This window comes from Phaseolus vulgaris, chromosome 9 (assembly GCF_051622355.1).
Source record: "Phaseolus vulgaris cultivar YP4 chromosome 9, ASM5162235v1, whole genome shotgun sequence".
NCBI lineage: Eukaryota > Viridiplantae > Streptophyta > Magnoliopsida > Fabales > Fabaceae > Phaseolus > Phaseolus vulgaris.
This window is the reverse complement of record NC_143506.1, coordinates 14,993,937-15,049,847: the sequence shown is the minus strand read 5'-3', so window position 1 is coordinate 15,049,847 and position 55,911 is coordinate 14,993,937. Positions and strand designations below refer to the sequence as shown.

Below are 55,911 nucleotides of genomic sequence, written 5' to 3'. Positions count from 1 at the left end.
TAGATTAACTTCACTGACTCTGCTTAAGTGTAATTGGATTTGAGTTGTTGGTCGACCCACTATGAAGACCTTATCTTCAGTCGATCCAATGGTGGAAAGTGAAATGTGTGGTTAGTCGTAGTGCACACAGTACAATTTTAATATATAAGTTATACATTAAAGCTAAACTTTGTACTATAAAATTAGTTTAACAATTTATGTTTATAATAGAAATTGTTGAAGTTCATCATCATATATATATATAAATGAGAGAAAATAAATGAAAAGTATTAGACATAAAATTTCAAATATACTTACAATGATAAAAAAGAGACGATACTTTGAGTCATTGATTTTTTTTTAAATAGTTTTGAAAGTATAGTGTAAAATGATATATAAAAAAGAAAGGAAATATTAAAATGCCTAATCGAAGAAGGGAGAAGTAATGCATAATAAATATATTACAATTATCTGAAAATAAAATTTGTCTTTAAATATAATTTCTTCTTACAACCGTGACGTAGAGACACCTTGTGATTTTTGGTTGCCCAAGCGAAGTAAAATATCTCGCTCTCCCTACACAGGTAACGCGAGTGGCTAGGGTTTGTGCCAATGGCGGAGGAAGCGCAGTATTCATCGGGAACCGAGTCGGCATCCCTCAAGCGCAAGTACGAAGACCAACCCTCCGACAGACCCACCGGATTCTCAGCGGGCCCTGCTACCGGCATCGAGCTCGCCAAGCAGCGTGCTCAAGAAGTCGCCGCTCGCCTCCTCAGCGTTACTCCTCCTCCCCCGCTCGATGCTAAGCGTCCCAAACCCGATAACGGTGCTCCTACCTCTGGCTTCGATTCTTACGGTAACTAAATATCCTTCTCTTCTCCACTCTTCTTCTTGTTTAGGTTAGGGTTTTATACACTCTGATTTCTGTGAACGTAGATGCGAAGCCTCAGTACTCGGCCATTCCTCCCGTTTCCTACAGTCAACAAGGAACGAGTAAGAAGATTGATATCCCTAACGGCAGGGTTGGTGTGATTATTGGCAAAGCTGGAGAGACCATTAAGTATCTCCAGTTGCAGTCTGGTGCCAAAATTCAAGTTACTCGTGATATGGACGCGGACCCTAATTCCACTACTAGGACGGTTGAGCTTATGGGCACTCCCGAGGCAATTGCCTCTGCTGAGAAACTCATCAATGAAGTTCTTGCTGAGGTTTCACGCATCATTATTAGTTTTTTTTTTCTGCAAATTATGCATGTGGGGATATTTGTGTAATTATCTCAGATGTTGTCCGAATGATAGTTGTAATAATATGAATAACATGAATAGTTTCCGAATGAATTTCCTCGAAGATTTAATATTAACATATATCTGGCGTGAATTGTTTCTGTACCAGGCTGAATCTGGGGGTTCTGGCATTGTTGCTCGGAGACTGACTGGACAAGCTGGGTCCGATGAATTTGTCATGAAAATCCCAAATAATAAGGTCTGAAAAAGGAGATTTGTATAATCTTAAGATTTGTATAATCTTAAGATTTGTGCAATGTTTTAATTCATTTCTGTGTTATTGATTTGGTTGATATAGTTTGTTGTATGCATCTTCAGGTTGGTCTTATAATTGGTAAAGGAGGAGAAACTATAAAGAATATGCAAGCTTCTACTGGTGCACGGATTCAGGTTTTCACTTCTAAGTCATAAAGAGTATATTGTTGTCTTCATTGTGTATTAGACATAGGTGCTAAATCATAGTTGCTTGGATTTCGTGATATGTTTTTTTACTGTGGCTTTGTGATTACTGCTAATATGAAAGAGTATGATAACTTCTGACACTCGAGGCTTGGAAATTCCTCTGGAGTCACTTTATACTAATGTCTATATTTTTCCAGGTGATACCACTTCATCTTCCCCCAGGTGACACATCAACTGAAAGAACATTAAAAATTGATGGGACTTCTGAGCAAATTGAGTCTGCAAAGCAGTTGGTTAATCAAGTCATCAGTGGTGAGGTATGTTAAAAATTTTCTCTGGTGGATACATTTGGCTTAGCATGTCATGCCTGCCTTGTGCGAAGTACAGTTTAGTGTTTAAATTGTGGATTTTGTACTCGGTTCTGTTTTCTTTTTGTTGCTGATATATAATCATCTTTTAGAATGTTTATTTGATCACATTGGTGACTTTATGTGATTGTAAGGATGATATTGTGCACTTGTAATTGCCTCCTGGGTCTTCGTTATTTTTGTATGTTATTAAAATAAAATTTAGAACTAGAACTTTGTTATTTGGTATGATGTTAAAATAAAATATAAAACTAGAACTGATGGATTCATTAACATGTTAGACGAGTTTTGGATTGTCTTCAATAATTTATTCTGTTTCATTGCTGGGAGAGAATAATTTGGTAAATTATGTGATGATTTCACCTTAGTTGGCATAAATGATGTTTACGTCCATGTTTATCAATTCATTGATCTTATTAATGATATTACTTCATATCGTGAGCATTATCAATCAACTTATATGTTCTGAATTCATTGATCTCCTGATTAAATTGACTTTTTAGCTGTAAGTATATGTTTAAATAAGCACTGTTTCTTCAGCTGTAAGTATATTCAACAAGTAATCTTTTGATAATTGATACATCTATATCGATGGATGTCTGTTACTTGTTGTATTGTTCCTGGAAGAGAATTAGTGCATAGTTTTGTTTCAAGACTAGTATAAAAAAATGCAAAATGGTGGAAGATAAATTGTGTGCTTGTTTAACAGTTACACACTCCAATCCATCTCTCTAGTCTGAATGAGTTCAACTTCCGTTTGAGACTTCCCAACTTTAAAACAAAACACACTGAATTGCCAATTGATGTTATGATGTTTTTACTTGTAATCTCCAATTGTCCTCCGCTTAGTTGCATTTGCTCACCAAAAACAGACATGATTAGGGAGACAAGCCACTGTAGTATCCATGATATTTATCAGCTATATTATGGTGTTAACAAATGTATGGTATGTTCATGAATTGGGTCCTGATTTAGTAGTACCATATTCACAGATCAGTATCTTTAGTTTGGTCTTAGCTTAGGTCAATGGTAAAAAACTGTGTCTATATGTGTTTGTGTGTCATTGTTATCTGCTATATTATTAGATAATAAATCATACCGATTTTTATACATACAGAAAGTGAGGACCTTAATGGGATTATTTTCGAATTGGATTGTCTTTTCTCCCCAAGATGCCAAGATCTTGCAAAGACTGTTTTAACTGTGGTAAAGTTTTTCTCATGGCCCAGTTCATTAGTGTGGTGGGTCTTTCAACGCTTTTGTGGGCTAGGTTGCTGGGGGCCATGAAGGCTACTATTATTATGACATTTTTTTGTCCAAGTGGATTCTCATTGGGATTATAGCCTGTTCAACAATGGAATATTATTAACTGTGTATCCTATGACTGATCTTGTTATTGGGACTATTGTAGGATTATAGTGTCTATTGGACCATTGGTGACACCAACATGAATTCCTTTGTTGGTGTTCCCTCATCATGCCCTGGTATGGTTCTAAATCTCAGTTTTGATAATTGTTATCAAGGGCAGTAAGTCTCCTATTGATACATTTTTTTACTTACAGTGTCCTTACTAAACTATATTGATTATTGTGTTGAAATCCTTTTCAACCATGCCAATTGTGCTTTTTAGTTAATTCGTAAAAACTTCATATATTTGAAAAAATATTTTATATTTGTGTCTTATGCTGGACTTACATTTGGCATAATAACCTGTAGTTGCTATTGTGAGGAAAAATAACTTTCCTATACTATTACTTCATCAATTTATAGTTATAATTGTTTAAACTAACAAGTTATGTGTCAAGACTTCTTTTATGATCCGTCTGTTGTTTCGGATGTGTGTAGTGGGTTGTTCATTTCTTGTGGCATCATTGCCTTTCTATAGCCCATGCCCACTTTTTATCTGTCTTATCATTCAACTGTTTTTCTTAATCTTGTGCCCTTTAACTGATAGTTTTGACGCTCGAGTTACACACATTAAATACATTTTCAGGTCCCTATTTTCAATTCCTGTTCTACTCAAATAATATTTAATTTAATTTTCTTTTATTTTATAATCCTTTGAGGTTAACCTGTTAGAGTGGGTTAAACAAAGGTTAAAAGGAGGTACATGGGAGAACAGGGAAGTGGTCTTGACAGTCTGTATATTTATGGTTACTCCTTCATCATATGCAGTAAAATATTTGTAGTCCTGATACTCTAGTTGAATTAATATGATTATGAAGAATATATTATATGGTGTAATAATTGAGATAAGATCATACATATTTTGTGATACTATATGATGGATTGCCTTTTTAAGCAATTCAAATTGTATGCTTGTCTGCTTCTTTGGTCTGTGCTTCCTTTTGTACCCATTCAATTCGAATAGGGAAAAGGTGTGCTGCTGGAGTAACTCAGTTTTATCACGAACCAGTACGGTATGTTGGTATATATATCCCTTTCTATTCTTGTATGCAATCTTTTTATGCAACTTGTATACTTTATCTTGTGTTCTTCATGTTTATTCTTAACTGCGTAAGTTTAACCTGTGTATGTGTGTGCATCTGTTGATTTCTGTACTCGAAATGTGGAAACTTGGGTGAATTCACTCTTCATATTTGGTTTGAATTTGTCTCCACAGAATCGTGTTAGAAATCCTTCAATGTCTGGTGGATATCCTCAGCAAGGCTACCAATCTCGACCACCCTCGAACTGGGCTCCCCCTGCTCAAATGCAGCAACCTGGTTATGGCTATATGCAACCTGGAGCATATTCTGGTCCATCACCTCAGTATAATATGCCTCAACCACCTTATGCAGGCTATCCTCCTCAACAACCAGGTGGATATTCCACCAGCTGGGACCAGTCTTCTGCACCACCTCACCAACAGTCTACTCAAGCTGGTGGCTATGATTACTATAGTCAACAGCCACAGCAACCGCAAAATCCTGGAGGCCCTGCACCTCCAGCGGATGGCTCTGCTTACAGTTACAGTCAACCACCTTCTTTTGGTTATAGCCAACCCGGACAGGGTTATGCTCAGGACAGCTATAATGCATACAATGCACAATCTCAATCAGGGTATGGACAGCCACCAGCATATGATCAGCAGCAAGGCTATGGGTCAGCTACTACCGGCTATGGTAGTGGGAATAACTCAGCACCAGATGGCCACACTGCAAGTTATGCATCTCAGGGAGATTCAGCCCAAGCTCCATCTACCCAACAGCCACAGCAAGGTTATCCTACCAGCCAACAGCCCAGCTCAAACACTGCCAGCTACCCACCTCAGGGAACTCCTCAGTCAGGTTATGGGGTTCCCCCTACATCCCAAGCTGCTTATGGAAGTCAACCACAGCCAGGTTATGGAGCCCCTCAATCTCAAAAGCCAAGTGCTAATCCTCCTGTTTATGGACAGTCACAGTCACCTAGTGCGGTAGGAGGCTATGGTCAGTCAGCATATCCTGCGCAGCCTCCACCATCTGGTTATTCTCAACCCCAACCAGAATCTGGTGCTCAGAGAGCACCACCTTCGGGATATGGTGCAGGGCAACCAGGGTATGGTTCTCAAACATATGGTGCACCTCAGGGTGGCCAGCCTACTTATGGTCAGGCACCGCCTCCATACAGCAGTAGTTCTTATGGTGCTGGTTATACTCAGGCTCCAGCATATACTGCCGATGGTAATGCCAGTGGGAACACTCAGCCTCAGACTGCCGTTGCTAAAGCATCGCCTCAGAGTTGATATTTTTGTCCCCTTGCTGTTCCCTGGGACTATCTTTTTTTTTAGTTGTGTTTTACCGGTTTTATTTTGCTAGTGATACTATGTAGCATTGCATTGTTAAGATGGAAGAATTGGTGTATTGATATTTTCTACATTTTTAGTATTTTGTACGGTTGAGTAGGAGTTCATTTTTATCGCTTTTGAAAAAGGCTTATCTGAAGTTACGAAAATAACTCTCGATTTTCATGAACTTTTAGTTTATTTAGCTACTTTCAGTTGTCAATTTTATGCTTCATGGTTTCGTCTGGAATAGATAATTTATGGCCCGGTTTATCTTGTGAATTGAGTGATATTTGCAAGTGTTTGGTGAAAAATTTAGAATAAATTATGCCCATGAATAATTTGTCAACATATATTTTATACGAAAGTAGCTGTTAATACGAGTAAGCAGTTAAAGCCATTTCTGTAGAAATAGATACAGATGAGGAAAGTCCAATAAAATTTAAAGATTTTGTTGAAATTGTTTGATTTTAAACGTTTGGCAGATAAAGTTTTGATAATAGTAAAAGTTAATATCTTTATTTTACACTGTGTCATTGTATGATAATATAAAGTTATTATGGTGTATAATTTATTTTTCAGTTAGTTATTTTTGTTGCATGTTTTATTTTTATCTATGGATGAATTTTGCATAAAAATGGAATTGTTGATAATGCTTGTTTGGTTTGGAGTATTAGATGGATCTCAAAAATGAAAATTATTTAAAACAATTTTAACTCATATAATATTGATATAGCATAAAAAAAAAAATACTATAACTTAAAAGAGGTTCAAGCCTACTATTTTCTAAAAACTTCCAACTTTGCTTATAAATGCTTAGATTTGACATTTTTTCTAAATAGATCAAATCAATATATAAATAAAACTATCATATGATGTCTAATGGGTTAGGAAGGTTCACGTAATCTTGTTCATTTGCATGTCCTCAATCTTACATCCTATTTGCTTCAAGGTGTGACAAAAGAGGAGGAAGGGAAGTGGAAAGAGTTTTTGTTTGGATGAGTGTATATGAGAGTGTGAGTGCGGATGGGAGAGCAGGGTAGATAGTTTTTTCACTCTTCATAAAACTGAGAAGATTTGCGCGGAATATAGAAGCACAAATACTAATTTATTTTGTTACCCTTCCATCAAATATATTAAACAATGTAGGCATCTGCATGTGAATGAGTTTTCGGTTTTCTTCTTTACAGTGCTGGGTGCAAAAGAATCTTGACAAAAAAATTGTAGACTCATGAACGTGAACTTTGTGTATAAATAAAATTAGTTTTGTGATAGTTTTGTTTGTTGTGATTTGCTCTTCTTCCTAGAACAAAACGAGAGAGCTCGTGCTTTGAGGAACAAGAAAAGTGGTTTGAGAAACTAAATAACTGGTTTATCTTATTTTTTTTATCAACACTATACATTCAGAATAATTTAAAAAATCGATTGTGATGTTTTTCAAGAAGCATAATCGATTTTCCAAATTTGAGTTTTGAAACAAACTAGTTAATCCTCATAATGAGTTCAATGAGGCTCTTCACCTCATTCAGATGATCCACAAACACCTCTGTTTCTGTCTGCTGGCTAGCATCAATTGCTTGAACTTTCTTTTGGTACTTCTGGTCTTCAGCCTTGTATATCTCGGCATCTTGAATCATTCTCATAATTTGTTGAGTTGATAGTCTTCCCTTGTCGTTGGTTACAGTAATCCCGTTCTTACTTCCACTGCTTTCTTCCTCAGCAATTACACTTAAAGTACCATCAACATCTATACTGAAACTTACAGTTAAAGGATGGCCTCAAAGAGCATAAGGACTGCCATAAAGATTAAAAAAATCAAGCAAATTGTTATCACTTGCTATTGTCCTTTCACACTCGTAAACCTTTACTTTGGACATAAGATTGGGAAATCTTCTGATCTTAACATATACTTTTTTCTTCTCAACAGGAATGGTGGTGTTCCTAGGAATCACAACACTCATGAGATCTCCTTTTAAAGATATACCAAGTGACAGCCGTGTAGCATCTAATAACACTAAGTTGGGAATTGCTGCTCCATAAGCAACAACCTCGTCAGGGTTGATGCTCATGCACAGTTCCTTTCCCTTGAAGTAGTCTTGCACTAGCTGCTGCACTTTGGGAATCCTAGAAGAACCACCAACGAGAACAACATCGTCTACATCACTCTTGTCCATCTTAGAATCAACAAGACACATATCTACTCTAGGAATGGCAAAGCGGGTCAACCTGCCCGTACTTGGTCTCCAAAATGAGTGCAGACTAGATTTTCGGTCTCGCTCTGCATAAGTGCTGGCCCATGAGTTTGTGGGTCAGTCCGCATTCAATTATTATTATTATTTTTTAGAAATTCAATGATTTTTTTTTATACTTTTTCTCTTGAAAATATGTCATAAAAAAACAAAGACATTAAGATTAATATAACAATAAACATTAATTGAATGTTACATAATCCAAGTATCAACCTTCCAATATTCTTGACTTACCCACTACCTAACATATTCACTATTATTTATTTCAAATTACATGAAAAATATCATATCATATCCAACATCCTGTATTTTCATCCCCAAAACTAGACCAAAAAGGAGTCTCAAAGAAATTATAACTCTAATTACCCTTGTAATTTTCTACCCCCAAATGAAAAAGAAAAAGAAAGACAAAACATTTACTCCACTGCTGTCAAAGTTTTTTTTTTTTGCGGACTTGCGGGCTAGCCCGCCCCACTGGTGACCCGCACGGACCGCGAGTTATGCGGGTTAGCGGATTGAAAAGGTGAGTCCGCTTACAAATATCACAGACAAAATAAGCATTTATCTTTGATTTGTATATTTTTTTTTAAACTTGTGTAATTTCGTTTCTATTTTTTATAAATGGATAGATTTTTTTTAATTATAGATTTGGGCAAATCATACATACCAAATATGATTTAATTTTATTGAAATCGCCAATATATTTTTAGGAAGGAATAATATATGTAAAATATGAATTTAGTTAGAAAATCATAAATTTCAAATACGATTTTATAAAAAAATAATTTATATAGAAATCGTAAATCACAAATACAATTTTAAATTGAAATTCATACATCGGACGTACGCCTTTTTAAAAATACTTTTTTATAATTAAAATATTTTTATATTAAAGAATGCAGGACATTTTTCTTAAGTATATGTATAAGTATTATAAAAATATTTTAAGTATAAATTTTGTTTAATACATTTAAATTACTTTAAATTTTTAATAAAATTAATTATGTAATACTTTTATAATATAAAATAACATAACTAAATTATTTTAAGAAAACTATCAAACTAAATTGATAAAACTCTAAATTCGAGACGTTAAAAAAAACTAAAAAATTTAAAAGAAAAGTTAATACAGAGAACCTTAACCGGAAATTGATATTTTCAGTCACTTTAATAGGAAATTTTAATTGAAAACTTTAATTAAAATTTAAACTCAAAATTGTATATAAAAAATATGAACCGATAAACTATAAAACCATAATGTTTAAAGGTAAAGTCTACAATTATCTAAGTAATGAATGAAGTAATACTCCATAATTTTTTAAATATGTCAAAAGTATTATAAAAATTTGTTTAATAGGTAAAAAATTATTATTTGTATTTATTTAGTGTAATTTGTTATAATTACATGTGTTTAAATTACTAAATGTAGTTTCAATTAACACATAAAAAAGATTGTGAATTTAATTCAAGAAATTACTTTATAGAAAGCAGAAAAATAGTAAAAAAAAATTTATAGATAAGAATAATTTATTCTATTATGACATTCATTCCTATAGTATAATAAGAACATTTATTTAACTTATTTTGTAATATAATTTTTTTAAACATTTAATTATCAATTGCTAATAAACATTCTCATTCTAACTTTTTATTAAAGTTTTTGAATTATTTTTTGCATTCGAATTTAAAATTTTACCAGTTTAGTTTGTTATTATATGAATTAGATTTAGATTGATTTTTTCTTAAAATAATTTAGTTATGTTATTTTCTATTACAACAGTACTACATAATTAGTTTATTAAGAATTTAAAATAATTTAAATATATTAAACAAAACTTATATTTAAAGTACTTTTAAAATACATATACGTAACAAAAATTTCCTGCATTCTTTAATATAAAAAGATTTGAATTATAAAAAAAAAAAATTGAAAGAACGTACATTCAATGTACAAATTTCAATTTAAAATCGTATTTGTAATTTAATTTTTTATATAAATTTATTTTTACAAAATTGTATTTGGAATTTATCATTTTCTTATTAAATTTGTATTTCATCATATACGAGATGATGTACACGGTTTATGTGGAATTTAGGAAAATTGTATACAACATTTAAAATCGTATTTGATATGTACGATACACTCAATTTTGATATTAAACAAAATCTGCCCATTTACAGAAAATCAAAGTGAAATTGTATTATTTTGGGGAAAAATCTACATTATGTTTTTTTCATAAGATCAGCTAGTTGCTGCACATAAACATCTTCTTCAAGATCACTACGAAAAACATTCCACCCATATTGTAGTATACAACCAGAATAAATTATTCTGTGTAATCTTCATAGTTTTTTCAAATGAAATTGGATTTCCCATGGTGACCATTATTACATTGAGGTCAACATCATTTAGTTGACTTTCTCCTCTTTCGTAATCAATCATCCAAATCAACTCTCTCCTATTCTTCTAACTCTCCTCATAATTATTAAGAGTAGCACCAATATTGTCCACAGCATTCTCTTTCCTCGATTTCTCGATCATCATTACTATCCACAACATTCTCCTTATGTTGGTCTTCAGCGTCATTCACATATTCTTCATCTTTTTCCCAATCAAGAATTTTTGTTGGTATTCTTCATTCTACTCCCAAATTCACCCTATTTGTTTTTCAAATATTACATCCTTACTTATCAGCTCTTTCTTATTTACCAGATCAATCAAACGGTATGCTTTGGATTCATCATTTACTCCAGCATAATACATTGCTTGCTTTTATCATCCAATTTGACTGAATGTTGATATGTTATATAAACATGTGCTATGCATTCAGACACCAAAAAATAATCAATTGTTGGTTTCATTCACTTTATGCTTCTTCAGGAGTTTTGTTTTGCGAAACTGTTGTAAGACATCTTTTGAGAATATGCACACATCACTTGAAGCTTCTGCCAGAATATCTTAGGAAGTTATCTTTCAATCAAATAGAAGCCACCATATTTCTGATTGTTCTCTTTTTTTCGGCAACTCCATTTTGCTGAGCTATGTAGGCTGCTGTGAAGTGTGTGTTTATACCTTTATCATGACAAAATTCTCCAAATTGTTTTGAAGTGAATTCACCATATCTTTTCAACCAACACTTTTGATACTTTTAAACAAGGAGAAAGTTTCTGATTTTATTGGTTGTTTGTATTTTTCACTAGACCATAAAACCCACACTGCATTTTAGGCCGAGCTATGTTAACAGTCTAGAAACAATTGCCCATTTGAATACCCATATAGAAGAAATGTAGCCAAGTATACCAAACAAATTATAGGCTTATCTACTTATTTGCAAGACATAGAAGAAAAATGTGTTCAAGGATTGATAGTGGAAAATGGAAATATTATATTACTTAGATAAACATGGTTCATAAAGTTTTGCAATTTTGACCAACATAAACTTGAAACAAACTAGTTAATGTTCATAATGGGTTCAATGAGGCTCTTCACCTCATTCAGATGATCCACAAACACCTCTGCTTCTGTCTGCTGGCTAGCATCAAGCAATTTTCTGGCCTCTGCAATTGCCATGTTGATCTTGGTTTTGTCTCGTGAATGAAGCTTATTACTGTTATCAACATCATCTATAGCCTTCCTTATCTTGTAAACGAAGTCATCCAAAGCATTAATTGCTTGAACTTTCTTTTGGTACTTTTGGTCTTCAGCCTTGTATTTCTCGGCATCTTGAATCATTCTCATAATTTGTTGAGTTGATAGTCTTCCCTTGTCGTTGTCTACAGTAATCCCGTTCGTACTTCCACTGCTTTCTTCCTCGGCAATTACACTTAGAATACCATCAGCATCTATACTGAAACTTACCATTAAAGGATGGCCTCGAAGAGCATAAGGAGTGCCATAAAGATTAAAAAAACCAAGCAAATTGTTATCGCTTGCTCTTTGCCTTTCACCCTCGTAAACCTTAATTGAGACAGATGATTGGAAATCTTCGGATCTTCCATATACTTCCTTTTTCTCAACAGGAATGGTGGTGTTCCTAGGAATCACAACACTCATGAGATCTCCTTTTAAAGATATACCAAGTGACAGCGGCGTAACATCTAATAGCACTAAGTTGGGAACAAACTTGTTGCTTTTAGTCAGCAAAGCAGCCTGAATTGCTGCTCCATAAGCAACAGCTTCATCAGGGTTGATGCTCATGCACAGTTCCTTCCCCTTGAAGTAGTCTTGCAATAGCTGTTGCACTTTGGGAATCCTAGAAGAACCACCAACGAGAACAACATCATCTACATCACTCTTGTCCATCTTAGAATCAACAAGACACATATCTACTGTCTCCATACACCTTTTAAAGAGGTCCAAGTTGAGCTCCTCAAATCTTGCACGAGTGATTGATGAACAAAAGTCAATGCTCCCAGATAAAGCATCTATCTCAATGGTGGTGTCAACAGCATATGATAGCGTCCTTTTTGCTCTCTCACAAGCAGTTCTCAACCTCCTCAAGGCTCTCCGGTTCCCATTGATGTCAACTTTGTTCTTCCTCTTGAACTCCTCAACGAAGTACTTTACCATTCTGTTATCCATGTCCTCTCCTCCAAGGTGCGTGTCACCAGCAGTGGCCTTGACTTTGAAGACATCACCCTTGATTGTGAGCAGAGACACGTCAAATGTACCACCACCAAGATCAAAGATGAAAATATTTCTCTCTCCAACAACACATTTTGCTCTCTTGTCAAGGCCGTATGCCAGAGCTGCAGCTGTGGGTTCATTGATTATCCGCATGACATTGAGGCCAGCAATGGTACCAGCATCTTTGGTTGCTTGTCGCTGAGAGTCATTAAAATAAGCAGGCACAGTAACCACAACATTCTTAACCCCTGATTCCAAGTACGCTTCTGCAGTCTCCCGCATCTTTGTGAGGATCATAGATGAGATTTCTTCAGCTGAAATGTGTTTCTCCTGACCTTTGTATGAAACAGCTATCATGGGTTTGTCATCAGAATCAGCAATGACCTTAAATGACCACAACTTTAGATCGTCCTGGATAATGGGATCACTGTATCTTCTGCCGATTAACCTTTTCACATCTGCAAAATTAGTCATTAATCGAGCACGAATTTAAGGCTATTCCTCAATGATGCTAATCAAAATAGTCTTATGGAATGATATTTATTAATTTAAAGTTATAGAACAAATTAGAGTACTGGACAAAAAGTATACTTTTTGGCACAAAGTAAATGATGAATGTTAAGGTATCATTTGCAACTAAAAGCCAACACAAATAACTAGTTTAAACATTTAAATGAATTCACATGCAATAAAAAGCAATTATTTACCAAAGACAGTGTTAGTTGGGTTAATAGCAGCCTGATTTTTAGCAGCATCACCGATCAATCTTTGATTCTCTGTGAAAGCCACAGATGAAGGCGTTGTTCTACAGCCCTGATCATTGTGAATTATCTCCACTCGACAGTGTTCCTCTAGCCATACAGCAACACATGAGTATGTTGTGCCAAGGTCAATTCCCACAGCCCATTCCTTATTTTGTTCTGCCATTTTCTTTCAAGTGATTCTAAAATGTGTTCAAATTCAAAACAAGTGAAGTCAGTCATAGAAAACAATTTACAGAACATGTACTTGATACAGAAGAAAGATATATGAGGTTTTGATTCAGAACTTTTACCTTGAAGTAATGGTGAATAAAGCTCTGAATGTGTGTTCGGGGCCTTTCCTTCACAAACTTGTCAACCAAGAGTATACGATAAACTGAAACAAAATGCTTCTTTAAAAGATTCATAATGGGAAATATAGTATTATAACTTTGTTTAGACCCTCATACTTCGCGAGCAAGCAACCAATTCTCTCCCTTTTTTCTTTTTAATAATGCTCTCCAGAGTTTAGTTTTTTTAGGACATTCTACAATTAAAGTTCAGGACAAAAGATGAAAAAATAAAAGTAAATAATTAAAGAAAATTTGGTTTAATTTTCTAAAAATTTAAAAAAAAAATGAAAAAAACAATACAATTTTTTTTTACAACTTAACTGATTTTTTTCTTTAAACAGTAAATTAAATCATAATTATTTAAGATTGAGAGATAAGCTGAGTTTGTGTAGAGTGACCAGAAACATATCAGAAAGTAGATTACAAGAATTAAAACCATATTTAAAATTTAAAATTGACTGTGTATACACACATACACACATAGAGTGACAGAGTCCAGAGGTGAACAAAGAATACATTATTAATGATTCTCTTGTTGAATAAAATCATTTATACATATGGTTTTTTTTTAATTTATAAAATGTTATATGAATTCTAGATATTAAAAAAATGACAAATAATTTAGTTCTAGATCATTAGCCAATTTAATTCTTGTACTGAAATATTATAATGACTCCTCCAACTTTGATGACTCCAATTATACTTTTACAATTTCATATACTAATTAACTAGAATCCATAATTTTGGAAACTAATTTATTAATATAGTGTTATATTATAATTTAGATGCAGAACCACATAATTATAGACATGTCTACTTTTCATGGTAGCAAGACTTGGAAGAAAGAGGTGTAGAAGGACTGATAATGGAAAGTGAAAAAGCTAAACTGTTTAGATTACTACAGTCCATAGAGAGTTAACTACTTAGCATTAATGAATAAATCTCTCTTGTTTTCATAAAGCAAACATTAAACACAACAAATGGAGAAACTAAATATCATGACATTGATAACAAATGACATTGATGAAAATGAAAAATTTGACCATTTTGAACTGAGATGCAACATAGTATAACTGTTCAGACCCAGGTACATGACAACCAATATAGAGAGAATGGATATGAGTATTGTTTTGTTAACCCTGTTGTCTAAACTTTTTGTTTCCCATTCCAAGATACAATTTTGCTTCAAACACTATGCTTAATCTCTCCCAACAGGTATTCCAACAGTTTCTCACGTTGTTAGAGACAAACCCTTTTTCCAAAAAGTAAAAGCCAGTGCCAAGAATACAAAGAAAATGGGTGCAATATGCAAACAAAATCTATATATTCAAAATCGTTTTTACCTTTAATGTAAGTGTGAAATGTGAATGAAAACACAAAATCCCCAAGAACAACTGTAGATGACTCTGAGGTGACAAGACGATGGTTGTTGGTGGTGGTAGAGAAATGAAGCAGCCCAGCCGCGAAACACAACAGTGTGCTAAGTTGGTCGCACAAAACAGGTAAAGAACAGTTTTTGAAAGTACTAAAATTCAAAAATTAAGGTAAAACTATAACTTTATCATTATTTATTTATTAATTTTTTATCCCAGACTTTACTGTATTTTATCGTTTTAGCTCCGAATTTAATTATTTATGAGTATTTTAGTTTCTGAATTTAGCATTTTATTTCTACTTTAATCTCTTAATTGACATTGTGTAACTAATTTTAGGAATTAAAAAGATATTAACCTGGGATGTGGGTAAATTGAGAAACTAAAATCACAATAAGCTGATAAATTCACATACTAAACAAAAAAGACAGTAAATTGTGATGTAGAGAATTTTAAATGATTGGTGATATGTGGACACTATATACAGTATAATTTCACAAACAAATAAATTAATATTTTAATAATTTAATTTAATTTTTAAAATAAAATATTATTATAATATTATAATGGTTTGTCATCTATTACTACAAGACAATCATCAAATAAAAAACAACTTTTAAATACCAAAATAATTAATTACAATATTAAATAAATTAAAAATTATTTAAATTTTTCTTTTTTAATTTTTAAATTAATTTCTATTATTTTTAAATAAATATCTAATTAAGAAATAATTAATCCTCACTTCCAACACTTTATCCTTTTCCTTTTCTTCTCTCATATTCCTTCCTCCCCAAATTTCATTCTTTTCCCTCTCCATACATAACCATTTATTTCCTTCTTTAATAAAATATAAAAAATAAATAATTAAACATTTTTTCTTAATTTTGTTTTACTATTATAGTAAAAGGTTTTGCTATATAATTCACCTATCTCGTTTCTTTTTACTCGTCTAAAGTTTCGAAAATTCGTTGCCGTCCTCTTCTTTAAATCATAACAATTGTTGCATTTTATTTTAATTTTTGTGTGAGTTTTTTTATTAATCTTATCAGTCATTATTTGAGAAAAATATTGGAATTCATTCTGTTTTTTTTTTTTTTTTCAGATTGGATCTTGGTTCATCTTCTTGTGTCTGATTGCAGTGGTTCTTTGGTTGGTTATGTTTATCACACGGTTTCTTCTCTGCCTTCACCTTCACGTAAGTTTTTAATAATTTTTTTTTATATAGAGTTTTTTTCTATTAAGTGTGGTAACTATTTTTTTATTATGTTTACTGTTTTTATTTTTAATAAATGTATTTATTTTCGTTCGGGGATGGGGCCTAAAAAACTATTGAGAGAACTCGTCTTCTTCTTTTTTATGGGTCGGTTGTGCTACTCTTCAACTTCCTTTCTTACTCGTTCCTCTCCTTTCCTTCCTAGCCTCGGTTCTCGGTCGTCTCGTGAGTACCGAATGAGAGTACATGCAGAAGACACTTTGACGCTAAAGTCAACAAAAGGGTTCGACACTCGATAGCTAGAGCACGGTAGATAATGTACCTGATCCTTAGAATATGTGTTATTTATATTACCTTTGACGAGTTTTCTCTTGTTGGGTTGGATTAGGGAGTTGGACCGTGATTAGGGTTGCATTACCTAGCTCCTAATCATGGATTAGCCTTGCTGATCTTGCTGGAGAGTAATTGGAATCATGATTTCGATTGCCCTTATAGATACAGGCCATAGGGACTCGGTCGATCCAGTGACGAAGTTCGAGACGTGCTATCAGTCCTATAGACTGTAACAGTACAATATTTATACTCTTTTATATGTATTTATTGTTTAGTTTATATTTTGTGTTTACAGTTTTTTATTTTTCTAAATGTATTTACTTTTCTTTTTTATTATTATGTGTTTATTGGTTTTACAGTTTTTATTATATTTAATTACCTTATTCGTCCATACATTTGGGGTCAATATTCAATTTGGTACCGTGGTTTTTAAAAAAATCAATTTGGTCCCTATATATTTTAAAATGTATCCAAATTGGTCATTTCCGTTAAGTTCCACCTAACAGCGTAGGTGTTGCTTATGTGACACAGAAAGAATGTGGGTTAGAGAGAGTGTTTATGTGGGAGATAGAGTGTTTATGTGGAGGGAGAGGTGAGATTGAGAATTATTATTATTATTATTATTATTCTTAATATAAATATTATTATTACTATTATTATTATTATTATTAATATTATTTTTCTTATTATTATTCTTAATATTATTATTATTACTATTTTTATTTTATTTTTTATTAGTAATAATAATAATATTAATATTAAGAAAAATAATATTAATAGTAATAATAGTAATAAAAATATCAATAATAGTAATAATATTAAGAAAAATAATATTAATAATAATAGTAATAAAAATAACAATAATAATAATAGTATTAATAATAACTATAATAATAATAATAATCTCACATCTCTCTCCCCATATAGACATTCTCTTTATCATAAGCAACACCTTACGCTGTTAGCTGTTAGGAGGGATTTAACGGAAAGACCAATTTGGATACATTTTAAAAGACATAGGGACCAAATTGATTATTTTTTAAATCACGGTACCAAATTGATTTTTTTAAAAACCACGGTATCAAATTGAATATTGACCCCAAATATAGGGACGAATAAGGTAATTAAATATTTTTATTATTATGTTTACGGTTTAGTTTTTATTTTATAACTTTAATGTTTTTTTATATTATTATGTGTTTAATGTTTTACATTTTTATTATTACTTTTATGTGTTTATTATTTTTAATTTTAATAATACCATTTTTAGTTGTTATAAATGCATTTACATTTGTTGATGTGTTTATTGTTTTTATTTTTTATAAAAAAGTTATATTTTTATTATTATTTGTTTACTGTTTTTATATTTTTTATTATTTTGTGTTTGTTGTTTTTTTTATTCTATGTTTTATTGTTTTTAATTTTTATATATATATTTGTTATTATGTCTTTATTGTTTTTATATCTTTTTTATTAACAAGATACTGTTTATTTTTTTTATATGTCTACTGTTTTTAATCTTAATAATTGTATTTACATTTTTTTGTTGCATTTGTACTATTGTTTAGTTTTTCTTATGTATTTATTGTATTTAATTTTTATAAATATATTTGACTTTTTTATTTATTATGTGTTTACTGTATTTAATTTTTATAAATGGATTTACACTTTTTTTTTTGTATTTACTATTTTTTAATTTTTATAAATGTATTTTCATAAAAAAGTGTTTATTATTTTTAATTTTTTAAATGTATTTACATTTTCTTTTATTATTATGTCTTTATTGTTTTTTACATTTTTTATTATTATGTGTTTATTGTTTAGTTTTTTTATTTTATTTTATTTTATGTATTTACTATTTCTAATTTATATTTATATATATATATATATATATTATGTGTTTAATGTTTTTTAATTTTTTTTAATAACAAGAAACTGTTTAGTTTTTTTATGTGTTTATTGTTTTTTTATTTTAATAATTGTATTTAAATTTTTTTCTTAGGTTTTTTTTGTCTTGTTTGCTTTTTTATGGGTTTACATACAGATTTTAATTTTTATAAATGTATTTAATTTTTTTTGTTTTTATATGTGTTTATAAATTTTTTATTTTTATAAATGTATTTATATTTTTTATATTATGTGTTTACTGTTTAATTTTTTATTATTTGATTACTGTTCTGTATTTTTTTTGTTATTTGTTTAATGTTTTATATTTTTTATTATCATGTCTTTTTAATTTATGTAACTACTGTTTTTATTTTTTATAAATATATTTGTATATTTATTTGTTATTATGTGTTTTTTGTGTTTTTGTTTTTACATTTTTTTTATTATTTGTTTACTATTTTTAATTTTAATAATTGTGTTTAAATTTTTTTAGGTGTTTAGTGTTTTTTTTTATGTGGTAATTATTTTTAGTTTTTTATAAATGCATTTACATCTATTATTTTTAATTTTTATAAATTTATTTACATTTTTCTTATTACTTTGTGTTCACTGTTTTTTTTATTCAATGTCTTTATTGTTTTTAATATATATATATATATATATTTTTTTTTTACTGTGTGTTTAGTGTTACATTTTTTTATTAACAAGATATAGTGAATCATTTAAATTTAAATTTGCTTTTTTACATTTTTACTGTTTTGTTTATTTTTATGTGTTTTTTTTATAGATTTAATTATAAATATTAAAGTGCGTCTTAATCTTAACATTATTCTTCACATCACTCTAATATTAACCTTAGTACTATTGCACTAACTCCAACTTTAAGTGGTTAGAGTTATTCGTAGCATAAATTATTTGATGTGTATCGATAAACTATTTTATGATTGTCAATGATAAGGTAAATATTAGATGGATAACGAAAACAATTGGAAACCACTTTGAAACGACAAAGAAGAATTTGATGATACAATTGCAATTTATAATGATATTGCTCGTGTGAACATGAATCTCATTTAAAAAATATAAGAACAATTGAAAATATATACTCAACTTGCAAACAATAATTGATGGAGTATTTGGTGCACACGGGATGTTCTCATGACATTATTCGCATGTAACCATAAGCATTCATTCAATATTATGTAAACGAATTAGGGCAACTTGTTAAGGATGCATATCCTTCAATAGTTGAAGAACAAGTTGCTAAATTTATTCATATTATTTGACATATCAACAAAACATTTATAATTATATAAAATAACAAATGTATATAATAATAAATATTATTTTCATAAATTTTAATATATTTAATATATTTTTTTAATTTAACACGGAATTATTTTGTATTACAAAATAAGAGTAATTATGAATATTATATATTAGAAAAAAAATTAACTCAAACTTACAAAAAAAAAAACCTAACTCATTATTAAAATATTTTTTAATGACAAAGATAAATTTGTAAATTTGCATTTTACACCTTTAAAATAATTTCTAAATTATGTCATAACTATCTCATCACTTACAAATTTTAATAAACAATCATAACAAATCCACTCTATCATCCCTCAATCCAAACAACATCACACATTCCCCATAATCTTCTTCAATTCACTATCTCCCTTCCTCACAAATTTCCACCTCAATTCAAACAGAGAGTATCAAAGAAGTCTTGGTACTAAATACGTGTGGAGTATTTGTAAAAAGTTGTTCGATATCAGGATTCAGCTAGAATAATAAATACTTTTAATAAATAAATATTTAGTTAAAGTCATATATAATTTTAAATATGTATGTTCACATCTATTAGTATATATATAATTAATCTATTTATAAAGTCGAGTTCATAAATTTTATTTATAAATCTTGTATTAGTCTTACATATAATATTTTAATCAAATCTTATATTAGTTTCACATATAATATTTGAATCAAATCTTATATTATCTTTGATTGACTTTTTTTATTGGGTCGGGTTAAGGGGCTGAATCATGCTTAGGGATGCATTACTTGACTCCTAATCACGAATTAACTTCGTCGACCTTGATTGAGCATAACTGGACTTGAACTATCGGTCGTGGGGCCGTTAACCTTGACCATTACATCAGTTGTATGATCTCACGGTAAAAAATATTAAAAAAATACTAATGAGAATGCCAATATCTAAATTGTATATGGTAGTTGTTAATATACTAATACATTAATTAAATAAACTTATTATAACTAATTCAAATAAAGTTTCTCTTTAAGATAATTTCAACTGAATCCATAAGCAACATATTTATTTTTATCCTATAGGCTTCTTTATTTTTTTTTTTAATTTTAAAAATCCATAAAAAGTCACTCAATACTAATTTTTTCAATTTAACCGAATAAAGTTTACAAAAAATATCGCAAATAAACTCTTATTTAATAAAATATATCATTGTTAATAAAAAAACATATCATTAAAAAATTACCTTTATTTTTGTATGAATATTATTAAAAAATATTGATTAAAGAAACAGCGAAAAAGTTGAAATGAAGTGAGAATTGTAGATTCAATCCCTCATATAACAACACTATTTACATTTTTATTTTCCCGCACTTGTCTTTATTTTCTTACCTAACACTCTTTTATTTTTATATCCCTATCTAACACCATTTCAAAAGTAAAAAAATTAAAATTAATAAATTAATTTTTTTGATAATTTTATTTTTGAATGCATTAAAAAAATAATTTAATGTTTTAAATAGTTAGAAATATAATTAATAAATAAAAAAATGATTTTTTACAAAATAAAAATAAAAAAGTAGTAAATTAAAAATGTTTAGTTTAATTTTTTAAAAATGAAGAAAATAAAAAATTAAACCCTACAATAACATAAAAGTTGAATCTATAAACATAAATTAGTTTTATTTTTATTATTATTGATGATGTAATCATGTTAATTTTAAATAAAAACACAAGATATAATTATAAAAAATTAAAAGTTAATTAATATTAATTAGTAGTAGATACACCGATAATATCAAAATGTTTATCTTAAATATAAAATCTTAAAAATAAAAAATAGATAGAAAAATTAAAAATAATAAGATGATAGATAGAAAAATAGAGATAAAAATAGTTTTATCTGTATAATTGTATGAATGACGTAAAGGTGCCTCAAGCGAAGGGATGCAAAATATCTCCTTTTTTTCTACCCTGCCCCACCCATGGTAGGGGTCACACTAGCCACCACTATATATTATAAATAACATCACCACCCTCTCTTACACACCTAACGTCTTTAGGGTTTGTGCCAATGGCGGACGAAGCCCACTATTCATCTCCCAACGACTCTACGCCCCTCAAACGCAAGTATGAAGACCAATCCTCCGATAGACCCACCGGCTTCTCCGCCGGCCCCGCTACCGGCATCGAGCTTGCCAAGCAGCGTGCTCAAGAAGTCGCCACTCGCCTCCTCAGCGTTGCTCCTCCTCCCCCGCTCGACGCCAAGCGTGCCAAACCCGATAACGGCGCTCCTACCTCCGGCTTCGATTCTTACGGTAACTAGCTATCCCCTCTGCTCCACTATTCTTCTCGTTTAGGTTAGGGTTTTATAAACTCTGTTTTCCGTGAACGTAGATGCGAAGCCTCAGTACTCAGCCGTTCCTCCCGTCTCCTACAGTCACCAAGGAACGAGCAAGAAGATCGATATCCCTAACGGCAGGGTTGGTGTGATTATTGGCAAAGGTGGAGAGACTATTAAGTATCTCCAGTTGCAGTCTGGTGCTAAAATTCAAGTTACTCGCGATATGGACGCCGACCCTAATTCTACTTCAAGAACGGTTGAGCTTATGGGCACTCCCGAGGCAATTGCTTCTGCGGAGAAACTCATAAATGAAGTTCTTGCTGAGGTTAATCACATTTTATACTATTTTTTTTTCTGTGAATCATGTATGTATTAAATTTCGTTTATCATAGATTTGACGTTACGATAATCTTACGAAGGAGGTCTGTTTCTTGATAAATTTCTCACATGTTTAATTATTGCAATATATACGATGACAACTGTTGTTGTACCAGGCTGAATCTGGAGGTTCTGGCATTGTTGCTCGAAGACTGACTGGACAAGCTGGGTCAGATGAATTTGTCATGAGAATTCCAAATAATAAGGTGTGAAAGGGAGATATGAGTGTATGCTTTGTACAATGTCATGCGTAATTTCCGTGTTCAGATCTGTTTTTTTCTATCTCTTTGGGTTGATATGTTTATCGTGTGCATCTTCAGGTTGGCCTTATAATTGGCAAAGGAGGAGAAACTATAAAGAATATGCAAGCTTCTACAGGAGCACGGATTCAGGTTTGTACTTATAAGTGATATATAGAACGCTGTTCTCTTATTTGTGTATTAGATATCGGTGATAAATCATAGTTAGTGTAGCCTTGTTGTTATGTTTTTTTTTACCGTAGCTTTGTGATTGCAACTAATTTGAAAAGAGATTGTGTTAACGGCCAACTTTTATGACTTTTGGCTAATGTTTATATGTTTTTTCAGGTGATACCTCTGCATCTTCCTCCAGGTGACACATCAACTGAAAGAACATTAAAAGTTGATGGGACACCTGAGCAAATTGAGTCTGCAAAGGAGTTGGTTAATCAAATCATCAGTGGCGAGGTATGTTAATGGTGCTTCTTTTTGCCAGATTTGGCTTAGGCATATCTGCCTGGTAAGGCCAAGTCTAGTCTAGTGTTTAAAATTGCTGTTTTTCTACTGGGTTTTGTACTCTGTATGTTGCACAATCTATTTATCATCTAGACTGTTTGATCAAACTAGGTTGATTTACGTGCAAGCTTTATGTTATTGTGAGATGAATACGGTGTGCTTGTCATTGCCTGTTGGGTCTTTTTATTTTTTATGATATTAAAATATAAAGTTAGATCTGATTGATTCCTGTAACATGATACATGATTTTTGTACTCTCCGATTTGTTCCTTTGCAGGGAAAAAATAGTTTTGGTAAATCATGTGATGGTTTTCACTTTAGTTTTGCATAAATGACATTTATTCTGTTCATATTAATTAATTCCTTGATCTTATTATTGATACAGCATAACACTGTGACCATTATTATACATTGTATATTATTGATGTTTTGATCTGGACCGAAGCAGCTTAGCTGTATGACAATTATTAGTAACTTGATGCATATTCGGGATGCATTGATCTCTCTTCCAAAGCAGCTTAGATGATAGAGTATGTTTAAGGAAGTAGAAATTTTTTCAGAGCCTAATGTGCCTTTAACAAGTGGTCTTTATTATATGATACATTAATATTATTCGGATCTCTGTTACCTACTGTATTGTTCTCAAAAGAAAATTAGTACATATTTTCATATTGTGCAAGTGTTTCAAGACTTATGCAAAATAATGCACAAAGGTAGAAGACTAATGGCTGTTACGATGTTCTTGCTTGTAATCTCCAACTCCTCAGTGTTGTTGCGTCAGCTGGCCAAGTGGAAACATGATTAGTGAGACCGTTCACTGCTATAGCCATCAATTATTAGCTGTATAATGTTGTTAACAATTGTATGGTATCTTGTTCGATTAACAGTCTTGATATATTAGCAATACGCATCTTCCTTTATGTTTAGTCTAGGATTAGGTGATGGTCATGATGAACTTTCAGGGTCTGACTTGTCAACTGTGTCTTTATGTTTGTGTATGTGTAGTCTGCTCTATATAATTAGCTAATACGTCTTAGCCATTATCTCTTTTATACATCCACGAATCAAGGACGTTGGTAGCAATATTTTAGAATTGGCCTGTCAGTTTTCTTGACCAAGATACCATATATTTACAAAGACCGTATTTTAATTGTGTTTTTCACTTAGCCCAGTGCTTTGGTGAGGTGCGTCTTTCATTGTTTTTGTTGGTTTAGATTCCTGGTGCTCTGAAGGCTACTGTTATTATGAAATATTTTTGGGCCAGATGGATACTCATTGAGATTATAACCTTTCGACAGTGGAATATGCTTATTAATTGTGTATCCTATGACTGATATTGTTATTGGGACTGTTGTAGGGTTAGTGTCTATTGGACCATTGGTGACACCAACATGAATCCTTTTGTTGGTGTTCCCTCAGCATGCCCTGGTATGGTTCTAAATCTCAGTTTTGATATTTATTATCAAGGGCAGTAAGTCTCCTACTAATACTTTTTGACTATAGTGTCATTATTAGACTCAATGTTGAATTATGTTGAAATAGTTTTCAACTAGGTCTCTTGTGCTTTTCAGTTTATTTCTAAAAAGAACCTTAGTGTACTTGGAGTAGTATTTTATCCTCGTATCTTATACTGGACTTACATTTGGCATAGGTAACCTGAAATTTGTCCGTCGTTCAGCACTTTAATTATTTTCCCTATACTATTATTCTTGTCCAGTTTTATTATTCTTGTCCAGTGTTAAATAGTTTTCTTAACTAACCAGTTATGTTTAAGATTTCTATTAAGATTTGTCTGTTATACATTTTGTGCCACTTCTGTTCTGCCTCATTCAATTATTTTTCTTTTCTTTCTAATTCATGTTCCATTAAAATAATATTTAATTTTATTGTTTTTAACTGATGATCCCGAGGTTGGACTATTAGAATGGGTTGTACAAAGGATGAGAGAATGTACATGGGAGCACAGAAAAGTTGTTTCAACAGTCTGTATATTTGAATTTGGAGTTGCGCATTCATCTTAATAGGGTGTGAAATATCTGTAGTCCAGTCACTCTTGTTGAATTAATATGAATATGAATGATATATTGTATAGTGTAACAATTGGAGTAAGATATTGCATATTGATATACTATATGATGGATTGCCTTTTCAAGGCAATAAATATTGAATGATTGTTTGCTTCTATGGTCTGTGCTTTCTTTTGTACCCATTCAATTCGAATAGGGAAAGGGTGTGCTTCTGCTGGAGTAACTCAGTTTTATCACGAACCAGTACGGTATGTAGGTATTCGTATCCCTTTCTGATCATGTATGCAACCCGTTAATGCAAGATAATATATATACCCTTTATCTCGTGTTCATTACATGTTGATTTTTGCATTTGTAAGTTTAACCTGTGTATGTGTGCATATGTTGCTTCCTATACTTGTCTTGTGTGGAAATTTGGGTGAACTCACTCCCTTTATTTTGGTTTTCAATTTGAATCCACAGAATCGTCTTAGAAATCCTTCAATGTCTGGTGGGTATCCTCAGCAAGGTTACCAATCTCGACCACCCTCTAACTGGGCCCCCCCTGCACCAATGCAGCAACCTGGTTATGGATATGTGCAACCTGGAGCATATTCTGGTCCATCACCTCAGTATAACATGCCTCAGCAACAATATTCGGGCTATCCTCCCCAACAACCAGGTGGATATTCCACCAATTGGGACCAGTCTTCTGCACCATCTCACCAACAGTCAACTCATGCTGGTGGCTATGATTACTATAGTCAACAGCCACAGCAACCACAAAATCCTGGAGGTCCTGCACCTCCAGCTGATGGCTCTGCATACAATTATAGTCAACCACCTTCTTCTGGTTATAGCCAACCCGGACAGGGTTATGCTCAGGACAGCTATAATGCATATAATGCACAATCTCAATCAGGGTATGGACAACCACCAACATATGATCAGCAGCAAGGCTATGGCTCCGTTACTGGCTATGGTAGTGGCAGTAACCCAGCACAAGAGGGCCACACTGCGAGCTATGCTTCACAGGGAGATTCAGCCCAAGCTCCATCTACCCAACAGCCACAGCAAGGTTATCCTACCAGCCAACAGCCCAGCTCAAACACTGCTAGCTACCCACCTCAGGGAACTCCTCAGTCAGGTTATGGGGTTCCACCTACATCCCAAGCTGCTTATGGAAGTCAACCACAGCCAGGTTACGGACCTGGTTATGGAGCCCCACAATCTCAAAAGCCAAGTGGTAATCCTCCTGTTTATGGACAGTCGCAGTCACCTAGTGCGGTAGGAGGCTATGGTCAGTCAGCATATCCTGCGCAGCCTCCACCTTCCGGTTATTCTCAACCCCAACCAGAATCTGGTGCTCAGAGAGCACCACCTTCGGGATATGGTGCAGGGCAACCAGGGTATGGTTCTCAAACATATGGTGCACCTCAGGGTGGTCAGCCTGCATATGGTCAGGCACCACCTCCATACAGCAACAGTTCTTATGGTGCTGGTTATACTCAGGCTCCAGCATATACTGCCGATGGTAATGCCAGTGGGAATACTCAACCTCCCCAAACAACCGCTGCCAAAACTTCGCCCCAGAGTTGATATTTTTGTACCCCTCCCATTTTCTCATGTACTGTTTTTTATCGTGTTTTATAGTAGTTTATTCTACTACCGATACCCACCTATGCAGCATTGCATTGTTTAGATGTAAGGGTTGTTGGTGTACTGAAATTTCCTACATGTTGAATATTTTATTTTTATGGTTAAATCGGATCTTATGGTGATGGCATTTGAAAAACTGTTGTGCAAGTTGCCAAACTATTGGTTTTCATTAAATTCAACTGACTTCATCGTCGATTTTATGGTATTAAATTTGGTTTGGAAGGCTTATTTAACGTGCAAGTATGTTTGTGAATATTTGTGATCATAAAATGAAGTCAGGTATTTTTTTGGGTCCGTATTTGCATTATTGCTGCTTTTTAAATGGCATATTTTACTCAAATAAAATTCATAATTTGGTGCTAGATAGACCAACTACCATTCTATATAATAAACGAATTTTGTTTTAAATGTCTAAAAGGTTAACAGTTCCTCGGAAGACGAGGTTGGTGGAGAGGAATATTTTTTAGTGAGGGATGGAAATTTTTTCCAACCAAGGTGCTCGGTGATTGTAGGAAACGATTGAATCTATTTATTGTAAGATAAAAAAAGCACAACGATTATTAAATGTAGTCCACGATGGAGTATGTGTGTGAAAGTTGTTCTCCCTTTTCTTTCCTTCATTTTATTTCCCTTTTCATTTATTTCACACGAAGCATTGCTCAAGAATTAAACAGTTTATGGCCACATATAGAGAATTTTCAAATAAGTAATACACAAAAATCCACAACTTTTTCGGGGTTTAATTGGGTGAATGATTTGGCTCTTGAAATGATCCCTGGTAAATTATTCTTAGAATATTTCTTTAAGCCAAGGGCAAGTTCTCATTATGAGAAAAATTGCTTCTTCATATATGTAATGTATATAGTAGAGGTTGGAATGAGAGAAACTGAAGCAAAACATCAAACATACTATGTTTGCTATCAATAGCTTCATCTATATGCTTGCGGATCGAATTCAGCAGGCATATAACATGATTCTTGAATGCCATGATCATTTTGGGTGACAAGAACAACATGAATGAACCAAAGAATAACTTGATAAAATATTTAACCGGGTCATCTTCAGAGGTGCTGACTGGTGGATACATTGCTTTTGCTGATGGGACAGCTTCTATTACTGCATGTACCAAATCTATAATGAAAGAAGGGGCAAGACCAAGGGCAGGTACACTTGCCTAATTCTTGATGCCAACTTCAAGACCCAATGCCCTGTACTCCTCCATATCAATTTCTTCAAGAGTCTCAGTACTCTCACTCACAAAACTGGGATACAAGAAGACAGGAGTACTTTTACTCAGCTATTATCATAACTTTCAACAGTACTGTATCGAGTAACATACTTGCCGTTTAGAATTCAAATCAACAAGTGTAGAACACCAATGATAATGTACCTCACTGGGACAGCTAAAAAGCTCCTCCTTACACCTTTTTGGCCAAGCTCAACAAGAACTTCATCTGTATAAGGTTTCAACCACTACTGTGCAGACAAATTCAACTCTGGAAACTCATTCAACAAAAAAGTATGATATCAGAAAAATAAGAAGTACACCATAGAAAGCAAGAATACAAGCCAACATTTCAATATGAAATCTCTATTTAACTCAAGATGCCAGAAAAGTAAGTTCAAAGGGTTCAAAATCAAAACAAACCTGATAAGCGAGAGTGTGCTCATTACTAATTCCTCTATATTTCAACTGTTGTTTTCAACTGTTGCTGAGCAAGAAGATGCATTCCTCCATTTGATATCGATATGGATCCCCAGCATCCTCAATGTAACTGACAGGTACACCATGGGCACCGAAAAATATCATTTGCCTAATATACATAGAAAAAACAATATATACCATGGCTCAGACTGTAGTAAAATACATGTCATAGCCTTCGTTTTATGTAAGAAACCACGTTGAAAGAAGTGAACATAATAATAATCTACCTCTTCTGGTTCAGGAAAACTCTGGATCTTTCTCAATCAAGTTAGCCATTGACTTAATATAACCTTCCCGTTGACCAGAAGTTTATAATGAAAACAGGAACCCTAGACAAATAGTCATCTTGCCAGAATTAAATGATATTTGTTCTCGAAGGGCATAGAGAACCATTGAGACTACTCCTCTTCTTCCTCGGTCAGTCGGTTGGATTGCACTTCAGTTTCCTTCCCAGCAAGCTCCTTCTCTTCTGCTCGTTTCACCTCTCGGTCTTTTCGTAATCCCGGCTCGGATGGTACTTGCAGAAAACACTCATATGCTCAAGTCAGATTTAGTAATCGACACTCGGTATGCCTAATACTGTATAATGACGTACCTTATTCTTGGTATTTATGCTATTTATATTGTTATGGTAGACCTTTCTTATTGGGCTAGACTAGGGAACTTGAGTCATGTTTAGAAATACATCTTGATTGTTGATTAGTCTCACTAACTCTGCTTAAGTGTAATTGGGTTTATGGTGTCGGTCGGTCCAATGGCCGAGGCCCGATCCATGATGTCGGTCGTAGGAACCCTCCCGATACAGATATCAGTTAACAAATAATAATCCCCTAATCACCTAAGGGCATTCACAAAGTACCAATAAACAATACCTGAATACATACTCGAGAACACGAATGCTTGACCATGATGTGGATATAGAAAAATGGGGATAAAGGGGTAGTACCTACCACAACACAAGCTTTGTTATTCCATCATCCTTCTTAATCTGTCCTACAAGACAAACCTTTCCTTTTAGACTCAAGTCTAAGGTGGTCCCGTGGAGGTGAGAACAAATAATGTAATTCACAATTAATTGTCCAGTACGTCATTTAATTATGAAAAGAGAAAATGGATGTGTAGGGACAATAATATAGAAGGCAAAAAAGCATGAGAACCTACTGCTGAATAGCTTTTTCAGTGAATGCACTAGCCCAAGGAACCATAAAAGCTTTATTAATTCAAGTAGAATTACCAATACACATAACTTTCATTGAATGTAAAACAACTTGATATTCTTGTCGCAGAAGTGTAAAAGCACAACATATAATGAGAAAAACGAAATTTTTTAACTCCACATGGTCATCCGTAATTCTACGAGAAGAGCCACCCTGTTATATTCTAAAGTTTTGGGATTTGATTAATATTATTGTTGGGTTGTTAAGATTTAATTAGTAGTTTCTATCATTTATCTTTAGTTGGGATTTAATTAGCAATTTTTATCACTTATCTCTATCTTTTGTAATCTATAAATAGAGTATTGAACTATTATCTGAGATATGAATAAATATATGCACCTTGTTTCCTTCTCTATCATTGTTTCTTGGTATAATCGGAAGCCCATCTAGGGGTTCCCTTTTCCAAAGCCTAATCATTCTTCGAAATCTCTTACGAGAGGACCTAGACGCTTGTGCACATGATCATTCATATCAATTGGTATCAGCTTGGACCTTCCAATACTTTCAATGGCAGATTCAACACGCTTCGCTCAAGCGGCTAAGGAGATGGAAGATCGAATCTCCCAAAGGATGGATAATAGGTTGATGGAACTCACGACTACCTTGCAGGAAACCTTGACTCTTTCTATGAAAGACACCATGCAGGAATTACTTACTCAACCTCGAGGAGAAGGCCACCATGGCCTCTCAAATGAGAACATGTCGCGTGGACCTCGAACAGGGTCTTCTTATGTTTGTGGCATGCATTGACTTCCCCAGATTCAATGGAGAAAATGTTTAACAGTGGATTCATCAATGCGAAAATTATTTTCTCATTAACAACACCTCAGACGAATTCAAGGTAAAGTTGACAATTGTGCATTTAGAAGGCAAGGCCTTGCAATGACATACCGCACTTATGAAATCAGGTTTAGATATGGGTGCACCTTCGTAGACAACATTCACGAAAAGTCTAATTGATCGGTTTGGTGTAATTGGCGATGATCCCATAACTGAGTTGATGCGTCTACGACAAAAGACTTCAGTTGATGTCTATCATGAAGAGTTCGATTCAATCCTTACAAGATTGAAGTTATCTGATGATCATATTCTAAGCTGCTCCCTAGGTGGATTAAAGAAAGAAATCCATATGATGGTAAGAATGTTCCAACCTACGTCTCTACAACATGTGTTTACTTTTGCCAGGACGTATGAAACCGCCAATTCAAGCAATTCGATGGCCAAATTCAACAGGGGAGTCTTGGGTCCAACACCAGTGTCTGTATCATTGTCGCTCGAATCAATGCGGCCCCCAAACCCAAACCAACACGCAACTTAACGTGTGTCACTTCATACGTCCTACGCATGTTGTAGAGCATGTTGTAGAGACGTAGGTTGGAACATTCTTACCATTATTTGGATTTCTTTCTTTAATCCACCAAGGAAGAAGCTTAGAATATGATCATCAGATAACTTCAATCTTGTAATGATTGAATCAAACTCTTCATGATAGACATCAACTGAAGTCTTTTGTCGTAGACGCATCAACTCAGCCATGGGATCATCGCCAATTGCACCAAATCGATTGATTAGACTTTTCGTGAATGTTGTCCACGAAGGTGCACCCATATCTAAACCTGATTTCATAAGTGCGGTATGCCATTGGAAGGCCTTGCCTTCTAAATGCACAATTGCCAACTTCACCTTGAATTCGTCTCCGGTGTTGTCAATGAGAAAATAATTTTCGCATTGATGAATCCACTGGTTAACATTTTCTCCATTGAATATGGGGAACTCAATGCGTGTCAACCTTGTGCCACAAACATAAGAAGACCTTGTTCGAGGTCCACGCGACATGTTCTCATTTGAGAGGCCATAGGGCCTTCTCCTCGAGGTTGAGTAAGTAATTCTTGCATGGTGTCTTTCATAGAAAGAGTCAAGGTTTCCTGCAAGGTAGTCGCGAGTTCCATCAACCTATTATCCATCCTTTGGGAGATTCGATCTTCCATCTCCTTAGCAGCTTGAGCGGAGCGTGTTGAATTTGCCATTGAAAGTACTGGAAGGTTCAAGCTGATACCAATTGATAAGAATAATCATGTGTACAAGTGTCTAGGTTCTCTCGTAAAACAAGGTGCATATATTTATAAAAGTACTAAAGATTACAAATGCTAGAAATAAGTGATAGAACCTGCTAATTAAATCCCAAGTAATGATAAATGATAGAAAATACTAATTAAATCCTAACTAATTAAATCCCAACTAATTAAATTCTAACTAACTAAATCCCAATATCTACTAATTAAATCTTAACAACCCAACAATAAAATCTTATCAAATCCCAAAACTTTAGGATGCCACCCCAATAGCAGCATACCCTTTTTAGGATTTAGCAGCCCCAAGTACAGAAAATAATTTTAGCAAATGGTCGCTGGAGAAACCTAAACAACCTTGGGGGACGAACGATATGCTATCCCAATAAAAGAAGCACATTATCATACAAATAATATGAATTTGTACTAATGCTAATACGGAATTATACAAACATACAAAAAAAATTCGACAAAACTCAAAAAGCAAACTTAACATTCAGGAATCGCGGAAAGATTAAACAGAAAAGGTTGAACATTACTCGATGTCTCTGGTCCTCCTAGATTACGCCAACTATTCTACTGCAACACGCGAAGGAGATTCTAAGGCAGCCGCATCATAAGCACTAATCTCCACGGAATGAGAAGCAGGGCCAACTAGGTTTTTCCTGCAAGACAGGTTCATAATAAGCAGCCCACCGAGCATGCCATTTCTTCTGTTGTTGGAGTCAGAGCACAAAAATAAAGATGCTTGAGATGAAGACTTGTTACAATTGGAATGGTAACCAACATAGCCATGATTTCTGACATCAGAACATAACCTGAAAAATAAAGATAGTGACCAAACATTTCGCTTAGCAAACTCTACTCACAGGCGATGAAAAAAAAACAAGTGCTGGCTGCTGGTAGACATTCACAAAAAGAAAAAAAAATGAAAGATTATTGAATTTGAAATAAAATGGCTAACTCTACTATTCCACGATGTCACTTCACGACAAATATTATCCAATATATCTTTCAAAGCCGTAACGAACTCATAGCAAAAACTAAACGGAGTGTTTGTTTTTCCTATACTAAGTTTACCCTACAGTAAAAGCAGAAATAATCTATATGATCACGCCAACATGTAAACCTGCATAGAGTGACTAAAGCGGAATTCGATAATGATAACCATAGCAATTCACAATGGACAAGTCGAACTGAAGAATGGAAGATGCTAAAATGCAGAGAAACAAATAGGGTTTGGTAAATGTTTTAGGAGTATGAGGTTAAATCGATGAAGTTGACAAACTGAAATGCGAATGCGAGAACGTTAAAATTGATGATTCTGACGCTGTGAAATTCCGATTGAGACTAAGAATTGTAGAAGGAAAAGGAGAGTCTGAGGCGACGTTGATGCCAACCAATTTCGAATTGCGAATCGAAAAGTCGAAGTTGGAAGGCACATGCACCTTCACTTCAACAAACACTAAGCCAACCATCACTCCACTCTCATTCAAATCAATAGGTAAGACTTCTATTATTCATAGTTTCTATATTTTAAAAAAGAAAATAATAATAATAACGTAAAACACAATAAATGATTTGTTTTGATGAAATAAGATTTTTTTTTCAATTTTAAAATATAATTAAAAATAAAATAAAAATATGAGTTGAAATGCTTGCACATGCTAATGATAGTAGTTGCAGATAAAAGTATTTTAAACTAAATATATATTATTTATGAGTAATATTAATTTTTATAAGCAGTAGCCATAAAAATTTAAATTTAGGAATGGAAGAAGAAATTGGGTAACGAAAAAAAGAGGAGAAAAATAAAAATTGGAAAAAGGAGGGAAGTGATTATTTAATGAGAATAGTTAGGGTAAGAAGAAATGAGGAATAGAAGAAAAAGAAGAAGAAGAAGAATAGGAATCAGAGGGAAATGGAGGGAATTGAAGGAGATGGAAGTGGAAGGGGTGAGGGTAGCAGCAGCAGATACAGTCTGAAACCGTCGCGAGTTTCGAACGAAGATATTCTGATATGCGTGGACGTAGATCCTCAATGCCTCGTCGAGATGAAAGGGGCCACCGGACCCAACGGCAGACCACTCACCCGATTGGATTCCATCAAGCAAGCCATCATTCTCTTCGTCAATGCCAAACTCACCATCAACCCCCAACACCGTTTCGCCTTCGCCACTCTCTCCAACACCATCTCCTGGGTTTCTTTCCACCATAACCTATTTATTCCTCTTCGATTAAACCAATCATTTTGTTCTAGGGTTTTTAATTTCAATTCTAATTACAGGTGCGGAGAGACTTCAGCTCTGAAATCGACTCCACAATCGCAGCAATGCGGGGCATTTCAGCTTCTTCTTCCGCCGGCCCACCCGATCTCACTCTTTTGTTCCGACTGGCCGCTCTTGAAGCCAAGAAATCCCGTGTGCAGGGTCGTATCTTTCGAGTTGTAAGTGTTTTCATGGCTGCCATTAACATCGCACAATTGCAGTTATGATTGTGAATCCTAATATGCAATTGCTACGTGCTACTCCATTGTAGATTCTGTTCTACTGCAGATCAGCAGAGCGACCTCAGCATCAGTGGCCGGTGAACCAGAAGGTCTTCACTTTGGATGTGATGTACCTTCATGATAAGCCTGGACCTGATAATTGCCCTCAGGAGGTTTATGACACACTGGTGGAGGCACTCGAACATGTCAGTGAATATGAGGGGTTTATCTTGGAGAGTGGACAGGGGTTGGCACGTATTCTGTTCCGTCACGTCCTCATACTTCTGTCCCATCCTCAGCAGCGTTGTATCCAGGAGTATCATGACATTCCTAAGTCAATTGCAAAGAAGGTTTCTCAGGTGGAGCCTATGGCCACTGAAGATACCGCTCCCATAGCCTCCCAATAACACAATGTAATTGCATACTTACTTCTCTAATGTCTTTTTTACTTATTTGTTTCATGTGATTGTAGGTATTGATGTGTTGTTAATGTTGTATAAGTAAGGTTTAATATTTTTTAACGTGATATGGGAGAGGAGAGGAGGGTTTGAGTAGTTTGTTCGATAGCAAAATCAAGTGTAGTTTAACATGTCTTGTTCAGTTTTCAAGGTTATTCTTACTGTTGAAAATTTGTATAGATTGTCAATTGGTCTCTTCACAGGTGTTTTTATATAGTTTTTAAGCAATTTTCCATTTGGAAGATTCTATCTCCCTGCTATGCAGGCATCAAAAGATTTGTTAATGAACTTTTTGTTTTTTCATTTCAATTTCAGGAATCCGGAAGTGGATTGCCCTTGCACACAGTCAACCTCTCAAGGGTAATGGAATATGATCATAACAAAGTTGTTGGAGTCTTGTGTTACTGGGTTGACACTGGAATGATTGTTACTAGCATGAACAATTTCTGAGTTTGGATTCAATTCCTACAACCCACTATCTTGTTCTCAAATGTATGAGAAGTGTACTATAGTTTAGGCACTTGAGTTTTCATTTTGGATATATGTAGAGAAATATCAGACACTTGAGTTTTCATTTTGGATTGTCTTGTTGATAGAACACCCATTGCAGGTTTATAATGCGATGTCTAGAAGAATGATACAGTGATAATGCATAAAATCATTACAATCATAGCAAAGTAGAATTATTATATTTTTATTATTAAAAATTTGAATTAAGTGAAAAAAAAGAGTATCAATTTCGAAAGATAAAAAGTAAAAGAATATTATACAAATACGATCTCAGTTGTTGTATGTCTCTATACAACTCTACATGTTTTAAAACATACAAAAACAAATATGATTTTAGCTATTTGAAAAAAAGTAAATATTCATAGGATTACATACTACTTCTTTGTGTGTAAAGTTAAACTTCAAATTGTGCAATAAAATAAACTTTTTTTATTAAAATTTAAAATAAAATTGACGCAAATGAAATTAATGCATTGGAGCACCTTATTGTTTATGTAGGTAATCTTAAATTTACCCATTCTACTATTTTTCTAAATTTTTTTGCATCAGATTAATGCTTTAACCTATTTCGTTTCCGTCTTTAGTAAAATACCCTTTCCTCTTTTTCTTATTAAACCATAAAATATCTAATTAATTTAACATATACTTTTGATTATTTTTTAAAATTCTTGAAATTGATTAATCCTCATTATTTTAATTGATAATACTTTGAAAATGTCTAATAAATCGAATATTATTTTTTAATTATGCAGTATTTTTTTAATTTATGACAACCACAGTTATAATCTTTCACATTTTTTAGTGGCATTCTTGGGACTGGCAAACCCCCCCAAAGAGATAAACTTTATTAAAAGCCGTGAAACATACATAAAGGGCATGAGCCAATAAAACATAAATAAAGATTTATAAAAAAAAGTGACATCCTCGTAATTTTAGTGAATATAAAGAAAAAATTGATGTGGCAACAATACTAATTATCATTCACATAGAATTTTAATTAGATTTAATAATAAGGTTTAATATGTTTTTATTATAAATACATTAGTTTTTTTATAATTCAACATGTCTCGCATCGTGCTCAAATGGTTTGATAGCAACCCAAACCCATGATTTCTTCTATTCGACTAACTCAAGATGAATCTTTAGCTGTTTGTGACTCTATTATGATGGGCGCCTTACACTACCTGTTGATAAGGTAGTTTGTCGGTATATGCATCAAGCTCAAGATTACCATTGAAAAGTTATCAAGAAGTTCTTCATTACATTGTTGGCACTACGCACCATGGTTTGCTCCTTCATTCAACTTTGAATCTCTCAATTATTACGAGCCTATTGCGTATATGTTAGTTCCAACATCTATCTCATGTACTTCTCACAAACAAAAAAGTTGCATCAGCATACTTCAAAAGTATAGATGATGTATTCACTAAAATCACTTGGTTAAAGCCTTTTCTCAATAAGTTATGTGTCTCTGTTGCCACATAAAAAATATACTCAAATAACCTTAGAATTGTTTTGGTAGCAGCTAACTCTATACTCAAAATCCAAATATTTTGAACTTGACTCACATTTCGTTCGAAATCACGTCCAGCAGAATCGTTTAAAGCTTGTTCATATTCCTGTTAAGTTGTAGATTTGTTAACTTAACCAGCTTTAGGATCTTCTTTCCAAATCTTATTTCCTGTTAAGTTGTAGATTTATTAACTTAACTATCTTTGGGATCTTCTTTCCAAACCTTTCGAATAAACTTATGATTGTTCTTAAACCAATCATAACTTAGGTGATGCATATCACATGCATATGCATCTCATGCCCTCCACTTTCCTATATATATCAACATATGCCTTTGTTTTCTATAACTTCAACGATACAATTTTACATTTTCTGCATATCTTTGTTTACATGATTCAGGGTGCCTTTCTACCTTTCTCTTCTTCAATATCTCTTTCAAAAGCTAAGACACACAAAATGTTTTATTGTATATATTATTTATTTAGCCATATTATGAAAAATATTCATGAAAAAATAGATAGAAAGACACCAATAATAAATGAAAAGTTCTTTCACTTTTGAAATTTATACAGTTATCACCTCAACCATTTTAACCCACAGTTGAAGAGAGAGCCACATCAGACATATATAATTTACTCTTGAATCACGAATACACATATCATTAGATGTAACAAACAAACAGAGAGTTTTAGAACACCAAAAAGGAGAAAATAGGATTTCGTATGGCTAGAAAGTGCACCATTTTCAATTCAACATGAGAAAAAAACTCACACTTCGTTTGTCACTGTGATGATGCAATGAATATTACTCAAACTTGATGGATATTTCATAGCAGTGTAGCTTACTGCATGCACTTATCTACTCTTCTTGTTTCACCATAAAAATACCTACTGAGAGTGGAGACACTGATGCAAGGAATATAAAAATTGAAAAAGGTAACTATAGATAGATTTAAGGAATACAACCGAATTTGGTACTAATTCTATCAGTAAGTTTTTTTTTCCTTAGTTATGATGTAGATAAAACATGAGAACTGGATACAAATTCTAAGATTCTTTACACATATTACATACAAGTTTATGAGATCTTTATATGCAGCCAACCAAGCAGCCAACCAAACCACCGATCAGATGCAATATATTATCTAGCAAAAGATGCATAAACACAATTACAAAATCATATGAATTCTGAAAAATATTTGGGAAGTGAAATCATACTCTTGCAATGAAAAGAAAAAACTTCCTGACTTTACAAAATGTCATAAAACAACGGTATGCATTTATAGAACTTACGTTGCAGTATTACAATCGCAAAAAAAACTATGAACAGAGAGAAATGTAAACAAAATTTGGACCATTTCTCGATTTGTGCGTGTCATCCTTGCGCAGGGGCCATGCTAATCTTCTCTGTATCGTTCCAATTTTATCGGATGTCCCCGTAGGGACAATGGCTGTGGTTGGAAACCTGATTATAAACATGGATATTTCCTTGCTTTTAAACGGTGTGGGACTTAGACGGGAATGAGACAACTTGCCTTCGGAAAAGAGGAAAAGGAAACAAAAGGGACAATCTGAAGAAAAAGTATTGAAGTAATGTTGAGTATCCATGGGAAGCAAATAAGAAGCATCTCTCTCTGTACAAACACAGTGAGTTGATTCCAGACCTGATCAATCGCAGAAGATCCAAATATTTTAACTCTTAGCCATGATGACTCTGCTCTACACACTGAACACCGTACACTACTGATGTGAAATAGCACTTAGAGCATTACTTGACAAGATAGTAAAATTATCATCAAAATTTGTGTTTAGAGTTGTGCATGGTGATGAAAACAAAATAAGATTAGATGTTTACAGAGAGAGGAGAATGGAAAAACTATTTTCATCAATTCATTTTTACAAATAATTATAAAAAATAGTTTTAAACTTTGAATTTTAAAACTATTTTTTATTGAAAATAATAATATTTTATATTATATAAATGTGTAAACTTCATTAAATCGGTTATTTTGTTGTATTATTAAATATAATTAAATAAAAATAAATAAAATATGTTGATTTAATGTTACTTTTTTATCATCTCTAAATGCCTTAAATTTGAGTATTTTATTTATTTATTTCGACACTCTTAAGATTTTGCATCAGTGTTTTTGTGAAAAAAATTTACTTATCTAATAGTATAAATTCATCTTAAGAAAATTAAAACAATTTAATTTCTTTAAAAAATTCTATTAAACCTTTTATAAAACTTATACCAAAAAACTTATCCAAACATCATCTTATATAATAAACAAGATTCAACTCTTTGTTTGTAAGGTGCTGAGTAGTTATCAATAAAGTAACAAAATACAACTTTACTTTTATAAAATATTTATACTTAGTATTTTATTACACTCATGAACATTTCACGAATATGTTGAGTAATTGTTTATAAATAATATATATAATTTTCGATAAACATTCTATAATACATTTGAGAGATAATGCTCTTTCTCAAATATGTGATTAGAAGTTAGATCATGTTTATGAATATCGTTTATTGAGTATAAAATATAGTTACGTATCTTGAATTCAAATTTAATATTATTAATTAAATTAATATTTTAATTTGAATTAATCTCAAAGAAAGTAATAATATTGTATAAAATTAACCTGACTATTAAATCGGTTGAGGTACAATAATAGTGATCGAATCAATAAATACTTAACTAAATCAGTTAAAGTAAATAAATATTATAATAATATAAATATTACTATAACTATATATTATTCCGTTACAAGTTTACAAGACACAGACATTGGTCACGTGACCACTGGTTCAAAATTGGCTTTTTTTTAATTATCCATATTATTTAAATGTGCGGAAACATATGTAACCATTTTTTTATTACGCTGTTTTATTAAATTTATAAATAAAAATATATATTATTACTACTATTTATTTTATTTATTGTATTAAAAAATTAAAATAATTAAATGCATTATTTATTCTACTTTATATTAAAGTTATATCATAATAAAAATCTAATTATATAGAATCAATCATTACAAATATTAACGATATAATTACACATAAAATAGAGATGATTATTTTTTTTCTAATTTAGGTGAGAATCTCTTTCTATTATGTGTTATCTTACTTTTATTTTTTTACTCCCTTATATTTGTACTTTTTTATATCGGTGTTTTTTTTCAAATTTTATATTGTGACTTTTTTTTTCTATTTTTTCATTACTTTATATCAGTATTTTTATTATAAAAATTATATCCTAATTTAAAAATATTATTAAGATAAAATAGAAAAATAATTTCATCAAATTAAATGAGAGAATCTTCATATTACATATTATATAAAAATATATATTATAAAGAATAAGTAACGTGAGATCTCTAAAATTTTTACCCATATTTACTAATATATATATATATATATAATCTAATTAACATATAAATATATACTACTTTCTCATATTTGTATCTCAAAAAAACATTCCTATAATATATATACAAAAATTTTCAAATAAAACATTCAAAATAAAATATTTGTTCATCTAGCAACCTCATATGCTCCGCTGTAAATTAACACGATCATCGCAAATTAAAGAAAACAAACACAAAACAAAGCTAGTTTAAAACTTCAAATATAAAACTTTAAATATCAATATAAACCATCAATATTCACAATTTCATCAAGGGTCTATCACGTTCATCATCCACGTTACTCCTGCTAGATTTCTATTACTCACATACTCAAACACTTGACTCTACTTCCGGAAGACTCGTGTATTAAAATTAACATCCGGAGACCTGCACCTATCATACTACTCACTGTGAAATCCACACGCATAATTATCTCAATATCTCATCATCCCATATGACAAGGTAAATCCATTTGATGTGCTCTGATCAGTTCTTTCAAAACTCAGACTCAGCCAAATGGACCTCTTTCCACTCTCACTAACGGAGTAACTTCATCTATGTGATACCATTATATCAGTAGAGTCAGGATCGTCTCATTCACATTACACTCACAAATCAATACACCATAATAACAATCTCAACACAATATTTTCTTTGCTGAAAATACTATGTTTTGATCACACTTTCACCTTATTACATACATCATTTAACACATCAAAGCATCATTCAATCGGATCATATTTTAAACTTTCAAAACAATTCAAATATATCTCAAAATCCACTTAAACACATGACTAAGTTCCAAATATATGCTCTCTAAATCAATCATCATCTAAAACCAAACAACCACTTATCATCCAACTTTTCATTTAAGTAATTCAACAAAATATTAAAAAACAGTTCAACTCATTTATATTATCATTCAAACACTTTCAATTCTCAAACACTTTAAAAAACTTATTCACCTTAAAATCAATATAAAAGATTCAAAATCAACAATTCTAGTCAATATATTACTTTACTTTTCAAAGAGACAATCCTGCAAGCAAAAATTGGAATTGGTGACCTCATCACCCCACATTCAAATCTTCTAACCTAGGATTCTATTTTAAAAATAAAACTAGATTCCCTTATCTGGACTTGAGCAGATGCTCACTAAGAGCTCCAACCCACCAAAAGCTTAAGCATAACCTAACCTGCACCACAAAGTCCTAATCACAAATCTAATTATATCACTAGGACCCTGATCTAACAGAGACTAATTCTGAAGATAATAACCTCACATGCAAACTTAAACTAAAAGGCAACCCTAACCAGATCAAAACTAACTCAAAGGAAAATGAATCAAGAATGAACTTACTCTATCTAAGCAATCTCGTAGAGTTCAATGTCAAGAGTCAAATGGCAGACTACGATCGTCAAATTGATGAGTAAGGAGGTCAGAATCTTAGAGAGAAAGGAGATGAAAGGAAAAAAAACTTCTAGAGAGATGGTGATTCTTCTAAATAACTAAATTTCTATTTATATAGTTTCTTCCTTTTAATAATAAAATATTCAAGTACCATTTTAATTGTACCATTTCTATTCTAAGACTATTTTTCTTTGTCCTTACAAGTTGAATATCTAACTCAACCCATTTGTATTGCGCATATATATTGTAATATACAATAATAAAAATAACAATAATAATAATAATATCTTCAAATTTTAATTATTTACTTTTAGTTATGATTTAATCATTAATTATATATAGTTTCATGATTGGAAATAGTATAATAAAACAAAAAATATTATGTAAAAAAACAAATAACTCAAATAACTCTTTTTATATTAATTTTTACAGTAAAACCTCGAAAATTTAATCCGTGTACAGATACTTAGATACTTTGACGTTTTATTTATTAATTGGCATGTTATATCAAAATTAAACTTTATATAATAATAATAATTCGTCTATACTATATATAAAAAATACGATAGCTATTTTTATGATTTTACTTTTATTGTTTTAGTAATAATTATATTATGAGAATAACTACTTTTTTTTATTACATCACGAAAATATGAACGTGAAATTACGTTTATGTTTACACTGGTGATTAATAATAAAAATATGTAATATTATATTTATTATATACCAGTCATTAACAATAAAAGTATGAAACATTATCTTTATTTTATTTAAAATACCCGTCTTACACACGTAGTATTGGTAGATGACAACAATTATTCTGAATCTGTGTTTTCATCATTAAAACATAATGAAAGTCAAATACCAATTAAATATATTAAAATGTTGTTCCATTCAAATAAGATATCTAATTATTGGATCCATCCTTTCTTCAACCCATGCTTACAAAATAAAAACGTTAAATCAACATGCGTTTTTGTTTATTATTTTCAAAGTTAAATTAATCAGTGGTTAAGATACTAGATTCATCCATGCACCATTCTGAGAACAAATGATTTTGCAAGAATACAAGAAACTTGATCCGTATTTCACAAAAGTCCATAACTGAAACGTAATATGTTAAAATGTTACTTCATCACATGGGTAGAAGAATAGTTCAACGAGATAATAGTTTTGCATAAGTGTTAGAATCTGTGATGGTGTTGTTAGGGATCTTAATTTGAAGTATAGAAAATGAGAGCCATTTGATTATTGTTTATTTGAGGAATAGACGTACTCTGTCCCTTAAAGCCAGTGTTGGGACATTCCAGTTGAATAAATAACCATTAAAAAACCGTCCATTATTGCGTTTACCTTTTAGCTTAAGCTTTTTCCCACAAGGAACCACATAAGCAACTTCGCTTATTAAATTGCAAATGATTGCTATATATTGGGTCCTCTAATTCGTGAGTGTTAGACTTGTTTCATATTTTGAATAGAATAAAGGAGAAAAAGTCTCAATGGGTATCTGCATATCCTCTGAATCTTCAGCGATTCATGGAGCGCCTGAAGAGGCTCGTGATGAAAGTGTATTGGTGTTTGAAGCAACCAAGCTTCTAAGGGGACTTTCCTCTGCTTACTCTAAACAAGGTAGCAAAGGACTCAACCAAGATGCTGCAACCCTTTGTCAGGTATGTATGTTGTTTGTTAAAATGAAACTATATTTGACAAATTTTTTTTTTTGAATCCTAGTTGAGACTCAAAGAGTAATCGCTTAAGATTATATATAAGATGTGTTAGTATTTCACAATGAAGGTTCTCTGATGCACACAAATTTAAGATTGAACTTGAGTAATGCTTAACGTATTGGTACTTTAAACAAGCTGTATAGTATATATCCATATTTATACGCAGTAGAAGCACGTAAAAGTTATTGTAACTTCTCTTCCTGCTTCCTTTATTAGGTTTATGGGACGGAAAACACAGCATTTTGTGGTGTTTTTGATGGGCATGGAAGGAATGGTCACGTAGTCAGCAAAATAGTGAACAGCCGTTTGTGTTCACTCATACTGAACCAAAAAAAAGTGCATGCAAAGATTGAAAAAACGAACACCTTAGACAATGTGGACGAAGTTGAAGACGACTCATCAGCTCCACTAAACAAGAATTTTGAAGAATGGAAAGAAGCCATTCTTGATGGTTTCAGGGTAATGGACAAGGAGGTGAAGCTACAAGAGAATCTGGACTGCTCATGCAGTGGAACTACGGCTGTGGTTATCATAAGACAGGTAAACCAACCTACCAAACCGTGAAAGTGGAACTATCATTGACTGAATCTTGATCATATGTGGCTCAGTTTTAGCTATTTACAATAGAAAATATATAAGAAGTAACATGCATAAGGATAAATTAACAGGGTGAAGATCTTGTCATGGCTAACCTTGGTGACTCGAGAGCAATCTTGGGGACAATCTCGGACGGTGAAATCATGGCCATTCAATTGACCACGGATATGAAACCTGGATTACCTTGTAAGGCTAATACCACCGTTCTTGTTGATTGTCTTGTTAAAACTAAGTAAAAAGTAAATAACGTGAGATGATGTTTGTGATTGTACATTGAAATGCAGGCGAAGCAGAACGCATAAAAAGTTGCAATGGGCGTGTATTTGCCCTGAAGGAAGAACCGCATATCCAGAGAGTGTGGTTACCCAATGAGAACTCCCCAGGTCTAGCCATGTCTCGGGCTTTTGGAGATTTCGTGCTCAAAGACCACGGTATCATTGCCATCCCGGATATTTCGCATCGCACTCTAACATCTAGCGACCAATTTATTGTTCTTGCAAGTGATGGGGTAAGTGTTTTATTTTGCATGTTCACGTTTATTTGCTTATTTTGGATTTTGCTTTATTGACTTATTCTTTTCCTGATTTAGGTGTGGGATGTACTAAGCAACAAGGAGGTTTCCTCAATTGTGTGGGCAGCAGACTCTGAAAATGAAGCAGCAAGGGCTGTAGTGGAAGCATCAGCTTTAGCATGGAAAAACAAGTATCCTTCTTCTAAGCCTGATGACTGCACTGTGGTTTGCCTCTTCCTCCAGAAGAAACCACAGTTTCTACCCATCAAAAGTGGAAATCCATGATGACAAATACAAGCCATAGATAGCTGATAAAGAAGATGTAGTGCTTCTGTTATTTCTCTTTTCTACTTTATAAATCTCCATGTATCTCTCCTATCGTATAATCTTCTACACTTAATACATGATGGCTTCTTTTTTCTACACAACCTCTATATAATTTAGATTTATAATTAACAAGGCTAATGTCAGGCGATGAAAACTGGTTAATTATCAGGAGTATTACCCTGCACAACCAGGTTTCACAGAATTAAAAATAAACGATGTAATTGTGAGAAATCGAAAGAAAAAGAATAATATTAAAAGAGTGTAATAAGATAATACTTTACTAACAATATAATTCATCACTATAAAAAATTATATCCCACCATATAACTAATATGTGAACCGTACCCTATACATCCAATAAATCACTAAAACATAAAACTCTCCAAATATTATCAGTGAAAAATACGTTGTAATAATTCTAATTATTGAATGAGAGAATAAATTTTAATATTTATTCAAAAAGAAATAAAACAGAAGAAAATAAATAAAATATTTTAAGTGAATTAATGAATAATTAGAGATATATTGAGAAATAAAATGTGTGGAAAAAATTATCCATTGATATATATAAATATATATAGAGAGAGAAACTAAAATAAATGAAAAAGATATACAAGTTTTTTTTAACATATAAAACTCTAACACTCCTCTTAAATGACATAAAACTCCAACACTCCTCTTAAATGACATGTTCGTATTGAACACACATAAACACCGACATTCTAAGAATATCCAATTTAAAAAATATTTGTTGAATTTATAACAATTCTAACACGATTTTAACACTATTTTAAGAAGGAAAAAATATTAATTTTTTATATACTCAAACTTATTTAATAAATTTTTAGTATAATTATAAAAATAAAAAATAAATATTTTTAAACCAGTCGTGAAAAAAAAATTTACTAGATATAAAATTTTATTTTCAATTTATATAATTATAATAAATTTATAATTATATAATATATAAATGGTATCTTAAATTATATGTATTTCCATGAAATTTAGAATAAAAAATGCGGAAGACAACCAAAAAATTTGCAAGTTGACTAATTATAATATCAACAGGTCCAGCAGTAAATATCTTTTTTCTATACATTATATAATATATAAATTCATATATATAAATTTATAATTATATAATATATAAATTCATATATATCTTATATTTTAAATATTATAAGTATTTCCGTCAAATTTAGAATAAAAAAAGATAAAAAATGCGGAAGACAACCAAAAATTTTCCGACAGCGTTGGCTAATTATAATATCAACAGGTCCAGCAGTAAATATCTTTTTTCTTTACATTTTTTTGGCTTTTATTCTTTAGTTTTGCCAGCGTAAGTATATAATCGATAGCAGTAAGGCAAAATGAATAAAACCCTCTTTTTAATGAGAAAAGTTGCACAAGCCAAAAAAAAAAAAGGAGAGCCGCGTGGAGATCAAAACGGAACAGAAGGAGAATGAAGTATAGCTCTAGTCCCAGAGGGAAATGAGATATGTATCCATATAATTCCACTCTACTTCCAGATTCAGGTTGCATCATTGACTGGATTCTCTACCAGCAGATCGTCATCATATGATATTGGTATCCTTAACCTATCATGCACAGATATAGGTTTTTCTAAAGAAGTTCCTGGTTCATGTTGATTTTGCAGCTCGGATACATGAAAATCACTGTCCGAAATATTGCCCTCATCCCTGCCAGAGAATGAAAAGGGCACTCCTTGAGAAGAATCCTCTTTCTTTGGTACAGGTCGTTGCGCCACATTAGGCTGCTTGAATTGTTTCTGCATTAGGATAAACATCAAACACAAAGGCAAAAACAAAAACAGTTAGTAATACCCAAACAATTCAGTAATGGTTTGAACACGAATTAAAATAGATATCTCTCGATCACAAATTCTCCCCAAATTTTTTGCTTGTTTCAAAAATCTCAATCACAAATTTTTCCCAAAAACAGAATACCAGTAAGGCAAACAAATTTCACCAATGAAATCATCTAAGAGCCATAGAGGCATTGGAGTTGATAAACAAATTTTCTTTGCAAAGCGGGGATTTGTTCTGTTTCAGTAAGGTTAATTTGCCTATGATAAACTATCTAATACTCAGACTTCGGAGGTAGAATTGAAGTTGCTGGACCAGAAAACCTGTCCATATTATTCTGTTTCAGTAAGGTTAATTTGCCTATGATAAACTATCTAATACTCAGACTTCGGAGGTAGAATTGAAGTTGCTGGACCAGAAAACCTGTCCATATTATTCTGTTTCAGTAAGGTTAATTTGCCTATGATAAACTATCTAAAACTCAGACTTCGGAGGTAGAATTGAAGTTGCTAGACCAGAAAACCTGTCCATATTATTCTGTTTTAGTAAGGTTATTTTTGCCTATGATAAACTATCTAATACTCAGACTTCGGAGGTAGAATTGAAGTTACTGGACCAGAAAACCTGTCCATATTATTCTGTTTCAGTAAGGTTAATTTGCCTATGATAAACTATCTAATACTCAGACTTTGGAGGTAGAATTGAAGTTGCTGGACCAGAAAACCTGTCCATATTATTCTGTTTCAATAAGGTTAATTTGCCTATGATAAACTATCTAATACTCAGACTTCCGAGGTAGAACTGAAGTTGCTGGACCAGAAAACCTGTCCATATTATAGAATCTTAGAATATAATTGAATAAAGTATACTTTTCTAACATCCACGGGTACATATTACAAGGAGAAACATAGCAAGGCTTCATCCTTAAGGGGTTTCCGTAAATCATCATGGATGTGTCAACTCAATTTTCTCATCAATTGACATTATTTCACACTTAAGTAAACTACAAATTACATTTTTAAGGGATCCAAGTGAAAAAAATGTTAACCATAACCTTTTCACCCTTACATTTTAAGGCCATATGAATACCACACACTTCAGAAATCAGAGGCGAACCAACGAAGCCCTTCCTTAATTTAGTTGGATGGAAAAAAAATCCCTTCTTAATACAAACTTGCAGTGATTAAATAGTAGAAATTTTATTCAGTGAAAAACCACATTTAGGCAAATTGTCAGTTGATACTAACCCCCCTCCAAAAAAAACTTCGTTGTCGCTGCATAAAGGGGAACAAAACTTTTTATCTTTTTAAAAGAGTGTATCGACAAAACAACTTGACCAGATTAGAAATTAACAAAAAACAACAAAAATGTGAAGGTTAAAAGTCACACACCTCAAACTCCTTTGTTTTTTTCATTATCTCTTTAAAGACCTTTGGTTCCCTAACTTTTAAGATGCTCCACAGTATGCCACCCCCTGTCCGGTAACGTCTACCATCAGCTGTTTTCTGACCTCCACAAGACTGTATTGCATATACCTGTAACTTCCCCACATCATTATACTAGTTTACAATGTATCAACTAGACTAGTTGCCCAGATTAGAAATTAACAAAACAAGAACAAAAATGGGTACTTCCAGCAGAAATTGAAGTATAAACGTCTCGTTAATACACGCGCTGTGATTCCATACAAAGCACAAAACACATGCAACAAAATATAATTAGTATTTTTTTACTTAAACGTATTATTTGGGTCACCAGGTAAATCTTCACTCAAATTTAGTTCCACAATATATTTTATTGTTAGATCAAGTCCTTCCATACGTTTCACACTGCCTAAAAAAGCTGAAAATCTTTATTTCTAAAAAAAAGGTGGTTTAAGATGAATTTAAGATATTTTAAAATCATTTGAAAGGTTCATAAATCATAAAAAGAGAGGATTTTAGTAGAAAATGAGGGTTTGAGGGATTTCCTATAAGTAGTTAGTTAGGTGTCCTAGAGAGAAATTAGTTAGTTGGGCTTGGGCAGACAGAAATAGTACAAAACAAACAGCATATTTTGCTTCTAACAAAGAGGAGATTGAGATTTGAGAGAGAAATCATCTATTATTTCACAAAGGATTAGACTTCTAGACAGAGAAAAGAGTCCTGATCTTGAACATCCAAGAAAACATTTGTTTTGCATCTTCTAACCCTTGCCTAAGCCACATTATAGATTATGCTAAACCAATTCTACCAACTGGTATTCGAGCTATGAGTGTAGAGCTGTGTGTATTAAGTCTTGAAGATGATTCCAACATCTGATGGAGAAAAGGCTTACTAGTGGTTCAGCCAGGAACATCGAGGCTCAAGTAGAGAGTTGGAAGGAGCAAACTAGCATCTGGAAGAAAAATCTGCAAGGTTAGGGACAAAATTGCATGCATCAGAGAATATGAATAGCCATTTGGTGCTTGAAAGAGTGGATTAGAATAACCAGCTCAAGGCTCACCCAAATATGTTAGGACCTTAGCTCCAAAACAGGTGAGCAAATTATGTCTCCTCCCAAACATATCCACATTCTCGTTGAAGAAATGAATTCACATAAATACAAATTTCAAAGAAATACAAAGCGCAATCCAATGGGAAATCAAGAGAGAAGAACATTAAGCTAGTGACTGAAGCCAAAATCAGGAGTATTCAGAAAGTAGTCATAGGACCATGTGAACCCAACAACATTTGTAAAATTGGAACAAGAGGTCGCAGAAACCACAATATTAGGAGTTAAAGAAGCTGATATAATAAGACACTGTAAGAAAATAATCACTACTGTGCAGCAGTACTTCAAAGTAATCGCATCAAACTAATATCACCATAGACAATCAATCTTAACAACAAAAACTTAAATATAATTAGCAAAACTACGAATTCAGATATATGAAATCGGCGTCCAAATGACAGAAACAACTAGTAGGAACTAAGACAAGAAACAAGGGTAAGAACTTATTGAACAGAGACAGCAAATTCCAGTGCAGGAATGGAGTCAGGAGTAAACCATTTGGATGGTACAGATCCTCCTGTGCAGTAATTATCATCATAACAGTTATTGAACACTATTGCCAGATATCAATGTTATTCAAGTCATATAATGCATTGTTGCTTGGTGGTTCTTAAATTAATTTCTAATTTCCAATTGGCCATGGTATTTCACACAAAATCTAACATCTATATACTAGCAAACACAGTAAACTGGCTTATTAAACCAAAATTGAGTACATAGCAGGGTTTCAATACCTCATTGACAAGATCACTTAATGCAGAGATCCCAAGACAGCCCACAGCATTGTATACCATGTATGACTTTTTCTCTTTCAGTCGTCGACACGTATCTAACACAAATCTGAAAAACAGACAAATTGCTAAAAATTCAATCACAGAACATAAAGGCTCTGACAAAATTTAAAGGGACAAACAGAAAAACAACTTTATATCTATATTAGGTTCATACAGGTTTGCGGATTCAAATACCATATAGGTTTAAGGCTAATATAACAAATGAGCAGACACTGATACTGCATTTTATGACCATATAAAAAGGAAGAAGCAAATGCATAATTTTTTAATACTTAGTATTAAAATTCAAAACTGTATCGGGTCACAGTGGTAAATGAGCAGACAATGATACTGCCATTTATGACCATATAAAAAGAAAGAAGCAAATACATAATTCTTGAATACTTAGTATTAGAATTCAAAATTGTATTGGGTGGTCACAGTGGTAAATGAGTTATACCATCGGCAATGACTTTGGGGCTACACCAATAAACTGCATATACTTTTCTATGTTCGCTAGTACAACTTCCATTATTTGAATAAAAGAAGAATTGTTAGGAAAGCAAAACACAATCATAAAACTAAGAAATAAATGAAGCTCAGATACGGCCAAAAATGTGCCATCGGTGTGTCCGATACACCGCGGACACGGACACGCGGCGGAAGCGTGCCCGACACGGTGTCGGACACTTTTTATTGGGCCGGAAACGGCCCTCTTTCTGGATACGCCGGAGGGGACAGGTTTCCCTCCTTGAACACGCCAGAAAAGCTCGAAAAAAAAACGCGGTTCAGTGTTTTAAAGAACTCTTCTTTTCCACACTAAATCTCAGATAAAATATGATAAAATCTCAAACAAAATATTAAAATCTCCAAAAGGTAAAAGTTAAACATTATGTTTTTCTTGATTATTTTTCATATAACAAAATATATTACTACATTTTAATTTATATATAGCCGTGTCCCGTGTCCTATAATTTTCAGTTTAGCCGTATCTCCGTATCCGTGCCCGTGTCCGGGCTTCTTAGGAAATAATATTAATCCAACCATCCTTAATATTAGGATTCCAAATTATATTGGGTTACAAAGGTAAATGAGTTTATTAAGCCAACAGTAATGCCTTTGGAGCTACAAGCCATAAACAAACATATTTTTCCATCTTTGTTTATAGAACGTGCAAATTGGTGCATTAGTATCCAATTGCAAGGTATAACTTCAGCTCACATTTAAAATATGGGATTCTAGGGTGGGATTTATATGGCCATGGTCTCTCCAACTACAATGGGTAGCTTTTATGATATGGTTCTCCTCTTATCAGTTTGTATCACAACCTTCCACCATGTATCTCAATTGCAAAACAAAAACAGCACGTATGGAATCTTCAACATTGCAGTGTTTGCCTAAGACTGGTCAAAGAAATAGTGCATGGCTAGCCAGCTGGGTGCTAGGGCTGCAAAGTGTAGTGGGATGTTTGGATGCAATTAAATGGAAGGGAACGACAAGGCCTTAGGCTCTACATGCAATGGTTGTGATGTGATTCTACCAAGTCCTTATCACAGTGGATGTTTTAAAGAAAAAGACAAGCCATGATTTTAAAAAACAACACTCTAGCTGCTGAGAGGCCCCTATCACTATAGGGCTTGCCACAGCAAGGCAGTTGCTTAGTGTAGCAGCTGTAGTAGACAAAAGTGTGCTATAGCGGCACTGTGTACTGGTCAAAGAAATAGTGCACAGCTAGCCAGTGAAAATGATAAGCAGAAGTCTTGGATTTAGAAGATGTTGATCGATAATTAATGATTCCTAGGAAACTTATATATTTGACTTTTGTTTTAAGACCCCCAATGACCTTTTATTGCTAATTATGAACGAGTTTAAAGTAATTTTTATCATTTTTGAGAATTTATAGTTTGGAGCTTGTTACTCCTCAGCAAGCACTGGATGGAGCTCCACCTCTTCCCAAACCATGCCTTTTCCTTTACCTTACCATCACTTATGCTTCCATTCCACCATATATTCATAACACACAACATGAAAGAGAAAAAAAAAACAAAAAATGAAGGGAATGAAACTGCAAAAGATGATGATTTGAAGTTTATACAAAGAACTTAGTGCAAAGCTTGGATATGGAACTATGGGGTGAATTGAAACTGTTTTTTTTATGGTTCTGCTATCATTTATTCAGGACATGTGTGAATAAGGGATTCCAAGCTCAGTAATAAATTGAACAACATTCTTCTACACCTCAAACGTTATGGAGGTGAAAGAACATGAACTAAAACGTTAAATGGGTTGATCATATTTTAGCCAACATGACAATTCCTTTCAAAACTAAATCGGGCAGAAAGTTGAACCTGTTTATGTCAGTGGGATTAGATCCTAAACCCTTCCTCTTCTTCTTATTCTTCTTCTTGTTGGCTCTGCGCTTGCGGTTCTTACTGAGAGGTTCCTGATTTGCTTCATTGACATCTCCCGCACTGCTTTGTCCCAAAACATTTTGGGTATCTGGCTCCACCAACTCCCCTTCTTCAACATCAGCCATGTCAACATCACCATCCATATCATCTAATTCACCCTCCTCATATATGACATCCAGAATGTTATCCCCGTTCTCCATAGCAAACAGTTAACCTGTATTCAGAAGCATCATCAATTGTCAACTACCATGAACATACAAAACATTATCAGGAGAACTATAATCTCAAATACAAAAACCAGAAAGCAACAAAAAAAAAAAAAAGACAGGGAGATGAAACGGGGGTGGTATATTAACGCAGGATTGGAGAGAAAACAAAATTAAAAAAATAGTCTACTAACGTTCGAGTCCAATTTTGATTAAACATAGAAAAGCAGTACTCAGCAAAACCCTAACGGTGCGTACATTTGTTTCAAATAGAGCGATTAAGAAAACTAATTGCAGTTAAACCACACAAGATTGCACTAAGGGTACATACACAGCATAGTGGAAAGATAAAATCGAAAAGATTTGGAGGTTACCTTGGCACTGCAGTGAAAAACCAAACCCGAGAGAACGATGCGCAATGCTTCTATGTGAGCCGGCGGAGTAGAAAACTGCCGCAGTCGAGTGAGTACTGCGACTCTGGAAATTCAGAGTTTAGAAGAAAAAGAGAGGGTCTCAACCTTTTATACCAACTTGTATATCATGGGAGGAGGGTGAAATTTGGTTTAAATTTTATAAAAAAAGAAAAAAAATATTAATAGGGATTTAAAAAATATTATTTTTAGTAAATAATTGTATATTGCTTTGTCACAGCATCATGATAGATTTTATTTGCAAAAGATGTTTTTAATATTTAATTTTTTTAAACATCACAATTATTAAAAAATTAAGTTCAAAATTAATAAAGCACGACTTACCCTTATGCTCAGGGCATTTATCTGATAAAGAGTGAAATAAAAATATATAATATTAATTTGAGATTAACTCCATTTAATTAAATAATAATATTAAAAGCTCTTTAATTTTATACCTATTTTTATTAAAAATAAGCCCGTGCAAATTAACCATGTTTTTCACCGCCAAATGGGCACTCATCATTGTGATATAAAAGACATAAAGAAATATAGAGTTAATGTTTATGTACAGTAAATTTTAATTCTCGATGATGATGGAAATATTGGGTAAATTGTGAAATTTTATCATTTTGACTTAGCTTTAATATGAAAGTATTTAATTTTTTTATATGATAATGATATATCATCTATAAAGGTGATAATTTTTCCTGTGAATTTTTTTTTTTTTCAAATTAAAGCAAAAATATAAACTTTAAACAACATTCATAGAATAACGTAAGTTTAGCTCACCAAAAAAGATATATGTGAAATTGATGTCTGAGAAGGAGTACTGTTTCCACTAACCAAAAAATCAATTACTACTACCACATTTGCATAAACTAATTTACAAAGAAAAAGAATGATAGTTTATATTTTAACAAATCCTTAAATATATGAAGAAAAGAGCTAAAAAATCAGTAGAGAGGACAAATTTATGCATTTATCCTTGTATTTTTGTATTACAATGGGAGAACAACAATAATTTATTATATATCTATTTTATTACATACGTAAATATATACATAATCAATTATATAGTATAATTACAAAAATATTTTAAATAATAAAGCATATTTTTTTTAAATTATATAATGAATAATAATAATAATAATAATAATGGTAATATTAAATAAAACATAATAATAACATAAATAAATTCATATAATAATAATAATAAATATTGATAATAACAAATTTAATAAATAAATTTATAAAATTATAATAAAACTTTAAAATGATAATAATAATAATAATTCTACCTACTCATAATAACCGTCGGTTACCTCTTTAACTTGATGTAACGTTCATTAGTAAGTAATTAAACTCTTGCTCTTAATATTGTAACTGAATATTAATAACTCCTCATGTATAGCTAAACGTCTAATAATATCAAACACTAATAAATTGTTATACAAAGTTATTTAAGTAATTATTAATTAACATCGTGCAAAGAAAAACAAATAAGAATATTTGTGCGTGTGAACAATTCACTCACTTACGTTTTACTAATCTATCGTACTAAATCACTTATTATGACTTAAGCATCAAATTATTTTTTTAATGGACCTCCTCCTCCTCCTCGATTAGATGATTCGACATCACAAAAGAGTCTTATATCCTTTATCGTAAAGCTATTTAGATCTATTTTTCGTAAGAGCATTAATAATAATAAAATTAAAATAAATTCCAAAAAAAACAATAATTCCTATGATCAATTGTATTTCAAACCTCAACAAATTCTACACATGTCTTTGTTTAGTTTTAAAACAGGGATGGAGTGCAGGTAAGGAAATATTTTATATTTGTTATTCTCGAATACAACTGTGGATTTGAATTTCTCAAACAGTTTTTTTTATATTAGGCTCTTTTTCATATTAGAGTTTGAACACCTTTTCATAATAGTCTTCTCGAAATATATTTTTTAGATTTTTTTTTCTATACTTCTTTTCTAAAATGTATTAATTATTTATTTATATTCTGAATTTAACCTTTTTAAATGAATTTTGATTTTACTAATTCTATTTGGAAATTTCATCTATGGAATGCAAAAGAATTTATGTCAAGTTTCCTTTTTTTAATATATTTCTCATTCTAAAATACGTAAAAGGATAATTCTAGAATTTCATACATTGATAAGGTGCACTTTAAAATTGATTGGTTTATAATTGGTTAGGTGTAGGAAGTAAAAGGCTAAAATTAAATGTAGAAAGAAAAATAATGTTAAAAAAAGTGTTATTAAGGAAAAAAAAAATCTCTTACTCTTAGCATCCAAGAGATTGGTTATTTACCTTTGGCTGATCATTAACATTTGTGACCCACACCCAATTGTAAAGAGGAAAAGACTAAACTGACATTAATTAACATTGACATTAAGTTAGTGAGAGATCTACACCCAATACATGCACCCAATACATTTTTCTCTTTTTCATTTCCGCATTGAACCTTACAGCGCAACACTCATCTTCGTAAACCCTAAACCCACATGTATATATAAATATTTATTCAATAATTCAATAATTATCTACATATAAATCTTTTTATATATATATATATATTAATATATTATATATATATATATTATATATATATTATATTATAAATTAATACTAATCAATGTATTAATATATTATATTATATGATTTTATTTTATATATAACTTATACTTATATATATTATTATATTAAAATTTAAAAATGCCAAATATATGAAATATAATTATAATATTAATTAATTTTTAAATGCTTTGAGGGAGTTCAACGTCTCCCATTTT

At 32.3% G+C, this 55,911-nt stretch overlaps 6 protein-coding genes, 1 long non-coding RNA gene, 1 other non-coding gene and 1 pseudogene across 15 annotated transcripts; 4 read left to right on the top strand and 5 right to left on the bottom strand.

Annotated features, from left to right (window-relative positions):
• Positions 1–465: 465 nt before the first annotated feature.
• On the top strand, positions 466–5,892 carry LOC137820249 (uncharacterized). 2 transcript variants are annotated; one of them, XM_068624219.2, is made up of 6 exons: positions 466–835; positions 916–1,187; positions 1,372–1,461; positions 1,581–1,652; positions 1,862–1,981; positions 4,656–5,892. In XM_068624219.2, the coding sequence occupies exons 1-6, from the start codon at positions 592–594 to the stop codon at positions 5,757–5,759; spliced, it is 1,902 nt and encodes a 633-aa protein (XP_068480320.1). In that variant the 5' UTR covers positions 466–591; the 3' UTR covers positions 5,760–5,892. The 2 variants fall into 2 exon arrangements, with proteins under 2 accessions (XP_068480320.1, XP_090150952.1); XM_090294826.1 differs by lacking the exons at positions 466–835; positions 916–1,187; positions 1,372–1,461; positions 1,581–1,652; positions 1,862–1,981 and adding an exon at positions 3,150–4,452.
• A 1,387-nt stretch (positions 5,893–7,279) lies between these two features.
• On the bottom strand, positions 7,280–7,972 carry LOC137822233 (heat shock cognate 70 kDa protein 2 pseudogene; annotated as a pseudogene).
• A 3,437-nt stretch (positions 7,973–11,409) lies between these two features.
• On the bottom strand, positions 11,410–15,291 carry LOC137820250 (heat shock cognate 70 kDa protein). Its single transcript, XM_068624220.1, has 4 exons — positions 15,111–15,291; positions 13,729–13,811; positions 13,382–13,617; positions 11,410–13,132 (listed from the first exon to the last, which is right to left on the bottom strand). Exons 3-4 carry the CDS (start codon positions 13,599–13,601, stop codon positions 11,499–11,501), a joined length of 1,854 nt encoding a protein of 617 aa, XP_068480321.1. The 5' UTR covers positions 13,602–13,617; positions 13,729–13,811; positions 15,111–15,291; the 3' UTR covers positions 11,410–11,498.
• Positions 15,292–21,786: 6,495 nt separating this feature from the next.
• On the top strand, positions 21,787–27,127 carry LOC137820248 (uncharacterized). Of its 2 annotated transcripts, none has more exons than XM_068624218.1 (6): positions 21,787–22,167; positions 22,247–22,518; positions 22,688–22,777; positions 22,892–22,963; positions 23,159–23,278; positions 25,816–27,127. In XM_068624218.1, the coding sequence occupies exons 1-6, from the start codon at positions 21,924–21,926 to the stop codon at positions 26,929–26,931; spliced, it is 1,914 nt and encodes a 637-aa protein (XP_068480319.1). In that variant the 5' UTR covers positions 21,787–21,923; the 3' UTR covers positions 26,932–27,127. The 2 variants fall into 2 exon arrangements, with proteins under 2 accessions (XP_068480319.1, XP_090150951.1); XM_090294825.1 differs by having other exon boundaries at positions 21,896–22,167; positions 23,159–25,601.
• Positions 27,128–27,799: 672 nt separating this feature from the next.
• Positions 27,800–33,472, bottom strand: LOC137820618 (uncharacterized). 3 transcript variants are annotated; one of them, XR_011082663.2, is made up of 8 exons: positions 33,312–33,472; positions 32,751–32,800; positions 32,522–32,647; positions 29,643–29,684; positions 28,924–29,213; positions 28,640–28,805; positions 28,382–28,487; positions 27,800–28,253 (listed from the first exon to the last, which is right to left on the bottom strand). It is a non-coding gene; the product is annotated as an uncharacterized LOC137820618 (long non-coding RNA). The 3 variants fall into 3 exon arrangements; XR_011082662.2 differs by having other exon boundaries at positions 33,271–33,405; XR_011082664.2 differs by lacking the exons at positions 29,643–29,684; positions 32,522–32,647; positions 32,751–32,800; positions 33,312–33,472 and having other exon boundaries at positions 28,640–28,766; positions 28,924–29,534.
• A 277-nt stretch (positions 33,473–33,749) lies between these two features.
• On the top strand, positions 33,750–35,597 carry LOC137820617 (BRISC/BRCA1-A complex protein). The gene is made up of 4 exons (XM_068624784.1): positions 33,750–34,182; positions 34,269–34,427; positions 34,520–34,882; positions 35,243–35,597. Exons 1-3 carry the CDS (start codon positions 33,904–33,906, stop codon positions 34,874–34,876), a joined length of 795 nt encoding a protein of 264 aa, XP_068480885.1. The 5' UTR covers positions 33,750–33,903; the 3' UTR covers positions 34,877–34,882; positions 35,243–35,597.
• A 2,694-nt stretch (positions 35,598–38,291) lies between these two features.
• LOC137823215 (U6 spliceosomal RNA) lies at positions 38,292–38,394 on the bottom strand. Its single transcript, XR_011083085.1, has one exon. It is a non-coding gene; the product is annotated as a U6 spliceosomal RNA (small nuclear RNA).
• A 4,703-nt stretch (positions 38,395–43,097) lies between these two features.
• Positions 43,098–45,044, top strand: LOC137822509 (putative protein phosphatase 2C 72). The gene is made up of 5 exons (XM_068627405.2): positions 43,098–43,449; positions 43,723–44,046; positions 44,175–44,289; positions 44,388–44,611; positions 44,693–45,044. The coding sequence occupies exons 1-5, from the start codon at positions 43,279–43,281 to the stop codon at positions 44,897–44,899; spliced, it is 1,041 nt and encodes a 346-aa protein (XP_068483506.1). The 5' UTR covers positions 43,098–43,278; the 3' UTR covers positions 44,900–45,044.
• A 1,268-nt stretch (positions 45,045–46,312) lies between these two features.
• On the bottom strand, positions 46,313–53,183 carry LOC137821878 (phosphorylated adapter RNA export-like protein). Of its 4 annotated transcripts, XR_016515374.1 has the most exons (7): positions 53,064–53,183; positions 52,421–52,697; positions 50,034–50,139; positions 49,252–49,321; positions 49,084–49,156; positions 48,159–48,302; positions 46,391–46,730 (listed from the first exon to the last, which is right to left on the bottom strand). XR_016515374.1 is itself a non-coding variant. In XM_068626668.2 (5 exons), exons 2-5 carry the CDS (start codon positions 52,681–52,683, stop codon positions 46,473–46,475), a joined length of 771 nt encoding a protein of 256 aa, XP_068482769.1. In that variant the 5' UTR covers positions 52,684–52,697; positions 53,064–53,183; the 3' UTR covers positions 46,313–46,472. The 4 variants fall into 4 exon arrangements, 1 of the variants encoding a protein (XP_068482769.1); XR_016515375.1 differs by lacking the exon at positions 49,252–49,321; XR_016515376.1 differs by lacking the exon at positions 49,252–49,321 and having other exon boundaries at positions 49,084–49,143.
• Between the last annotated feature and the right edge of the window lie 2,728 nt (positions 53,184–55,911).

Excerpts from the sequence above, each read along its gene's own strand:
- LOC137820249 (XM_068624219.2), top strand. The coding sequence starts at position 592 with ATGGCGGAGGAAGCGCAGTATTCATCGGGAACCGAGTCGGCATCCCTC. Across the intron at positions 1,188-1,371 it reads TCAATGAAGTTCTTGCTGAG|GCTGAATCTGGGGGTTCTGG; the intron begins GTTTCACGCATC and ends TTTCTGTACCAG. Across the intron at positions 1,982-4,655 it reads ATCAAGTCATCAGTGGTGAG|AATCGTGTTAGAAATCCTTC; the intron begins GTATGTTAAAAA and ends TTGTCTCCACAG.
- LOC137820250 (XM_068624220.1), bottom strand. The coding sequence starts at position 13,601 with ATGGCAGAACAAAATAAGGAATGGGCTGTGGGAATTGACCTTGGCACA. Across the intron at positions 13,133-13,381 it reads CCCAACTAACACTGTCTTTG|ATGTGAAAAGGTTAATCGGC; the intron begins GTAAATAATTGC and ends CTAATTTTGCAG.
- LOC137820248 (XM_068624218.1), top strand. The coding sequence starts at position 21,924 with ATGGCGGACGAAGCCCACTATTCATCTCCCAACGACTCTACGCCCCTC. Across the intron at positions 22,519-22,687 it reads TAAATGAAGTTCTTGCTGAG|GCTGAATCTGGAGGTTCTGG; the intron begins GTTAATCACATT and ends TTGTTGTACCAG. Across the intron at positions 22,778-22,891 it reads TGAGAATTCCAAATAATAAG|GTTGGCCTTATAATTGGCAA; the intron begins GTGTGAAAGGGA and ends GTGCATCTTCAG.
- LOC137820617 (XM_068624784.1), top strand. The coding sequence starts at position 33,904 with ATGGAGGGAATTGAAGGAGATGGAAGTGGAAGGGGTGAGGGTAGCAGC. Across the intron at positions 34,183-34,268 it reads TCTCCAACACCATCTCCTGG|GTGCGGAGAGACTTCAGCTC; the intron begins GTTTCTTTCCAC and ends TTCTAATTACAG. Across the intron at positions 34,428-34,519 it reads AGGGTCGTATCTTTCGAGTT|ATTCTGTTCTACTGCAGATC; the intron begins GTAAGTGTTTTC and ends ACTCCATTGTAG.
- LOC137822509 (XM_068627405.2), top strand. The coding sequence starts at position 43,279 with ATGGGTATCTGCATATCCTCTGAATCTTCAGCGATTCATGGAGCGCCT. Across the intron at positions 43,450-43,722 it reads ATGCTGCAACCCTTTGTCAG|GTTTATGGGACGGAAAACAC; the intron begins GTATGTATGTTG and ends TTCCTTTATTAG. Across the intron at positions 44,612-44,692 it reads TTGTTCTTGCAAGTGATGGG|GTGTGGGATGTACTAAGCAA; the intron begins GTAAGTGTTTTA and ends TTCCTGATTTAG.
- LOC137821878 (XM_068626668.2), bottom strand. The coding sequence starts at position 52,683 with ATGGAGAACGGGGATAACATTCTGGATGTCATATATGAGGAGGGTGAA. Across the intron at positions 50,140-52,420 it reads AATCCCACTGACATAAACAG|ATTTGTGTTAGATACGTGTC; the intron begins GTTCAACTTTCT and ends TCTGTTTTTCAG. Across the intron at positions 48,303-50,033 it reads TAAGTGATCTTGTCAATGAG|GTATATGCAATACAGTCTTG; the intron begins GTATTGAAACCC and ends GGGAAGTTACAG.